The 72,089-nt window shown below is 37.5% G+C and overlaps 1 long non-coding RNA gene across 1 annotated transcript; it reads right to left on the minus strand.

Moving 5' to 3' along the window:
• Window positions 1-9,745: 9,745 nt before the first annotated feature.
• LOC135969512 (uncharacterized) lies at window positions 9,746-57,316 on the minus strand. Its single transcript, XR_010584775.1, has 3 exons — window positions 57,227-57,316; window positions 56,119-56,309; window positions 9,746-11,236 (listed from the first exon to the last, which is right to left on the minus strand). It is a non-coding gene; the product is annotated as an uncharacterized lncRNA (long non-coding RNA).
• Window positions 57,317-72,089: the final 14,773 nt, after the last annotated feature.

Consider the following 72,089-nt stretch of genomic DNA (forward strand, 5'->3'; position numbering starts at 1 on the left):
CTGGGATGGGCAGTGCTCCAAACTTTTGTGAGGGCCACAGGAAACCTGGACTTAGTGTCCTATCAAGTGCCTAAAAGGAGGCAGCAGTCTTGAACTAAAGGAACCCAATCGTCAATCTGCATAAAACTTTTAGACAGGCGTACTTGTAAAAGACCAAACCAAGTCAGACAACAAAGACTGGAATAACTAATACTTCCATGTGAAGGCATGACATATGTTTATATATTAAAAAGAGAGAGAGAAAAAAAAAAAAACATGGAGCCATGACATTCACAAATGGGAAAAACAATGACCCAGTAATCAAACCTAAAGATAGTAATGTGTGATTTTTCAGATGAAGAGTTCAAAATAACAGTTCTGAGGAAACTCCAGAAGTAATAAAACCGCAGTAGTAAGTCCTTACCTGTCAATGTAAATGTAATAAATTATCCAATCAAATTCATACTAGTACCAGACATCTCACCTTCAATCCAGAGTGAATAATAGCCAGTAGAATCGCATTCACAGAACCACTGAAAAAAATGATTACAGTCCAATAACCCTACAGGCAAATGCTATATTAATTACAGGTTGAGGTGAAAGAAAAATATTTTAGGAAGTACAAGACATCAGAGAATATATCACCCATGTACTACCTCTGACGAAAACACTTTAGAAAATTTCCTAATCAAGAAAAAAACAATAAATATTAGTTATTACTAATATTATTACTAAATGATCTCACCAAAAACAAAGAGATTAGGTAAAAGAAAAGAGTAGTAAATGTAATCCAAGTGTAACAGAAATTGGATTTTGAAAAATACTTTCAAATTAATAAGGGGGAGGGCTAGCAGACTGAACACAAACTTGACCAAAGCAGAAACAATAAGGAAAAAGAACATATAGAAATAGAAACAATTTTTGAGATACATAGATGATGATAGATAGATAGATAGATAGATAGATAGATAGATAGATAGATAGATACATAGATATCACCATGGAATACTCTTTAGCCATAAAAAAGAATGAAATAATGGCATTTTCAGCAACCTGAATGGAATTGGAGATCATTTTTCTAAGTGAAGTAACTCAGGAATGGAAACCTAAATATCGTATGTTCTCACTCATAAGTAGGAGCTAAACTATGAGGAAGCAAAGACATAAAAATGATACAACGGATTTTAGGGACTTGGGGCAAAGGATGGGAATGGGGTGAGGGATAAAAGACCACAAATTGGGTACAGTGCATACTGCTCAGATGATGAGTTCACCAAAATCCCACAAATCACCACTAAAGAATTTACATAACTAAATGCCACCTGTTCCCCAGAAACCTATGGAAATAAATAAAAAGGAAAGAAATTAAAGCAGAATCTAAGTAAGAGAAAGTGAGACAAAATAAATTTTAAAAGTGATTCCAGTAGTAATCAAGGAGTCAGGGAGAAGACCAGCTATAGACTGTTTGAAAATAAGTAATTTTTAAAAAGCTTAATGAAGTGTAAGCAAAGAGATATCATGTAAGGGAAATCAAACAGAAAGTGGGATGAACTGAGGAGGGGTGTACAGTATCAACCAGAATGGGATATAACATTAAATACACTAGTCAGATAAAATGGATATAATTATGCATCAGTAAATATACGATAGTGAAAAAAGTGGCTGTGTAACTGTCATAAACATGTATGTAACAACCAATATAGCTGGTAGTTCACAAAATCAAACCTTTCTAAGGTGCCAGGATAGCAAAGAATAAAAAGTTAATTACCGTGGGAGTCTTCAATGTATTTCTGTCAGAAATGGACAGATGTAGTAGGTTTCAGTCAGATAAAAATTGAATAATAGAATTCATTAAATGTGAGCTAATATATGTTAAGAACTATACATACCTCAAAAGAAACAGGAGGATTTCAGTAAATGTATGTCCCTGTAATGTTTACAAAAATTAGTTATCTTGGTCACAAAGACAATCCTAGTGAATTTTTTTTAAGTAAAGATTTTTCAGTCACATTCTCAGCATAATACAATACAATTAAAAATTAATAGACCTAGTAAAAAATTGTAATACAAAAAATAGGCAAAAGGCTCATATCAATGATATACGAGCCATTATAAGTTGACATAGAGAAGACAAATATCCCAATAGAAAAAAAATGGCAAAGCATATGAATGAACATGCACAGAGAAGATATCCAAGGTCTTAAAACAGGGCAAACATGCTCACATTTACTGATTAGCATCAATAGTGAAAGAACTGAATAAAATACTGTGTATCTACACCCTGGAAAAATGTGCTGAAATTCAAAGCAAAGAATTACAGACTACTCATTTGAGTTGGAGGGATTTCCATTGCATATTATTTTTAAAAAGCAAGATAGTCAAATCCACAGAGACTTGGGGAAAAGAGTGGGAAGGGAGGTGAGGGGTAAAAGTCTACAAATTGGGTACAGTGAAAGTATCCAATACAATAAGATTAATGGTCATCAAGGGCTAGAGATGGGAACAGGGATTAACTATTGATCCCAGCGGAGATCACACTGGGGTGATGAAAATGTTCTAAAGTGGATTATGGCAATGATTGTAAAACTCAGTAAAGTTATTTAAAAATCATTGAGCTGTGCACTTAAAATAGATGAATTTTATGTTATTTAAGTTTCATTTTGTTTAAAATTTTTAAACAAGACATTTTTAAAAGGTATAGAAAAATGGGCATAATATTATTGCTTTTTTCTTTGCAAAACACATAATTGAGGAAGGTGTAAGAGAAGACTAAACAAGCAATAAAATAAAATAAAAAGATTCCACTAAAAATAGAGCATATATGGAGGGCGCGCCAAAGATGGCTGAATAGGAACAGTTCCAGCCTCCAGCTCCCAGCCTGAGTGATACAGAGGACTGGTGATTTCTGCATTTTCAACTGAGGTACAGGGTTCATCTCACTCGGGAGTGCCGGACAATCGGTGCTGGTCAGCTGGTGCAGCCCGACCAGCGAGAGCTGAAGCAGGGTGCAGCATTACCTCACCTGGGAAGCACAAGGGGGAAGGGAATTCCTTTTCCTAGCCAAGGGAAACTGAGACACGCAACACCTGGAAAATCGAGTAACTCCCACCCTAATACTACGCTATACCAAGGGTCTTAGCAAACAGCACACCAGGAGATTATATCCCACAACTGGCCTGGAAGGTCTCACGCCCAAGGAGCCTCCCTCATTGCTAACACAGCAGTCTGAGATCTAACTGCAAGGGGACAGCCAGGCTGGGGAAGGGGCGCTGGCCATTGCTGAGGCTTAAGTGGGTAAACAAAGCCACCAGGAAGCTCCAATTGGGTGGAGCCCACTGCACCTTAAGGAGGCCAGCCTGCCTCTGTAGACTCCTCCTCTGGGGGTAGGGCAGAGCTAAACAAAAAGCAGCAGAAACCTCAGCAGAGGTAAATGTCCCTGTCTGACAGATTTGAAGAGAGCAGTGGATCTCCCAGCATGGAGGTTGAGATCTGAGAACAGACAGACTGCCTGCTCAAGTGGGTCCCTGACCCCTGAGTAGCCTAACTGGGAGACATCCCCCACTAGGTGCAGACTGACACCTCACACCTCACATGGCGGGGTACACCCCTGAGACAAAGCTTCCAGAGCAAAACTCAAACAGCAACACTAGCTGTTCAGCAATATTCTACCTTCTGCAAACTCCACTGCTGATACCCAGGCAAACAGGGTCTGGAGTGGACCTCAAGCAAACTCCAACAGACCTGCAGCTGAGGGTCCTGACTGTTAGAAGGAAAACTAATAAACAGTAAGGACACTCACACCAAAACCCCCATCAGTACCTCACCATCATCAAAGACCAAACGCAGATAAAACCACAAAGATGGGGAAAAAGCAGGGCAGAAAAGCCGGAAATTCAAAAAATCAGAGAGCATATCACCCTCCAAAGGACTGCAGCTCATTGCCAGCAATGAAACACAGCTGGATGGAGAATGACTTTGACGAGCTGAGAGAAGAAGGCTTCAGTCCATCAAACTTCTCAGAGCTAAAGGAGGAACTATGTAACCAGTGCAAAGAAACTAAAAACCTTGAAAACAGAATGGATGAACTGATAACTAGAATAATCAGTGCAGAAAAGACCTTAAAAGAACTGATAGAGATGAAAAACATAATACGAGAACTATGTGACAAATGCAAAAGCTTCAGTAACCGACTTGATCAACTGGAAGAAAGAGTATCAGTGATTGAAGATCAAATGAATGAAATGAAGTGAGAAGAGAAATGTGGAGAAAAAAGAGTAAAAAGAAATGAACAAAGCCTCCAAGAAGTACGGGATTATGTGAAAAGACCAAATCTATGTCTGATTGGTGTGCCTGAAAGTGACGGGGAAAATGGAATCAAGTTGGAAAACACTCTGCAGGATATCATCCAGGAGAACTTTCCCAACCTAGAAGGGCAGGCCAACATCCAAATTCAGGAAATACAGAGAACACCACAAAGATACTCCTCGAGAAGAGCAACTCCAAGACACATAATTGTCAGATTCACCAAAGTTGAAATGAAGGAAAAAATGTTAAGGACAGCCAGAGAGAAAGGTCGGGTTACCCACAAAGGGAAGCCCATCAGACTAACAGCAGATCTCTCGGCAGAAACTCTACAAGCCAGAAGGGAGTGGGGACCAATATTCAACCTTCTTAAAGAAAATAATTTTCAACCCAGAATTTCATATCCAGCCAAACTAAGTTTCATAAGTGAAGGAGAAATAAAATCCTTTACAGACAAGCAAATGCTTAGAGATTTTGTCACCACCAGGCCTGCCCTACAAGAGATCCTGAAGGAAGCACTAAACATGGAAAGGAACAACAGGTACCAGCCATTGCAAAAACATGTCAAAATGTAAAGTCCGTCGATGCTAGAAAGAAACTGCATTAACTACTGAGCAAAATAACCAGCTAACATGATAATGACAGGATCAAGTTCACACATAATAATATTAACCTTAAATGTAAATGGACTAAATAGTCCAATTAAAAGACACAGACTGGCAAATTGGATAAAGAGTCAAGACCCATCAGTTTGCTGTATTCAGGAGATACATCTCACATGCAGAGACACACATAGGCTCAAAATAAAGGGATGGAGGAAGATCTATCAAGCAAATGGAAAACAAAAAAAAAAGCAGGGGTTGCAATCCTAGTGTCTGATAAAACAGACTTTAAACCATCAAAGAGCAAAAGAGACAAAGAAGGCCACTACATAATGGTAAGAGGATCAATTCATCAGGAAGAGCTAACTAACCTAAATATATATGCAACCAATACATGGGCACCCAGATTCATAAAGCATATCCTTAGAGACTTACAAAGAGACTTAGACTCCCATACAATAATAATGGGAGACTTCAACATCCCACTGTCAACATTAGACAGATCAATGAGACAGAAAGTTAACAAGGATATTCAGGAATTAAACTCAACTCTGCACCAAGTGGACCTAATAGACATCTACAGAACTCTCCACCCCAAATCAACAGAATATACATTCTTCTCAGCACCACATCACACTTATTCCAAAATTGACCACATAATTGGAAGTAAAGCAATCCTCAGCAAATGTAAAAGAACAGAAATTATAACAAACTGTCTCTCAGACCACAGTGCAATCAAACTAGAATTCAGGACTAAAACTCAATCAAAACCGCTCAACTACATGGAAACTGAACAACCTGCTCCTGAATGACTACTGAGTACATAACGAAATGAAGGCAGAAATAAAGATGTTCTTTGAAACCAATGAGAACAAAGATACAACGTACCAGAATCTCTGGGACACATTTAAAGCAGTGTGTAGAGGGAAATTTATAGCACTAAATGCCCACAAGAGAAAGCAGGAAAGATCTAAAATTGACACCCTAACATCACAATTAAAAGAACTAGAGAAGCAAGAGCAAACACATTCAAAAGCTAGCAGAAGGCAAGAAATAACTAAGATCAGAGCAGAACTGAAGGAGACAGAGAAACAAAACACCCTCCAAAACATCGATGAATCCAGAAGCTGGTTTTATTTGAAAAGATCAACAAAATTGATAGACTGCTAGCAAGACTAATAAAGAAGAAAAGAGAGAAGAATCAAATAGATGCAATAAAAAATAATAAAGGGGATATCACCACCAACCCCACAGAAACACAGACTACCATCAGAGAATACTATAAACACCACTATGCAAATAAACTAGAAAAATCTAGAAGAAATGGATAATTTCCTGGACACTTACACTCTCCCAAGACTAAACCAGGAAGAAGTTGAATCCCTGAATAGACCAATAGCAGGCTCTGAAATTGAGGCAATAATTAATAGCCTACCAACCAAAAAAGTCCAGGACCAGATGGATTCACAGCCGAATTCTACCAGAGGTACAAGGAGGAGTTGGTACCATTCCTTCTGAAATTACTCCAATCAATAGAAAATGAGGGAATCCTCCCTAACTCATTTTATGAGGCCAACATCATCCTCATAACAAAGCCTGACAGAGATACAACAACAAAAAAAGGAATTTTAGACCAATATCACTGATGAACATCGATGCAAAAATCCTCAATAAAATACTGGCAAACTGAATCCAGCAGCACTTCAAAAAGCTTATCCACCATGATCAAGGGGGCTTCATCTCTGGGATGCAAGGCTGGTCCAACATACGCAAATCAATAAACATAATCCAGCACATAAACAGAACCAAAGACAACAACCACAGGATTATCTTAATAGATGCAGAAAAGGCCTTTGACAAAATTCAACAGCCCTTCATGCTAAAAACTCTCAATAAATTCGGTATTGATGGAATGTACCTCAAAATAATAAGAGCTATTTATGACAAACCCACAGACAATATCATACTGAATGGGCAAAAAGTGGAAAAGTTCCCTTTGAAAACTGGCACAAGACAGGGATGCCCTCTCTCACCACTCCTGTTCAACATAGTGTTGGAAGTCTGGCTGGGGCAATCAGGCAAGAGAAAGAAATAAAGGGTATTCAGTTAGGAAAAGAAGAAGTCAAATCGTCCCTGTTTGCAGATGACATGATTGTATATTTAGAAAACCCCATTGTCTCAGTCCAAAATCTCCTTAAGCTGATAAGCAACTTCAGCAAAGTCTCAGGATACAAAATCAATGTGCAAAAATTGCAAGCATTCTTATACACCAGTAACAGACAAACAGAACCAAATCATGAATGAATTTCCATTCACAATAACTTCAAAGAGAATAAAATACCTAGGAATCCAACGTACAAGGGATGTAAAGGACCTCTTCAAGGAGAACTACAAACCACTGCTCAGTGAAATAAAAGAAGACACACACAAACAAATGGAAGAACATACCATGCTCATATATAGGAAGAATCAATATTGTGAAAATGGCCATACTGCCCAAGGTAATTTATAGATTCAATGCCATCCCCATTAAGCTACCAATGACTTTCTTTACAGAATTGGAAAAAAACTGCTTTAAAGTTCCCATAGAACCAAAAAAGACCCCGCATTGCCAAGACAATCCTAAGCCAAAAGAACAAAGCTGGAGGCATCACACTACCTGACTTCAAACTATACTACAAGGCCACAGTAACCAAAACAGCATGGTACTGGTACCAAAACAGAGATATAGACCAATGGAACAGAACAGAGCCCTCGGAAATAATACCACACATCTACAGCCATCTGATCTTTGACAAACCTCAGAAAAACAAGAAATGGGGAAAAGATTCCCTATTTAATAAATGGTGTTGGGAAAATTGGCTAGTCATAAGTAGAAAGCTGAAACTGGATCCTTTCCTTACTCCTTATACAAAAATTAATTCAAGATGGATTAGAAACTTAAATGTTAGACCTAAAACCATAAAAATCCTAGAAGAAAAGCTAGGTAATACCATTCAGGACATAGGCATGGGCAAGGACTTCATGTGTAAAACACCAAAAGCAACAGCAACAAAAGCCAAAATTGACAAATGGGATCTAATTAAACTAAAGAGCTTCTGCACAACAAAAGACACTACCATCAGAGTGAACAGGCAACCTACAGAATGGGAGAAAATTTTTGCAATCTACTCATCTGACAAAGGGCTAATATCCAGAACCTACAAAGAACTCAATCAAATTTATAAGAAAAAACAAACAACCCCATCAAAAAGTGGGCATAGGATATGAACAGACACTTCTCAAAAGAAGACATTCATACAGCCAACAGACACATGAAAAAATGCTCATCATCACTGGCCATCAGAGAAATGCAAATCAAAACCACAATGAGATACCATCTCACACCAGTTAGAATGGCAATCATTCAAAAGTCAGGAAACAACAGGTGCTGGAGAGGATATGGAGAAATAGGAACACTTTTACACTGTTAGTGGGACTGTAAACTAGTTTAACCATGTGGAAAACAGTGTGGCAATTCCTCAAGGATCTAGAACTAGAAATACCATTTGACCCAGCCATCCCATTACTGGGGATATACCCAAAGGATTATAAGTCATGCTGCTATAAAGACACATGCACACGTATGTTTATTGCGGCACTATTCACAATAGCAAAGACTTGGAATCAACCCAAATGTCCATCAGTGACAGATTGGATTAAGAAAATGTGGCACATATACACCATGGAATACTATGCAGCCATAAAAAAGGATGAGTTCGTGTCCTTTGTAGGGACATGGATGCAGCTGGAAACCATCATTCTCAGCAAACTAGTGCAAGAACAGAAAACCAAATACCGCATGTTCTCACTCATAGGTGGAAACTGAACAATGAGATCACTTGGACACAGGAAGGGGAACATCACACACCAGGTCCTATTGTGGGGACGGGGGAGGGCGGAGGGATAACATTAGGAGATATACCTAATGTAAATGACAAGTTAATGAGTGCAGCAAGTATAATAATAATAAAAACAGAGCATATATGATGAGCTCTCTACATTTATGTAAAATTTTATATATGTATGTTATATGCATAAATATTATGGTACCTGTTATGAACTTTAAATACTTCAGCATAGTATTTTGAGGAATTTCCATACTGTTCCCCATAGTGGCTATCCTAATTTACATTCCCGCCAACAGTGTATGAGATGTCTTCTTTCTCCACATTCTCGCCAGCATTTGTTTCTATAAAAGCCATTTTAATGGCTGAGATGATATTACATTGTTGTTTTAAATTGTATTTCTCTGATGATCAATGATGTTGGCTTTTTTTATGTGTCTATTGGCCATTTGTATGTCTTCTTTTCAGAAATGTCTATTAAGATCTCTTGCCCATTTTTAAATGAGATTATTTTATTTTTTCCTTTTGACTTGTTTGAGTTCCTTATATAATCTGGTTATTAAGCACTTGTCAATGGGTAGTTTGCAAGTGTTTCTTCCCATTCAGTGAATTGTCTCCTGACTTTGTTGATTATTTCCTTTGCTATGCAAAAGTTTTTCAGCTTGATGTAATCCCATTTGTCCATTTTTGCTTTGGTTGCCTGTACTTGTGGGGTATTGCTCAAGAAATATTTGTTCAGACCAATGTCCTGAAGAGTTTCCCCAGTGTTTTCTTGTAGTAGTTTTACAGACTGGAGTCTTAGATTTAAGCTTTTAATCCATTTTGCTTTGATTTTTGTATATGGCAAGAGATGGAGGTCTAATTTCATTCTTCTGCGTATGGATCATTAACATATGATCCAGCAATCTTGTTGTTAAGAATGTATCCTAAAGAAAGGAAATCAGTATATGAAAGAGATACCTGCACTCCAGCACGATACACAATAGCCACAATTTGGAATCAACCAAAGTTTCCATCAACAAATGAATGCATAAAGAAAATGTGGTACATATACACAATGAGATATTATTCAACCAAAAAAAAGAAGAAACTCCTGTCATTTGCAACAACATGGATTGAACTGGGGTATATTCTGTTAAGTGAACTAAGCCAGACATAGAAAGACAAATTTTGCGTGTTCTCACTCCTGTGTAGGAGCTAAAATTAAAACAACTGATTTCATGGAGACAGAGAGTAGAATATTGGCTACTAGAGGCTGGGAAGGGGATCAGGGTGGAGGGGAAAAAGTGAGGATGGTTAATGGGGACAAAAATATAGTTAGATAGAATGAATAAGGTCTAGTATTTGGTAGCACATCGGGATGATACAGTCAACAGTAATTTATTGTATATTTTAAAATATTGAAAGAGTAGACTGGAATGTTTCTAACACAAAGAAATGATAAATTCTTGAGGTGATGGATACCTAGTTACCCTGATGTAATTATTACACGTTGTATCCTGTATCAAAACATCACATGTGCCCCATAAATATACATAACAATTGTGTACCCGTAATCATGAAAAAACAAAAAAATTTTTGGGAAGTGATTAAGTCATGAGGGCTCCACCCTTGTGAATGGGATTAATGACCTTATAAAAGGGGTTTCCGAGAGCTGCCTGGCCCTTCCATCTCTCTGCATGTGAGGACAGAGCATTAATCCCTTTTTGCCTTTCTGTCATGTGAGGCTGCAGTGAGAAGAGGATATCTTGGAAGCAGAGAGCAGCCTTCACCGTGTGTAAAAATTTTGTAAGAGATTTCTTTCATTATAACCTGAAAGTAAGATTTTGGGGGACTGCTAACTCTCACCCCCTACATCAAACTAGTTGCTACCATTCTCAACCAAAGAACCTCTTCAGAAAGAAATTAGCTGCGTCAGTTCACAACAATAAAGAAATAAAAGTATCTTTTAAAAAAGAAAAGTATACAGATTATCTCTTCATTAAAAGAATAATGCCATGAGTATACACAAACAAAACTTTCACATTTAATTTTTGGGAGGTCACAGGTTTGCCCATTTCCATTCACAGACTACTGGGTCTACTGCATTGGGTCTAATGCAAATTCAACCTTTACTTCAGTAGACAAGAAGTGAAAGTTGAAGGACACAGGTAGGATCCCTGATTCTATTCAATTGCAGTATTCCAGAAGTAAACTTTTTGGAGGCAGACTTTTAATAATGTACAAGATAGGATAGTTTTCTGATCACAGAGATTTGCAGTTCTTTCTCTGCAGGTACAGACTAGTGTATATGTATCCATTTGGCTGGTTGCCCATCATGGCCGGTTAGTGAATGCTAAGATTTCATAATGAGAAAGTCACTGCAGAAGTTTCCTTTCTTGCTTGGGTTTTGAAAAGCAGGAATATGAATGAGGAAATGACCAAAATCTTCATCTCACTGGAAAACATACAGTAAAGGAGGCAATCCTAAGAAATAAAGGAAATTAAATTAGATAAGGAATGGACAGAAGTACCTTGAACTCATAATTAGAGATTTTTATTTAATTAAAATGAGACCACTGAGAGGTTTTTGATTAGTTCAATGGGTGATCTTCTTCCACAAAAGTTACTAAAAAGACAAAAACAACTGGCATTTTTGAACTAAAGGAGGAAAGGTGGATGTCTGAGAGCAAATTAAGAGAAAAAAAAATGATAGTGGCTGCATAGGAAATTGAGAGAATAATAGAAGAAAAAGGAAAACTATTTAAAGACATTATTTAGGAAGAAACTACAAGATCTGTTGATAGTGAACAAAAGACAAATTTCCCATTGATGTAAGGTGAAACAAACACACATTTCATCCATCCACCAGCATCTCATGAATCTTCTAAAAGTGCTACTTCCAACATGTTATCTTTCTGTCCCCAAAGGGGAGAGCCTTAGTTTAGAATCTTAGAATAAAGTCTAAATTCCTTATCTTGAAATTTAAGACTTTCTGTAGTATAGTCCCAAATTCTCTTTCTCAAAACTACCTTTAAAAATAATTCTGATAAAGGAAGACATTTATGCGGCCAACAAACATATATATATATATTTTAAAAAGCTCATCATCACTGGTCGTTAGAGAAATGCAAATCAAAATCACAATGAGATACCATCTCATGCCAGTTAGAATGGCAATCATTAAAAAGTCAGGAAACAATAGATGCTGGAGAAAATGTAGAGAAATAGGAATGCTTTTACACTGTTGGTGGGAATGTAAATTAGTTCAACCAGTGTGGAAGACAGTGTGGCAATTCCTCAAGGATCTAGAACCAGAATTTCCATTTGATGCAGCAATCCCATTACTGGGTATATACCCAAAGGATTATAAATCATTCTACTATAAAGACACTTGCACACATATGTTTATTGCAGCACTGTTCACAATAGCAAATACTTGGAACCAACCCAAATGCCAATCAATGATAAACTTGATAAAGAAAATATGACACATATACACCATGGAATACTATGCAGCCATTAAAAAGGATGTGTCCATGTTCTTTGCAGGGACATGGATAAAGCTGGAAACCATAATGCTCAACAAACTAACACAGGAACAGAAAACAAAACACTGCATGTTCTCATTTATAAGTGGGAATTGAACAATGGGAACACACGGACACAGGGAGGGGAACATCATACACCAGGGCCTGTCCCGGGGTGGAGGGCTAGGGGAGCGATAGCATTAGGAGAAATACCTAATGTAGATAATGGATTGATGGGTGCAGCAAACCACCATGGTACGTGTATACCTATGTAACAAACCTGCATGTTCTGCACATGTATCCCAGAACTTAAGGTATAATAAATAATAATAATAATAATTCTGATTGCAGGAGTCTTGTGAGTTTGTTACACAACTCAGAAGCAGATTTAAAACTAATTTTATATAATTCAATCCTGATCAAGAGCAGGGCTTTCTTATCCCACTATCTTTCTAAGTATTCCACCTTCTATTCTAACATAGGGAGATGTACGAGGGTGTGAGTTAGAGAAATCAGTGAATGCATTTCACATTCAGGTGGAACACTGTCTGTGTGGGATGGATCTGCAGGTGGGAAGGGCCTGGACAGACACATAAGCACAGGTAAGCTAAGCAATTGACTTTGGTCTACGGGCTGACCATGCGCTGTGTTGGCCTCACTAAAGGCTATGTCTCTCTTGCAAGAACTTTCATTTCTTCATTTCACTCTCTCCTGTCATTAGAAGCCCAATTTTTCTTCCCTCAGCTTCTGGTTACTTTTTCATTCATCCCTGTGAGTTGAGAAACCATGGACCTGTATGATGGTTGAGTATTTGTAACCATCATGGCTCCTCAGTGGACAACTGCAGACTCCCATCTAGCTCTGACACAGTTCAAGCTGGAGGAAATAAGAGTTTCCTGTGGGGTATAAGCAAAAGGAGGAACCCACAAAAATAGCCATAAAATAGTTATTGCCATTAAGTTACTTCATGTTTCCTAAATTTTACAAGTAATTGATTCATTCTTCATCAAATGTTTCACTGGTTCCTTGGTATTTTAGTCTGCTTTGGAGTCTAAGCTACATTTCTAAGACTCTTAGCTTTTCCGTTGCCTCATTTCATTATCTTTATTCCCATTCCACTTCAAACTTCAGGCCCTATGGCCATGTCCTAAATACTTTTATCATTACAATTGTTCTCTACCGATATATTAGGTTAGTGCAAATATAATAGCGGTTTTTGCCATTAAAAGTAATGGCAACAAATGGTAATATTAAGTGCAACCACCCTGACACAATGCCATAAAGTAAATTTTCAACCCTGCTTCATCCCAAAGTCTACCTTCTTCATATTTATACCTGGACTGCTGATTCAATCACTGCTAGAGAATAATCACACAACCGCTGAGATTGATGCCATTAAAAATTCATGGCTTCAAACTGTAACTGTCCAGAAATCCTGCAGTTCTTCTCCAGGAAAATCTCTTTCCTGTTGTCCACAGTGACTATTTTTATACTTCTCCACCTTCCTCAAACCTCTGAACCAGATGCTGCTCACTTCATTCTCAACAAATGACCTAACCTGCTGTTAATAAAGAAAATAGAAACCTGCTGTGTGTAATTACCTCAATTCCTCCACCAAACCCATAACCTCATCTGTTTCTGAATATTTACCCATATTCTATCCTCCTTCCCTTGCTATAAATGCAAAAATTAACATATGTCCTCACAATGTATTATTCTCTTTTTCTTTTTTTTTTTTTTTTTGAGATGGAGTCTCGCTCTGTCGCCCAGGCTGGAGTGCAGTGGCCGCATCTCAGCTCACTGCAAGCCCTGCCTCCCAGGTTCACACCATTCTCCTGCCTCAGCCTCCTGAGTAGCTGGGACTACAGGCGCCGCCACCACGCCCGGCTAATTTTTTGTATTTTTTAGTAGAGACGGGGTGTCACCCTGTTAGCCAGGATGATCTCGATCTCCTGACCTTGTGATCCACCCGTCTCGGCCTCCCAAAGTGCTGGGATTACAGGCTTGAGCCACCGCACCTAGCCTATTCTCTTTTTCATATATTATTTTGGAGAGGTAAACAGGAGTTTCTGCTGGATAACATTGGTGGCTACCTCCACATTGCCTGACAAGAAGCTGCCTGAGATTAGTGGCTCTTCATTCTCCAATGGGAGGAGATTCTATTATTTTCAGCTTTGCACAATGTGTCCAGGTTCTATCACACCAGGGATTTGATGTCCATGATAGCAGGTAGCTAGCTGCGAGATATCTGTCTGTGACTCCTTGAGTAGTTGGTATGCAAATCTAGACTGCATATTATTTGCTCTCTCCATTTAGTACAAAGGATAATAACAGGAGAGTTAGAGCCCCTTCCCAAGAGCATTGCTCTACTGTGGGTCCAACTGTGCCCAGGAATAAGGCATATACAGATCTAATGCATTTCAGCATATAGTCTCTTCTTTAGTCATGGTGCAAGAATAAGTAGGGTCATCTCGCTCCAGGGATACAGGTTTACTCACACCATCCATACTGTTAAGTGTTTCCCCAATCATTCGTATCTGACAACCTCTCCTAGGGAGTAAAGGTATCACTACAAGATGCAGGAACTAACATCTGTGACCTTCACCTCAGTTTTAAGATGTTTTTCCAGTGGTGTGGTGGGTCTTACTCTATCTTATCTCCTTCAGGACTGCTGACATCATGTAAGAGAGAGTTCCAGGTCACTGGCAATGGGAAAATCCCTAAGATGGAGCTAGGTGCTCTGCTCATTCTGACATCAAGATGTACCACCCCAATATGCAGGGTTTTTATTTTGTTTTGTTTTGTTTTGAAATAGAATCTTGCTCTGTCACCCAGCCTGGAGTGCAGTGGTGCTATCATGGCTCACTGTAGCCTTGACCTCCCAGGCCCAAGCAATCCTCCCACCTCTGCCTCCCTAGTAGCTGGGACCATGGATGCACCCATCACACCTAGCTAGCTTTTATATTTTTTGTAGTGATGGAGTTTTGCCATGCTTCCAGGCTGCTCTTTAACTCCTGGGCTCAAGTGATCCTCCCACCTCAGCCCCTCAAAATGCTGTGAGTATAGGCCTGAGCCTGTAATATGCAGTTTTGATAAACTGTACCCAGCAACATGCAGTTCTAATAAACACCAAAGTGACATGAATCATAAAAATCACAGCTCAAACCATATCATAATCACAAAAGGAGCCCACAGTATTAATAAAAGAGAATACAAGATGTTGAAAAGTGATAACAGCCCTTCCTAGCAGAACAAATGGAAGGACAACCAAGGCCATGATAGGCTAACCAAAGACTTCAATGGTTCAGACGCAATTTTATTTTAAAATCTCACTTTTTAACCATCCTCAGAATAAGAAATTGAATGCATTAATTATTTCCTGGCACCCCATCAGCACTGATTCATTAAGATGGGTGGCTGGCACCCACTTTGACTCTGCCTGTACCTATGAGGTAGCAGGTGATTCCAGAGGGACTTTCCATGGAACAGCAGGCAGAAGCTAACTGCATGGTGGTCCAAGAGCCTAAGAAGTGGATTCCACCTGGGGTTTTTTTGTTTTTTTTTTTAACATACCCATACACTCGATAATAAATTATTAGTATCCATCTTCCACTGGCTTGCAGCACGTCATTTCTTCACATTTCCACAATATTTTGCTCGAACTTCACTATCATTTGGATTTGGGTTTACTTTTATTCAGCTGTTTTTTTCCTTGATTTCACATTTTTCTGACGTGAGCTGCGAATACAACTGGACTTCAAACCAGAGCATTTGATCTCTCCTTGTGCTTAACTTTCCAGGAAGATGTCACAATTGCCCCTAAACAATAATCAAAAGGCACTTATCTCTCTTCCTCTGAAAAATCACAGCTCCCGGATGAGGAAGTGAGTGGAGATGTTACATCTCTCACATCCTTACTTTAGTTTCGAGAGTGAGAAGAGATGAAAGAAGATGAAAACAGACTTCAAAACACACAGAAAACTCCTGTATTTTCAAAGGGGAAAAAATGATGGCATTCAAAACACTACAGAGCAATGTAAGCAGTATCTCCAACTCCCAAACAAATAAAAGAACCTTTCACAAAAGAAATCTTATGTAACCTGAGACAGTAAACCTCTGTACAGTTTGGCAGTTGGTTTTATAGCTAAAATAGTCAGGCTTTGCCTCGACATACCCACGGTTCTGGAACATGAAACTTTTCAATACCCATCATGTTCAAATGATTGCCACCCCATAATTTCCTCAATCCCGTTCCACTGAAATGGAATGTGTTATGCAATCTGAATTTCCATCTTAGCAGCCATTTTAAATCAAGAGGGGCAGAAAATTACCTATACAGTCTGTTATGAACTTCCTAAACTTAAGTAAGAGATTTCAATCCCATGCAAGTAAAAACCAGTGGTGAATTTATGACATGAGTTTTGCCTTTTAATTAAGAACTTAAAAAAGAGGTGACAAAGCTTTTTTGAATGCTTTGAAGAGAGGCAAAATAGATCTATTGGAGAGAGCTTCTGAGTTGGAGAGTGGAGCACAGGCAACCTCGCGGGGAGCTGGAACCTGGGAATCAGCATTTACTCTAACTTGTAGTGAACGTCAGGGAAGGGTAGGTGGTGGAGAGGGACAGTTTCGGCAGGTGGAATTTAATGTCTAGAGACACGCGGTGTCTTTTGGCACAACTGGTGATTATCATCATCAGAGAGCAATTGGGTGGGGTAAAGTCTCTGTAGGTGGAGGGTGCACTGCAATGGGGTATCTGGGATGCTGGCCAACAACAGGAAAGACTGGCAACAAGGAAAGAACCTCAACTCCTGGACTCTTGTGTAATTTAATAACTGAAGGAGAATGGAAGGAGCAAGGCAGCATTTCAATACAAATGACAACAACTGCTAACTAACAATAACAGATTTGCTAAAACACTGAGAAGGATTGAGTTTTGTACTTCACAGAGGAAACTGCTACTCGAGCTACAAAGTCTTCCCAAATTCTCTCAGCTAGTGGGTCCAGAGCCAGATTTATCAAAAAGCAGATCTACTTAGAACTCATAAACATCATGCTGCATTTTACTGAGCTAGAAAGAGCAGAGGTTCGGGGAACTCAGGAAATGAGCCACAGGGTTGTGACCCACATGTAAGTACATAACAGTTCCTGTTTCCATAATTTTAAAAGTAAGGAAACATAACTAAAAAGTCTACAGCATTCTAGAATTTACATAGCACTTTCACTTGGGTAGTCTCCAAATCAAGATAGAAACCTAGATAATGAGGCTCAGTGTCCAAAGACCTAACAGAATCATCAAGGTTCTGTCTAGGATGACTTGAACATTAAACCATCCTTTAAAAAACATCTACCAGAATACATAGGAGAAAGTTTTAAGACCTTGGATTAGGCAAACGGATTTTAGATATGACAACAAAAGCATGAGCCCTAAAATAAAAAAATTGTTAAATAAGGCTTTTAACACTGTTAAGAGAATAAAACAGCAAGCGTATTTAAGTAATTTATTTTCAAATCACCTACCTGACAAATGACTTGTATCCAAATCTCAGAATTCAACATTTTCAAAAATCTCCCAATTTTTAAAATGGTCAAAGAGTTTTTTAAAATGCTTCACCAGAGAAGATATACAAATGGAAAATAACCTCAGTGTCATTAGTCATTAGGACAATGAAAAAATTAAAACCACAATGCAATACAACATACATCTATTTAAATAGTTGAAATTGATAGAACTAACCGTCATAAGTCTGGCAATGAGGCAGAGCAACTGGAACCCTCACACTTTGCTGGTGGGAATGTAAAATGGCACAGCCACTTTGGAAAACAGTTTGGCTGTTTCTTCTAAAATTAAACATACATTTACCATATGACCCGCAATCCCACTCCTGTTTATACAAGAGAAATAAAAACTTATGTTTACCAAAATAGTTGTAAGCTAATGTTTTCAAGTGCTTTATTCATAACTGCTAAATGTTGAAACAACCAAAATGTCCCCCAATTAGTGAAACAGTTGCACATACATTCAGTGTAACATTGCTCAGTAACAAAAAGGAACTACTGATATGTATGACAACATGAATGATCTCAAATGCATTATGCTAAGTGCAAGAAACTCCATTCAAAGACTACACACTCTATGACTTCATTTATGTGACATTCTGGAAAAGGCAAGAACTATCAGGCAGAGAACAGATCAGTGGTTCCCAAGGATTGAAGTGGAGGAGGGGCCAATTACCAAAAAGGCAGCATGAGAAATTGGTATGTGTGTGTGAAGAAACTCTTTAGTAGCTTGATTGTGGTGGTGAACACAGGACTCCATGTATTAGCAAAATATATACCACTGTACACCGCCCCAGAAAAGTTTACTGTAAATTAAAGAATAAAAAATTATAAACATTAAAAACTGATTATATAAATTTTTACTTTTAATGAATAAATTCTGTGTGTGTGTATGTGTGCGTGAGAGAGAAAGAGAAAAAGAGAGTAAAGAGAAAGAGATTTTGCCAAAAAATAATGGTTCTTTTATGAAAGTATGGGAAGTACGGGCTGACCCCTCATGCAGTGTTTTATGCAGAGTAACTATTCAATATGCATTTGTTAAGTCAAAATGAATAAAAGAATAACAAAGTATACTAGTTATTTCAAATTAATTTCATTTACAAAATATAAATACCACAATTAAACAATTAATGATATTTATAACTGTCTCAGTAATGATTCACATTGAGATCTTTGAACTTATATCACTCTCAACACACAAAACTTGCAAAGTTACATAAAAGCAACAAAGCCAACTCAATTAATGTATTAGCATATTTAAAACTCAGGGTGCCAATGATAATTTTGGTTGTCACTTTAAGTTATAAAGCAGCAATTTAAAAATCGTAATAATGAAAAAGAAGACTAAGACTTATACATATTATGTATGATTATGATTTTCTGCACATATTAAAATTAATCTTTATTATAATTGATGAATATAAAATACATAAAATTACTTTAGAACGATGTGGATACAAAGAAAGTATATCAAAGGAATAATATTTCATATGCTGAATGCATTTTATATTTTATTTTTAATCCAAATTTTTGTAGAATGATTCAATGCTACTTTAAAAATTAAAGTAGCTTGTAAAGAATACAAATTACAGTCATTATAATGATTTGTTTTAAAAACAGATTACAGCTTAAATAAGTTTCACGTGAAAGGACTCAACAATAATTCAAAAAGCAAAAGAAAGTATTGAGAAAACAACCTAAGTGTGATATTAGCAGATATATTTCACTTCTGAACATACATAAATGTCAAATGAAATTATCTTTTGAAAGCATAATCTCTTAGGAATTTATTTTAATTTATAAAATAGCTACAGCTGTTAGTATGAAAGTCTAATAGTGTTTATTGACATGCACTGAATTGGGAAAAAAAGATACAAGGAAATGAAAAGTGTACACATGCAACAGAATTTTAGGATGGTGTATATGCCCAAGCTCGCAGTGTATATGCTTTCAATAGAAAGCAAGAGTCTGGTTAATAACGAAGCCCCTCCCTAATCTTAAGAAAGTGCAGCAGAAAATAAAATTAAAGAAAAAAATTATCTCACTTTGCAATTGTGTATTTTAGACATTTCGATTGCCAGTTTTAATTTTTCCTTGCAACATAAAGCTTTATTTCCAAGATAGCTAGTGCAACCTCACATATTAATACTTGTGTTGTTATCTCTTTTGATAAAGACTTGACAAATATTCCTAATTGAACAGTGGAACAACAAGGATATGGAAATTACATCCAGCAACTTTTTTTTGTCCAGAACAACTAGTTCAGAGTTTGCCTACGAGTCAGTAATGTATTTTATGGTGATTACTAATATTTTCTTAGGAGTTCAATAAATATTTGGACAAAAAAGAGACAAAAGTTATATTAATTTATCTAAAGTATAGAACTAAATAAAATATTTGGAGAAAATGTTAACTCGTGTCGCACATCCAAGATGATGATGATAAATTATTTGTAATGGATTGTTAGTGGTGCCTCAATACAGATACAATTCTCCTCCTAAAAATCCTCATCTAACAAGATTTACATTTCCTCTTACCTTTTTCTATGAAAGTGGTTGATGGTCATGTATCTAGACTGTGACAAGTAAAGATACTGACTATGAAAAATCACAGATTATATTCAGCACCTAGCACAGTGACTGGCCCACACTAATATTCAATGAAAGTTTATTGGACTGATGGGAAATGTGAATAAATTCTATGTAAAAAGAATAAAATTATGTTCTTAGGACATTATGCTAGAGTCATTTTTAAGTAAAATGGATATTTTATTTTTGGAGGATTAGGAATATTCTCATACGCTATATGCATGAGCAAAAATTTATACAGATTTTCTGATAGAAATTTACTAACTTTTTTTAAAGTCTTAAAATGTATATACGCATTGATCTAACATTCTTAGATCTAGGAATTTATCCCAAGGAAAGTATTTGGAATTTGCACAAAAAAAATGACTATGTTTTTAATAACAGCAAAGACTGGAAACCTTCTTCTAAATATATAATAATAAGTAATCGGTTAAATAAATTATGGCAGACTCACATAGTGAAATATCTTTGAACTCATTAAAAATGATGCTTTTTATGGAAACATGTTTTATACATTAAGTAAAAATGTAGTTTAAATTGGAATGTATACTGTTATCTCATATCTTGTGCAAACATATGTATGTGCATGTATACACAGAAAAGTGGTACATACCAAGTTGTTAATTATTATCTATGAATGGAGGATTTTAATTATCTTTTTTTCCTATCTGAATTTTACAATTTTTAAACAGTAGACCTTATTTATTGCTATTGAAGTGTGAAAATACAAGTAAGAAAGTAAAAAACTGATGTTTGAAACAAAAGAGCAACAAGACCAGTCACCACCACAAAAATGACTAGCTTGCCCCTCTTCTGGCTAAGCTGAGTGATTGGTACTTCTTTACCAACACAACTCTACCCATGCTATAATCCTCCCACCTGCTAGACAAAATAAATAAAGAAATCCAATCATCAGCTGTCTCTGTTTCTCTCTCTCTCTCTTTTTTAATCCCAAGGACTTCAGAACAGTCTCTGTTTCTTGATAGCATTTGATCCAGAGTGAGTTTCTGCTTTGTAATCCATCCTCAGAACCATCGGCACAAACCCAAGCCCATAAGAAGCTCCTCTCAACATCCCCTTACTGAGGTGCTTTCACAATGACACTTAAATGCACTCTCAGATCCTGCTGCACCAAGAAAAATAAACCCCTTTGTGACTCTGAGTTTTTGTGATGGTCTTTGGTTGTTTCTTGTGATGATGATGGTGATGATGGTGGTGATAATGATACTGATGACGTTAGTAGTAGTGGTGGTTGTGATGATAGTGAGGCTGGTGATGATGGTAGTGATGATAGTGGTGATAGTGATGATGGTGCACAGGTGTTTTTAAAACTAGTAGTATTTGGACCCCAAGAAACCGAAGAAAAATGTTCTCTTTCACATAGTACAACAACACTGTAGTAAGTCCTACGACTTCCAGCACAGGAGAGGCAATCTAGTGAGGCAGAAGGAAACTCTACTAAGAGTCAGGAGTTATAGGTTCTAGTTCTGGTTCTGCCATTAGTTTACTTTGTTACCTGGAGCTAAACCTCTCAGGACCTCATTTAATTCACCTGCAAAATGAAGATTTCTGGATTGATTTCTAAAGTAACTTTTCATATTGTGCAGCTTTTTGTCTCTGTTCTAAGTTATCAAGTCAGAGACCCAGACTAGATGATCTACAGTCTAACTCAACTACCCGTTTTTGTAATTAAAGTTTTTATTGACATATAGCCACATTTATTTACACATTATCTATGGCTGCTCTCATATTACAATGGCAGATCAGAGTGGTTACAATAGAAACTATATAGCCCACAAGGCCTAAAATATGTATTATCTGACCCTTCACAGAAAAATTTTGGTACATTAACATGCCCCTGCTCTAGGAGTATGTTAACAAGAGTCTGGTATGTTGAAGATACATCTTATTAGCAGAAGGTCTGCTTAACAAGGTAGGGATTTCCATCCATCCTTAAGGTTCACTAGTGTGTCCTTAGCACCTATGTCAATGCCTGGTTTCTAGCATATGCCAAATACATACTTGTTAAATGAATGAGTGTATTAGAATGAATGATTAAATGAATTATAGCCTCTGGAGGGCTGAAATGTTTATTCTTTAGTATTTTTCCTGTCTTGCCAACGTTTCTATTTGCTATGGAATTTAAAACATATCCAGATGGAGGGAAGTTTATATACAACACCCATTTTCAGTGTTGTCATATAGCATGTCCAAGTGTATATAGTTCCAACTACATAACGGTGCTTAGTCTGAAGTGAATTCTAGTATGATTTTCAAATACAGTAGCAGCATACAATATCTCATCCCCCTCAGGAGACAAGCATGGATTAATAAAAGTAGACTCTGAGATTTCTGGAAAACACTTCTTCCTCAGTTCTGAGGACAACAGAATCAAGTAAAAGTGGAAAAGAATCACCATATATTATAATCTTAGTACCAGTATTTATTGTTTTCAGATTTCTAAAAATAAGGCTTGCTGATTTTTTTTTTATACTTTAAGTTCTAGGGTACATGTGCACAACATGCAGGTTTGTAACATATGTATACATGTGCCATGTTGGTGTGCTGCACCCATTAACTCGTCATTTACATTAGGTATATCTCCTAATGCTATCCCTCCCCGCTACCCCCTTCCCACAATAGGACCCGGTGTGTGATGCTCCCCTTCCTGTGTCCAAGTGATCTCATTGTTCAATTCCCACCTATGAGTGAGAACATGCAGTATTTGGTTTTCTGCTCTTGCGATAGTTTGCTGAGAATGATGGTTTCCAGCTGCATCCATGTCCCTACAAAGGACACAAACTCATCCTTTTTTATGGCTGCATAGTATTCTATGGTGTATATGTGTCACATTTCCTTAATCCAGTCTGTCACTGATGGACATTTGGGTTGATTCCAAGTCTTTGCTATTGTGAATAGTGCCGCAATAAACATACGTGTGCATGTGTCTTTATAGCAGCATGATTTATAATCCTTTGGGTATATCCCCAGTAATGGGATGGCTGGGTCATATGGTATTTCTAGTTCTAGATCCTTGAGGAATCGCCACACTGTTTTCCACAATGGTTGAACTAGTTCACAGTCCCACCAACAGTGTAAAAGTGTTCCTATTTCTCCATATCCTCTCCAGTACCTGTTGTTTCCTGACTTTTTAATGATTACCATTCTAACTGGTGTGAGATGGCATCTCATTGTGGTTTTGATTTGCATTTCTCTGATGGTGAATGACGATGAGCATTTTTTCATGTGTCTGTTGGCTGTATGAATGTCTTCTTTTGAGAAGTGTCTGTTCATATCCTCTGCCCACTTTTGGATGAGACTGTTTGTTTTTCTCTTGTAAATTTGTTTGACTTCTTCGTAGGTTCTGGACTGTTGCTGTTTTGTTTTTTTTTATTATTATTATTATACTTTAAGTTCTAGGGTACATGTGCATAACATGTAGGTTTGTTACATATGTACACTTGTGCCATGTTGGTGTGCTGCACCCATCAACTCGTCAGCACCCATCAACTACTCATTTACATCAGGTATAACTCCCTATGCAATCCCTCCCCCCTCCCCACTCCCCATGATAGGCTCTGGTGTGTGATGTTCCCCTTCCCAAGTCCAAGTGATCTCATTGTTCAGTTCCCACCTATGAGTGAGAACATGCAGTGTTTGGTTTCCAGCTGGACGGTTTCCAGCTGCATCCATGTCCCTACAAAGGACACAAACTCATCCTTTTTTATGGCTGCATAGTATTCTATGGTGTATATGTGCCACATTTTCTTAATCCAGTCTGTCACTGATGGACATTTGGGTTGATTCCAAGTCTTTGCTATTGTGAATAGTGCCGCAATGGAACATACATGTGCATGTGTCTTTATAGCAGCATGATTTATAATCCTTTGGTTATATCCCAGTAATGGGATGGCTGGGTCATATGGTACCTCTAGTTCTAGATCCTTGAGGAATTGCCATACTGTTTTCCATAATGGTTGAACTAGTTTACAGTCCCACCAACAGTGTAAAAGAGTTCCTATTTCTTCACATCCTCTCCAGCACAGCACCTGTTGTTTCCTGATTTTTTAATGATTACCATTCTAACTGGCGTGAGATGGTATCTCATTGTGGTTTTGATTTGCATTTCTCTGATGGCCAGTGATGATGAGCATTTTTTCATGTGTCTGTTGGCTGTATGAATGTCTTCTTTTGAGAAATGTCTGTTTATATCCTATGCCCACTTTTTGATGGGGTTGTTTTTTTCCTGTAAATTTGTTTGAGTTCTTTGTAGGTTCTGGATATTAGCCCCTTGTCAGATGAGTAGATTGCAAAAATTTTCTTCCATTCTCTAGGTTACATGTTCACTCTGATGGTAGTGTCTTTTGTTGTGCAGAAGCTCTTTAGTTTAATTAGATCCCATTTGTCAACTTTGGCTTTTGCTGCCGTTGCTTTTGGTGTTTTACACATGAAGCCCTTACCCATGCCTATGTCCTGAATGGTATTACCTAGCTTTTCTTCTGGGGTTTTTATGGTTTTAGGTTCAACATTTAAGTTTCTAATCCATCTTGAATTAATTTTTGTATAAGGAGTAAGGAAAGGATCCAGTTTCAGCTTTCTACTTATGGCTAGCCAATTTTCCCAGCACCATTTATTAAATAGGGAATCCTTTCCCCTTTCTTGTTTTTCTCAGGTTTGTCAAAGATCAGATGGCTGTAGATGTGTTATTTCTGAGGACTCTGTTCTGTTCCATTGGTCTATATCTCTGTTTTGGTACCAGTACCATGCTGTTTTGGTTACTGTGGCCTTGTAGTATAGTTTGAAGTCAAGTAGTGTGATGCCTCCAGCTTTGTTCTTTTGACTTAGGATTGTCTTGGCAATGCGGGCACTTTTTTGGTTCCATATGAACTTCAAAGCAGTTTTTTCCAATACTGTGAAGAAACTCATTGATAGCTTGATGGGGATGGCATTGAATCTATAAATTACCTTGGGCAGAATGGCCATTTTCATGATATTGATTCTTCCTATCCATGAGCATGGTATGTTCTTCCATTTGTTTGTGTCCTCTTTTATTTCACTGAGCAGTGGTTTGTAGTTCTCCTTGAAGAGGTCCTTTACATCCCTTGTAAGTTGGATTCCTAGGTATTGTATTCTCTTTGAAGCAATTGTGAATGGAAGTTCATTCATGATTTGGCTCTCTGTTTGTCTGTTACTGGTGTATAAGAATGCTTGTGATTTTTGCACATTAATTTTGTATCCTGAGACTTTGCTGAAGTTTCTTATCAGCTTAAGGACATTTTGGGCTGAGACGATGGGGTTTTCTAAATATACAATCATGTCATCTGCAAACAAGGACGATTTGACTTCTTCTTTTCCTAACTGAATACGCTTTATTTCTTTCTCTTGCCTGATTGCCCCAGCCAGACTTCCAACACTATGTTGAACAGGAGTTGTAAGAGAGGGCATCCCTGTCTTGTGCCAGTTTTCAAAGAGAACTTTTCCACTTTTTGCCCATTCAGTATGATATTGGCTGTGGGTTTGTCATAAATAGCTCTTATTATTTTGAGATACGTTCCATCAATACCGAATTTATTGAGCGTTTTTAGCATGAAGGGCTGTTGAATTTTGTCAAAGGCCTTTTCTACATCTATTGAGATAATCATGTGGTTTTTGTCTTTGGTTCTGTTTATATGCTGGATGATGTTTATTGATTTGCATATGTTGAACCAGCCTTGCATCCCAGGGATGAAGCCCACTTGATCATGGTGGATAAGCTTTTTGATGTGCTGCTGGATCCGGTTTGCCAGTATTTTATTGAGGATTTTTACATGATGTTCATCAGGGATATTGGTCTAAAATTCTCTTTTTTTGTTGTGTCTCTGCCAGGCTTTGGTATCAGGATGATGTTGGCCTCATAAAATGAGTTAGGGAGGATTCTCTCTTTTTCTATTGATTGGAATAGTTTCAGAAGGAATGGTACTAGCTCTTCTTTGTACCTCTGGTAGCATTCGGCTGTGAATCCATCTGGCCCTGGACTTTTTTTGGTTGGTAGGCTATTAATTATTGTCTCAACTTCAGAGCCTGCTATTGGTCTATTCAGGGATTCAGCTTCTTCCTGGTTTAGTCTTGGAAGAGTGTAAGTGTTCAGGAAATTATCCATTTCTTCTAGGTTTTCTAGTTTATTTGTGTAGAGGTGTTTATAGTATTCTCTGATGGTAGTTTGTATTTCTGTGGGGTCGGTGGTGATATTCAGTTTATCATTTTTTATTGCATCTATTTGATTCTTCTCTCTTTTCTTCTTTATTAGTCTTGCTAGCCGTCTATCAATTTTGTTGATCTTTTCAAAAAACCAACTCCTGGATTCATTGATTTTTTAGGAGGGTTTTTTGTGTCTCTATCTCCTTCAGTTCTGCTCTGATCTTAGTTATTTCTTTCCTTCTGCTAGCTTTTGAATGTATTTGCTCTTGCTTCTCTAGTTCTTTTAATTGTGATGTTAGAGTGTCAATTTTAGATCTTTCCAGCTTTCTCTTGTGGGCATTTAGTGCTATAAATTTCCCTCTACACACTGCTTTAAATGTGTCCCAGAGATTCTGGTATGTTGTATCTTTGTTCTCATTGGTTTCAAAGAACATCTTTATTTCTGCCTTCATTTCGTTATGTACCCAGTAGTCATTCAGGAGCAGGTTGTTCAGTTTCTATGTAGTTGAGCGGTTTTGATTGAGTTTCTTAGTCTTGAGTTCTTGTTTGATTGCACTGTGGTCTGAGAAACAGTTTGTTATAATTTCTGTTCTTGTACATTTGCTGAGGAGTGCTTTACTTCCAACCATGTGGTCAATTTTGGAATAAGTGTGATGTGGTGCTGAGAAGAATGTATATTCTGTTGATTTGGAGTGTAGAGTTCTGTTGATGTCTATTAGGTCCGCTTGCTGCAGAGATGAGTTCAATTCCTGGATATCCTTGTTAACTTTCTGTCTCATTGATCTGTCTAATGTTGACAGTGGGGTGTTGAAGTCTCCCATTATTATTGTATGGGAGTCTAAGTCTCTTTGTAAGTCTCTAAGGACTTGCTTGATGAATCTGGGTGCTCCTGTATTGGGTGCATATATATTTAGGATAGTTAGCTCTTCCTGTTGAATTGATCCCTTTACCATTATGCAATGGCCTTCTTTGTCTCTTTTGATCTTTGATGGTTTAAAGTCTGTTTTATCAGACACTAGGATTGCAACCCCTGCTTTTTTTGTTCTCCATTTGCTTGGTAGATCTTCCTCCATCCCTTTATTTTGAGCCTATGTATGTCTCTGCATGTGAGATGGATCTCCTGAATACAGCAAACTGATGGGTCTTGACTCTTTATCCAATTTGCCAGTCTGTGTCTTTTAATTGGACTATTTAGTCCATTTACATTTAAGGTTAATATTGTTATGTGTGAACTTGATCCTGTCATTATGATATTAACTGGTTATTTTGCTCGTTAGTTGATGCAGTTTCTTCCTAGCCTCGATGGTCTTTACATTTTGGCATGTTTTTGCAATGGCTGGTACCTGTTTTTCCATGTATAGTGCTTCCTTCAGGGTCTCTTGTAAGGCAGGCCTGGTGGTGACAAAATCTCTAAGCATTTGCTTATCTGTAAAGGATTTTATTTCCTCTTCACTTATGAAACTTAGTTTGGCTGGATATGAAATTCTGGTTTGAAAATTCTTTTCTTTAAGAATGTTGAATATTGGCCCCCACTCTCTTCTGGCTTGTAGAGTTTCTGCCGAGAGATCTGCTGTTAGTCTGATGGGCTTCCCTTTGTGGGTAACCTGACCTTTCTCTCTGGCTGCCCTTAAGATTTTTTTCTTCATTTCAACTTTGGTGAATCTGACAATTATGTGTCTTGGAGTTGCTCTTCTCAAGGAGTATCTTTGTGGCGTTCTCTGTGTTTCCTTAATTTGAATGTTGGCCTGCTGTACTAGGCTGGGGAAGTTCTCCTGGATGATATCCTGCAGAGTGTTTTCCAACTTGGTTCCATTTTCCCCGTCAGTTTCAGGCACCCCAGTCAGACGTAGATTTGATCTTTTTACATAATCCCATACTTCTTGGAGGCTTTGTTCATTTTTTTTTCTCCTTTTTTCTTTAGATTTCTCTTCTCGCTTCATTTCATTCATTTGATCCTCAATCACTGCTACTCTTTCTTCCAAGTGATCGAGTCAGTTACTGAAGCCTGTGCATTTGTCATGTATTTCTCATGTCATGGTTTTCATCTCTGTCAGTTTGTTTATGGCCTTCTCTGCATTAAGTTCTCTAGTTATCAATTCTTCCACTCTTTTTTCAAGATTTTTACTTTCTTTGCACTGCGTACGTAATTACTCCTTTAGCTTTGAGAAGTTTGATCGACTGAAGCCTTCTTCTCTCATCTCATCAAAGTCATTCTCCATCCCGTTTTGATCCGTTGCTGGCGATGAGCTGCGTTCCTTTGCAGGGGGAGATGCTCTCTGATTTTTTGAATTTCCAGCTTTTCTGCACTGCTTTTTCCCCATCTTTGTGGTTTTATCTGCCTCTGGTCTTTGATGATGGTGATGTACTGATGAGGTTTTGGTGTGAATGTCCTTCCTGTTTGTTAGTTTTCCTTCTAACAGTCAGGACCCTCAGCTGTAGGTCTGTTGGAGATTGCTTGAGGTCCACTCCAGACCCTGTTTGCATGAGTATCAGCAGCAGAGGCTGCAAAAGATAGAATATTGCTGAACAGCGAGTGTACCTGTCTGATTCTTGCTTTGGAAGCTTCCTCTCAGGGGTGTACACCACCGTGTGAGGTGTAGGGTGTCGGTCTGCCCCTAGTGGGGATGTCTTCCAGTTAGGCTACTCAGGGGTGAGGGACCCACTTGAGCAGGCAGTTTGTCCATTCTCAGATCTCAACCTCCGTGTTGAGAGATCCACTGCTCTCTTCAAAGCTGTCAGAGTCCTTTGCATCTGCAGAATTTTCTGCTGCTTGTTGTTGTTGTTGTTGTTGTTGTTGTTTAGCTGTGCCCTGTCCCCAGAGGTGGAGTCTACATAGACAGGCAGGCCTCCTTGAGCTGCTGTGAGCCTCACCCAGTTCGAGCTTCCCAGCAGCTTTGTTTACCTACTTAAGCCTCAGCAATGGTGGCGCCCCTCCCCCAGCCTGGCTGCTGCCTTGCTGTTAGATCGCAGACTGCTGGGCTATCAATGAGGGAGGCTCTGTGAGTGTGGGACCCTCCCGGCCAGGTGTGGGATATAATCTCCTGGTGTGCCAGTTTGCTAAGACCCTTGGTAAAGCGCAGTATTGGGGTGGGTGTTACCCGATTTTCCAGGTGTTGTGTGTCTCAGTTCCCCTGGCTAGGAAAAGGGATTCCCTTCCCCCTTGCACTTCCCAGGTGAGGCGATGCCTCGCCCTGCTTCAGCTCTCGCTGGTCAGGCTGCAGCAGCTGACCAGCACCGATTGTCCGGCACTCCCTAGTGAGATGAACCCAGTACCTCAGTTGAAAATGCAGAAATCACCTCTTCTGTGTCGCTCACACTGGGAGCTGGAGACTGGAGCTGTTCCCATTTGGCCATCTTGCTCCACCCCCCCAGTTCTGGATTGTTGATCTTTCTTTTGTTTGATGTAGGCTCGTTGAACCAACATCACCAGTAATGTACCCAAAGTCAAAAAAAGGTTTACGTAGCTTGTATCTTCTGTTTTTCTATATAGTGGAACATCCAGTAAGTTTCTCTCTCACTTTTAAAAATAGAGATGGGAATCTCACTTTGTTGACCAGGCTGGTCTTTAACTCCTGGCCTCAAGCCATCCTCCCATCTTGGCCTCCCAATGTTCTGGGATTACACGGGTAAGCTATTGCGCCTGGCCAAGTAAACTTTTCTTTAAGAAGTGTATTCTCATTTTTTTATTTGATAAATAAAAATGTATCCATCATGTTGCATATAGAGGTTTTAGTTTCACTTACTTACTTTACATGTCATCAAAGATGATGGCAATGATAAATAGCTACTGAATAAAGAGTGTGGTCTTTGGAATTACAGACCTGGTTCTGATTTCCAGCTCCACAAACTTACTAACTCTGTTGCTCTAGGCGAGTTATTTAATTTCACCATGCCTCAGTTCCTCACTTCTAGATTGTGAATTATAAAATATATTTTATATACTAGTTCAGAGCAATAAATAAGAGAATATATTTAAAGAACCTAACACTATTCCCTGCACATAGTCTGTTCTCAAAAATGATAGCAATTATTATATCTACTTTGATTATATCATATATCCAAATGATATGTATATTATTATATATTACATAATTGTGTTTTATAGCGTATCTATGAGAACACCAATTGCAAAAGAGAAGAAAACAATGCTTTAAAGTATTATCTTACTTGAGTCATTTTTACTTTAGAGTTTAATTTTAATCTTTTGTCAGGTCAGCAACACCCAAAACACTTTTCCAATTATGAGTCTATTTTTTCTTTGAAAAGGAAGTCTGTTACATTGGTTCACCAGTATTCTTCCCTAATAATACCAGAGAGATTTGCTGTTTCTATCTCTCAAAGAGGTCATAAAGGGTCAGCGTTGCTTCAGGAACTTTACTAAATAAAGCTGCTCATTCACAACTGGGCATGCAGTGGATGCTACTAACATGCATATAAGAGGACACAGCAAATATTCATTGATAGCTCTTATCATTAAAGGGCATAGAAAAGTTATTTTATTTCATTAAAAATCACATTGTAAAGTTCTGAGAGTTTACAGAGTCCTTATTCAGAAGATAATTATCTTTATCAGTATAAAAATCACCAGCATCATCTTGAAATTAAAATTTATTTAAAATTTTAATTCCAAAAATATCTGATTGCCTTATATATATATAAATACATATATAATTGTACTAAGAGCAGTGGAAGACATAAAGATGAACAATGTAAACCTCTGAAAGACTAGTTTTCTTTTCCTATTTCTACTTCCTGTTTAATACTGAATTTGGCTTGGTTGGCCACAAATTGCATAGAGTTTGGATATGGTTTTATATTTGTGTTTTAAATGTCTTTAAATAGTCTTGTGTGTGTCTTGAAACTATCCCAAAACATTTGGCGATATTAGATTATTGATTTGAGTTTCTTTGAAGACCTTGACACTCAGTGTTAAAAATTTTTAAGCTCCTCTGTGATATCAGGACATATACTCAATGTTTATTTCTGTACCTAAATTAATGAGATTCCTTCCAGCCCATTCTATATTGGCAGTGTTGTTAAGGAGAATTATAGTAAAAGGCAAAGCAAAAAAAATGAGTGTATAAAAACTTTGAGAATATTACAGAATCACAGAAATTTTAAGAAAGCAGATGATACATATTGAGTTTTTCAGATATCTAAAATTTACCTTGAATTCTGGAAGAAATTCAAAATTTCTTCCTTCCCATACCATCCTGCCCCCACCAATAAATTTTGGACCTAAGAAAATATTAGTAGTGATCAAGACACTATGACCCATAACTAATAGAATTTAAACTTTTCTTATTTGGAGAGAAGATATTTAAATCATTTAATTTCAAGTAGCTTGTTCCCCTAGAATTTGTATTTTGGACCCACCTTGTTTTGATTCTCTCTTCTCAAATTTCTTTAGATGAGTCTGAGTCTACTTTTCTTCTCAGAAGAAGCCCCATCTTTGAAAGATGCTTACAACGGTACTTTGGACCTAGGAAAGAAACATTCCCATGCTCTCTTGAAGATATTTTCCTTGGAATTTTCACCTCGACTTCTCTCACCATCAGAGTAGCAAAATTGAGAGCACTGAACTTAGGATATAGGCTTTGGAGAAAATATGCAGAAGTAGGGAACACTTTTGTAGGCATTAGGACAGAAGAAGAAAATCTTCTCTACAAAGATATGAATTCTTCACAACCCCTATCATCATTGTGATTCACTTACCTTTGCTTTCTATGCATGCATCTATTTGGGCACCTAGTGAAGTGGTAAAACTATGGTAACTATGGTATGTGGCTGGTCAAGCATTTCAGGATTTGACTCCTAGACACCTCTCTCAATCTTTTCTATTCCAGAGACATTAAGTAACATACTGCCGAATAGGCTCAATTAGATTTAATTTGCTCATTTTGGATTGTTGTACTTTATGTTAGCTTTCTCCAGAGAAATAGAAAGAATAGAAGATTATGCATGAGTGTGCATGTGTGTATGTGTGTGTGCACGGGTATCAGAGAGAGATTTATTTTTTAATTGGCTCAAGTGATTGTGGGGGCTGGTTAAAAGTGAACTCTGCAGAGTGGGCTGGCAAGCTAAAGAATAAGGGAAGAGTTGATGTTTCAACTCAAGTCAGAAGGCAGTCTGAAGGCAGAATATCATTTTCCTCTGGAAAAAGAAAAATTGAGTCTTTTTTCCCCTGTCTTAAAATCTTCAACTTATTAGATGAGGTCAACAAATATTCCAGAAGGTAACTGCTTTACTCAGTGTCTACTAATTTAAAAGTTAATCTCATCTAAAAAATACCTTCACAGAAACATCTAGACTGGTTTTGACCAAATATCTGCGTACTATGGCCTAGCCAAGTTGACAAATAAAATTAACCATCACACTCTTCTATACATTAGCCTCATTAAACTAAAGATTTGAAATGTACAGATGACCTTTTCTAAAATGAAGATTCACAGAGAAGTCCTTTGTTTTCATATAACCTGATAAATGTTGGACAGCCTTAATATGGGTGTCCTATTCCACAGAAACATGTATTCAATAACAATGAAAGAAAATCACTGAGAAAACATTTACTAATATTGCTGGCAAAGGGAAACATTACACTCAGAACACACAGCAACAGTTTTAAATATAATCTCTCAATCCTTTTTCATCTCACACAATACAATAGCTACCCACAGTGTCTGATTTTTAGGTTCTAGGCTCAGGTATTTAAAAGCCTCAAAAGCTCTTAAAACTCAGCTTTCATTGGCTTTTCCCCCACCCTTTTTCGTATTTCCATTGTTTCACTTCTCCAGAAGCAATCTTTGCTCCCCTAGTTAGGTCTTCAGCATTTATAATTTGTCCTTTTTGCCTTTTCCAGTCTCCTGCTTCACCCATTACCTGGGCCAGCATATGAAAAGTTTGGGAAACCAACTGGTACATACAGAAAAGGCAGGGAAATGGTAGTAGGTTTTTAACACTCACACATTAACTTTTTCAAAACCCATTTTTAACAGGATTTTTAAAAATTCCCCTGGGATTATTGTTACTTTTGGGAGTGGGATTTTTCCACAGGTGCATATCTTTCAGCTTGTACCAAAGGCAACCCAACCCACCACTTTTTCATCTACCATCCACTTCTATTCACAGTCTATGCAACAGTGAAAATATAGAGCTTCTTGCAGTTCCCCAATACATCATGCATTTTCTGATTCCTACGTTTTGACATGCTATTTCTTAGGCCTTACGTATCCCTTCTCTCTCATTTTGCTTTCATGACTATCCACACATAATTTAACCCCTAGCTCAAATATCATTCTCTGAAGTCTTCGCCAGCCAAGTTTCTTTCTCCTCTCTGGTTCCACTTTGCTATACATACACCAAAAATAATGCTTTTCATATTACATTGGAACTATTGTTTCATGAGTCTATTCTAATCAAACAGAATTACTTAAGGACTAAAACCTTACTTTGTACATCTCTGCATCCACAATTTCATTAATCGAGACTTTTAGCTACGACAGATAGAAATCAAATTCTAATTTAGGCATAAAAGGAAAACTACTAGTTTACTAACTAATACATTCTGGATTATGTAAACTTAGATTAGTAACTCCAAAGGAAAGCAAATCTTTTTTTCCCAAATGTCCCACAGATTAATTCCCCTATAAGTTATAGGCACTTCTGTGAATTTATGTCAGGTACTACGATTAGCCCAGCCTAAGTCAAATATCTGTCACCAAGAGCTCAGGAGACGTTGGCATCATAATTATTACCCCAACGGGACCAAAAGTGAGGAAAGGGTGTGCTGATACCAAGAGAAAGAGTAAAGATGGCAACATGATAGGCAGCTAAAGACCAGGGCAACTACAATTTGCTACTCTGGAACTTAGCACAACTTGTGGTACTTACAGGTGCTCAAAAAATATTAAATTAATAAACAAACAATAGTTGTCCTTCTTTGTTCTATAATCCTCTTAGGATCTAACAACAACTTTACCAGCATATTGTATTTCTGAAGACAATTACCGACAACAGTTCACCTCAAATTTCACAGCATTAAACTCTGATACCTTATAAACCAACTGTTCTCCAAATATTTCCAACCTATGACTTTGGAAATGCAATGTTAACATCATGTAAAAAAATTGAGAAAGTTTACAAGTAATCAAAAATTCTCATCAAGGTTTAAACATACACACATATACCCACATAAATTTATATATTTGTATTTATGCCCACAAATATATACACATTAATATTTATGCACACACATATATATACACACATAACAAATGGTCATTCTCGTATCAGAGAAATATAGCCTAATATAGAGTCATCAAACCATAAACTTGATAAAATCTGTTTTGCAATCAGCCCTACAACTACGTACTAAAACTGTTCTAAAAATGTAAGTTTAAAGGATAAGATCCCTCCTGTTTGGGTTAGTTTAGGCACTGTTTCGTCTAAAGAGAAAGAACTAAGCAAGATGAAGACAAAAGAACAATTAAGTAGTGGATAAGAGAGTAAAGGTAAGCTTTCAGGACCCTTTTCCCACATGTCATATTTAGATCAGTCTTGCTTTATTGAGGGAGGTTGTCTTTGGCATCAAGTTACAAAAACATCTTTAAAGATGCAATTTTTATGTTTTAAAAATTATGATTGTCGTTTACTTTGTTTTTTTAAAACAAGTCATTAGCCTTAAAATATATTTTCTTTTTAAATAAAAACCCAGGATTGACCCAAAATCATACAAATAGAAGCATAATCCCTCTCAATAACATTTTAGAGTATTTTGTTCTCTTTTCATTACCTCTTATCCTTGCAGCTATTCTCAGCAGCATCAGAAATCCAGAAATAGTGACGAGCAGATATTTTGTCCAAACTTGTCAAAAATAGGCAACAGACACAGTTATATACAAGTAAAGCCATTACTGAGTCTGTGGGAGCCAAATGAACTATACAAGGTGTTAATTAATTTTGCATTTCTAACATTTCAATCATCATTTCCTTGGAAGTGGACACCCACAGGAAGAAAAGAAATGTCACCACATGTAGCTATTATGTACAAAAAATATTCCTAATATACAAATGCAAACCTTTTCTTGGATAACATTTATATTTTCTATTAGCATCTGGCTCCTTTTTCAATAAAGTTCAGTATTTGTGACAGCCTTTCTTTCAGAAATGTGAAGGCTTCCTTGCCGCGAGCATTTCAAATGTTCAGAAATACCAACTGTGATTCAAATGATTTATAAGGTCATCACCCAAGAAAAGCCACGTACACTGAATTTTCTAGCTGCCAAACAGAGGGAAAATATAAAGAGAGATATGTGTGTGCTTGTGTGTGTGCGTGTGTGTGCTTGGGGAGGTAACTTCTAGAATGGATGGTGAGACAAAGCAGTAATAAATAACAGAAGTGAAATGTAGAGTGTAAAAAAATAGACCTTAGTTCCTAGATACTTCTTTAGCCTTCCACAGTCGCCAGCATACTGCCTTACACAGAGTAGGTACTCAATAATAATTTGTTTAGGGTATAAGTAAAGAGAAACTGAGTCTCTATGTAAAGTAAAATATCCATAACTAAAGATCCCCTTTAAAAAAGGACAACTTGATCTACTTTATTCTTCATAATAAAACCAACTGACCTTTGCTTAGTGCTCACTATCAATTAGACAGTGGGATAGGTGCTTTCCATGATTGATCTGATTCTAACTTTAAAGTAATTCTATGTGGCATTTATTATTACTATGCTAATTTACAGATGAAGGAAGACAAGCACAAAGCTCAGAGGAGCTCACAGCTGCTGTGCTTTCCTCCTGGAATCTTTTTCCCCTAGCTCTAAACATGGCTGTTTCCTTCTCCTCCATGTCCCAGCCTAAATTCCACCTCCTCTCAGCCTTTGCTCATCACCCTTCCCCCATAGAGTTACACTACATCTCACTTTCCTCACAGCACTTTCCCAACAATTACCATCACTTTTAAATTAATTCATTTATTTTTCACTTATTCATGACCTAGCTCGCTCATTAGTATAGTCATTCCATAAGAATGGTGCATAACAACAAGAAAAGTACTAAACATATTTTTATAGGAATTAATAAATGTTTCAACTATCACAGGGCTAGTAAGAATGAAGAGGGAACTCTAACACACATATTTGACTCCAGATCTCAGTATTTGAATCCCTAGTAGTGTTCCTTACTAATTTGTTCATTCTTTCATTTTTTTTATTGAGCACTTACTATGTTCCAATCACTTTTCTTAGCAAAGGGAAAGCAGTGGTAAACAAGTTAAACAAAACAAAAATCTTGGACTTATGGTGTCATGGAGATAAAAGACAATGAATAGTTATGGAGCAACAAGTGTTATAACCAGGGGAATGCACGAGAGGCAGGGGACTGAACATGCAGACAGGGAGTGAACAAGAGAGGTTTTGCAGAGAAAATGATGTCTACCAAATAGATGAAAAGTTTGTGGAAGTCTGGTAGTTGAAGGCTCAGGAAGAAGCTTCATGGAAGAGGGAATAATAGAAAATGTTTTCAAGGAGGCGAAATAACATGAACTGCACCTTGGAAGTTGGCAAGGAGAGGAATGGAAGGAAGTGAAGGGTTGTAAATGAATCATAGAGTTAGGAATTTAGGTTAAGAAAAAATTGGGGAGAAATTCTGGGGCGTGTCCAAGATGGCCGAATGGGAACAGCTCCAGCCTCCAGCTCCCAGCGTGAGTGACACAGAAGACGGGTGATTTCTGCATTTTCAACTGAAGTACAGGGTTCATCTCACTGGGTCTTGTCAGATAGATGGAGCTGGTCCGCGGGTGCAGCCTGACCAGTGAGAGCTGAAACAGGGTGAGGCATCACCTCACCTGGAAAGCGCAAGGGGGAAGGGAATTCCTTTTCCTAGCCAAAGGAAATTGAGACACACAACACCTGGAAAATTGGGTAACTCCCACCCTAATACTGCACTTTACCAAGGTTCTTAGCAAACGGCACACCAGGAGATTATATCCCACACCTGGCCAGAGGGTTCCACACCCAGGGAGCCTCCCTCATTGCTAGCCCAGCAGTCTGCGATCTAACAGCAAGGCAGCAGCCAGGCTGGGGGAGGGGCACCTGCCATTGCTGAGGCTTAAGTAGGTAAACAAAGCCGCCTGGAAGCTCGAAATGGGTGGAGCCCACCACAGCTCAAGGAGGCCGGCCTGGCTCTGTAGACTCCTCCTCTGGGGACAGGTCATACCTAAACAAAAAGCAGCAGAAACCTCCCCAGAGGTTCATGCCCCCATCTGACAGCTTTGAAGAGAGTAGTGGATCTCCCAGCATGGAGGTTGAGATCTGAGAACGGACAAACTGCCTGCTCAAGTGTGTCCCTGAACCCTGAGAAGCCTAATTGGGAGACATCCCCCACTAGGTGCAGACTGACACCTCACACCTCACACTGCAGGGTACACCCCTGAGATGAAGCTTCCAGAGCAAGAATCAGACAGCAATACTCGCTGTTCAGCAATATTCTATCTTCTGAGCCTCCGCTGCTGATACCCAGGCAAATAGGGTCTGGAGTGGACCTCAAGCAAACTCCAACAGACCTGCAACTGAGGGTCTGATTGTTAGAAGGAAAACTAACAAACAGAAAGGACACCCACACCATAACCCCATCAGTACGTCACCATGATCAAAGACCAAAGGCAGATAAAACCACAAAGATGGGGAAAAAGCAGGGCAGAAAAGCTGGAAATTCAAAAAATCACAGTGCATCTCACCCTCCAAAGGAACACAGCTCATTGCCAGCAATGGAAAAAAGCTGGATGGAGAATGAGTTTGACAAGTCGAGAGAAGAAGACTTCAGTCAACCAAACTTCTCAGAGCTAAAGGAGGAACTATGTAACCAGTGCAAAGAAACTAAAAACCTTGAAAAAAGAATGGATGAATGGATAACTAGAATAATCAGTGCAGAAAAGACCTTAAAAGAACTGATACAGATGAAAAACATAATACGAGAACTATGTGACAAATGCACAAGCTTCAGTAACCGACTTGATCAACTGGAAGAAAGAGTATCAGTGATTGAAGATCAAATGAATGAAATGAAGCGAGAGGAGAAGTGTGGAGAAAAAGAGTAAAAAGAAATGAACAAAGCCTCCAAGAAGTATGGGATTATGTGAAAAGACCAAATCTACGTCTGATTGGTGTGCCTGAAAGTGACGGGGAAAATGGAATCAAGTTGAAAAACACTCTGCAGGATATCATCCAGGAGAACTTCCCCAATCTAGTACGGCAGGTCAACATACAAATTCAGGAAATACAGAGAACACCACAAAGATACTCCTCGAGAAGAGCAACTCCAAGACACATAATTGTCAGATTCACCAAAGTTGAAATGAAGGAAAAAATCTTAAGGGCAGCCAGAGAGAAAGGTCGGGTTACACACAAAGGGAAGCCCATCAGACTAACAGCAGATCTCTCGGCAGAAACTCTATAAGCCAGAAGAGAGTGGGGGCCAATATTCAACATTCTTAAAGAAAAGAATTTTCAAACCAGAATTTCATATCCAGCCAAACTAATTTTCATAAGTGAAGGAGAAATAAAATCTTTTATAGATAAGCAAATGCTTAGAGATTTTGTCACCACCAGGCTTGCCCTACGAGAGTTCCTGAAGGAAGCACTAAACATGGAAAAGAACAACAGGTACCAGCCATTGCAAAAACATGTCAAAATGTAAAGTCCGTCAATGCTAGAAAGAAACTGCATCAACTACTGAGCAAAATAACCAGCTAATATCATAATGACAGGATCAAGTTCACATATAACAATATTAACCTTAAATGAAATGGACTAGATAGTCCAATTAAAAGACACAGACTGGCAAATTGGATAAAGAGTCAAGACCCATCAGTTTGCTGTATTCAGGAGATCCATCTCACATGTGGAGCCACACATAGGCTCAAAATAAAGGGATGGAGGAAGACCTACCAAGCAAATGGAGAACAAAAAAAGCAGGGGTTGCAATCCTAGTGTCTGATAAAACAGACTTTAAACCATCAAAGATCAAAAGAGACAAAGAAGGCCATTCATTACATAATGGTAAAGGGATCAATTCATCAGGAAGAGCTAACTATCCTAAATATATATACACCCAACACAGGAGCACCCAGATTCATAAAGCAAGTCCTTAGAGACTTACAAAGAGACTTAGACTCCCATACAATAATAATGGGAGACTTCAACACCCCACTGTCAACATTAGACAGATCAATGAGACAGAAAGTTAACAAGGATATCCAGGAATTGAACTCAACTCTGCAGCAAGCGGACCTAATAGACATCAACAGAACCCTCCACCCCAAATCAAGAGAATATACATTCTTCTCAGCACCACATCGCACTTATTCCAAATTTGACCACATAGTTGCAAGTAAAGCACTCCTCAGCAAATATAAAAGAACAGAAATTATAACAAACTGTCTCTCAGACCACAGTGCAATAAAACTAGAACTCAGGACTAAGAAACTCAATCAAAACCGCTCAACTACATGGAAACTGAATAACCTGCTCCTGAATGACTACTGGGTACATAACGAAATGAAGGCAGAAATAAAGATGTTCTTTGAAACCAATGAGAACAAAGATACAACATACCAGAATCTCTGGGACACATTTGAAGCAGTGTGTAGAGGGAAATTTATAGCACTAAATGCCCACAAGAGAAAGCAGGAAAGATCTAAAATTGACACTCTAACATCACAATTAAAGGAACTAGAGAAGCAAGAGGAAACACATTCAAAAGCTAGCAGAAGGAAAGAAATAACTAAGATCAGAGCAGAACTGAAGGAGATAGAGACACAAAACACCCTCCAAAACATCAATGAATCCAGAGGTTGGTTTTTTGAAAAGATCAACAAAATTGATAGACGGCTAGCAAGACTAATAAAGAAGAAAAGAGAGAAGAATCAAATAGATACAATAAAAAATGATAAAGGGGATATCACCACCGACCCCACAGAAATACAAACTACCATCAGAGAATACAGTAAACAATACTATAAAAGCAAATAAACTAGAAAACCTAGAAGAAATGGATAATTTCCTGGACACTTACACTCTCCTAAGACTAAACCAGGAAGAAGTTGAATCCCTGAATAGACCAAGAGCAGGCTCTGAAATTGAGGCAATAATTAATAGTCTACCAACCAAAAAGTCCAGGACCAGACAGATTCACAGCCAAATTCTACCAGGGGTACAAGGAGGAGTTGGTACCATTCCTTCTGAAATTATTCCAATCAACAGAAAATAAGGGAATCCTCCCTAACTCATTTTACGAGGCTAACATCATCCTGATACCAAAGCCTGACAGAAATACAACAAAAAAAAGAGAATTTTAGACCGATATCACTGATGAACATCGATGCAAAAATCCTCAATAAAATACTGGCAAACCAAATCCAGCAGCACATCAAAAAGCTTATCCACCATGATCAAGTGGGCTTCATCCCTGGGATGCAAGGCTGGTTCAACAAACACAAATCAATAAATGTAATCCAGCATATAAACAGAACGAAAGACAAAAACCCCATGATTTTCTCAATAGATGCAGAAAAGGCTTTGACCAAATTCAAGAGCTCTTCATGTTAAAAACTCTCAATAAATTCGATATTGATAGAATGTATCCCAAAATAATAAGAGCAATTTATGACAAAACCCACAGACAATATCATACTGAATGGTCAAAATCTGGAAGCATTCCCTTCGAAAACCGGCACAAGACAGGGATGCCCTCTCTCACCACTCCTATTCAACATAGTGTTGGAAGTTCTGGCTAGGGCAATCAGGCAAGAGAAAGAAATCAAGGGTATTCAGTTAGGAAAAGGGAAGTCAAATTGTCCCTGTTTGCAGATGACATGATTGTATACTTAGAAAACCCCATTGTCTCAGCCCAAAATCTCCTTAAACTGATAAGAAACTTCAGCAAAGTCTCAGGATACAAAATTAATGTGCAAAAATCACAAGCATTCTTATACACCAGTAACAGACAAACAGAGAGCCAAATCGTGATTGAACTCCCATTCACAATAGCTTCAAAGAGAATAAAATACCTAGGAATCCAACTTACAAGGGATGTAAAGGACCTCTTCAAGGAGAACTACAAACCACTGCTCAGTGAAATAAAAGAGGACACAAACAAATGGAAGAACATACCATGCTCATGGATAGGAAGAATCAATATCATGAAAATGGCCATTCTGCCCAAGGTAATTTATAGATTCAATGCCATTCCCATTAAGCTACCAATGACTTTCTTCACAGAATTGGAAAAAACGGCTTTAAAGTTCATATGGAACCAAAAATGACCCCACATTGCCAAGACAATCCTAAGCCAAAAGAACAAAAGTGGAAGCATCACACTACCTGACTTCAAACTATACTACAAGGCCACAGTAACCAAAACAGCATGGTACTGGTACCAAAACAGAGATATAGACCAATGGAACAGAACAGAGCCCTCGGAAATAATACCACACATCTACAGCCATCTGATCTTTGACAAACCTCAGAAAAACAAGAAATTGAGAAAGGATTCCCTATTTAATAAATGGTGCTGGGAAAATTGTCTAGTCATAAGTAGAAAGCTGAAACTGGATCTTTTCGTTACTCCTTATACGAAAATTAATTCAAGATGGATTAGAGACTTAAATGTTAGGCCTAAAACCATAAAAACTCTAGAAGAAAACCTAGGTAATACCATTCAGGACATAGGCATGGGCAAGGGCTTCATGTCTAAAACACCAAAAGCAACGGCAGCAAAAGCCAAAATTGACAAATGGGATCTTATTAAACTAAAGAGCTTCTGCACAGCAAAAGAAACTACCATCAGAGTGTACAGGCAACCTAAGGAATGGGAGACTACTCATCTGACAAAGGGCTAATATCCAGAACCTACAAAGAACTCAAACAAATTTACAAGAAAAAAACAAACAACCCCATCAAAAAGTGGGCAAAAGTTATGGACAGACACTTCTCAAAAGAAGACATTCATACAGCCAACAGACACGAAAAAATGCTCATCATCACTGGCCATCAGAGAAATGCAAATCAAAACCACAATGAGATACCATCTCACACCAGTTAGAATGGCAATCATTAAAAAATCAGGAAACAACAGGTGCTGGAGAGGATATGGAGAAATAGGAACACTTTTACACTGTTGGTGGGACTGTAAACTAGTTCAACCATTATGGAAAACAGTGTGGCGATTCCTCAAGGATCTAGAACTAGAAATACCATTTGACCCAGCCATCCCATTACTGGGGATATACCCAAAGGATTATAAGTCATGCTGCTATAAAGACACATGCACACGTATGTTTATTGCGGCACTATTCACAATAGCAAAGACTTAGAATCAACCCAAATGTCCATCAGTGACAGATTGTATTAAGAAAATGTGGCACATATACACCATGGAATACTATGCAGCCATAAAAATGGATGAGTTCATGTCCTTTGTAGAGACATGGATGCAGCTGGAAACCATCATTCTCAGCAAACTATTGCAAGAACAGAAAACCAAATACTGCATGTTCTCACTCATAAGTGAGAATTGAACAATGAGATCACTTGGACACAGGAAGGGGAACATCACATACTGGGTCGTATTGTGGGGAGGGGGTAGGGGGGAGGAATAGTATTAGGAGATACACCTAAGGTAAATGATGAGTTAATGGGTGCAGCACACCAATGTGGCACATGTATACATATGTAACAAACCTGCACGTTGTGCACATGTACCCTAGAACTTAAAGTATAATAATAAAAAAAAAAGAAAGAAAAAATTGGGGCACTATCAAAAGGGAGTAAACTAATTGCTATAGTTACTCTTTGGAGTAGAAAAAGGGAAGATGAAAGCAGCAAGAACTATTGAAGTAGTCACCTATAAATGCGTAATGGAAGAACAGAAAGCAATAAACACATTTGAGAGCTGTTATGGATACATTTTAAAAGGAGAATTCATAGGACCAGATTGATTTTTTATAGAGGAAATGAGGAGGAAAGGAAAGGGTGAAAGAAAACGTCTGGGTTTATAGCTTGGGCAACCAGATGCCAACACTGAGACATGGAAAACAGGAGCCAGAGCTGTAAAATGGTCAATGGCGAAATGGTGGTGTGGAAGGTGAAGGCAATGAGTGCAGGAGGTACATGGGGAGTTTGAGATTAGACTTTCAAATTGAGAGACCCAGGATGAAGTTTGATAGGGCCCTAGAGTTCAAGGATGAGTACTGAACTGCAGCTGTAGATTTTTGTTTTCATCAGGTGCTAATTGAAGCCATGCGAAGGATGAGCTGGCCTAAGGAAAACACACAGACTGAAGCCTGAGAAACAAGATTCAAGGGAGGCATGGAGAATTAGGAGCTTTAAAAAAGACTAAGAAGACCCATCCAGAGAACAGGAAAAAAGCTAGAAAGTGCCACAGGTGCCAAGAGAGGATTTCAGAGTGAGGGGAGCCTAAAAGTCTCAAAGTGTTGTAAAGCATGTGTGGACTGAAGTGGACTGAACACTGACAGACATGAGGCAGAGGTAGGTCAAAGTCATTTGTATTCTAGGACTGAATGGTCAGAGAGTTGGAGCTAGGATTATGACAGGACAGGACATGGACATGACATCTGTGAGTTTATTGCTGAAGACTTCAACAAATGGCATCTGAGTGTTCAAGGATGACAACAATGCAGAGATGTAGAGAATATGCCAGAGTCACAAGCCTCTCAAGGGCATGGGTTTTTCACTTGGGTGGAGGCATATGGGTGTGCAGAGAAATGTGCAATAAGGATGAGCAAGCCTGGCCAGGAGTGGTGGCTCACACCTGTAATCCCAGCACTTTGGGAGGCCAAGGTAGGAGGATCACCTGAGGTCAAGACTTCAAGACCGGCTTGGCCAACATGATGAAACCTCGTCTCTACTAAAAATCAAAAAAAAAAAAACAAAATTAACTGGGCATGGTGGCATGTGCCTGTAGTCCCAGCTACTCAGGGAGGCTGAAGCAGGAGAATCGCTTGAACCCAGGAGGCAGAGGTTGCAGTGAGCCAAGATCGTGCCACTGCACTCCAGCCTGGGCAACAAAGGGAGACTCCATCTCAAGAAAAAAAAAAAAAAGCAAGCTTAGCTCCCAACCAAGGCCGTTTTATCCCAAGACATAACTTATTTGACTCAAAACAAGGAATAGAAATTAACTTATATAATGTTCTAGAAATTTTTTATTATTTAAGTCAAGAAAATATATGTACGCTTACTTCTTCAAATATTTCATAAAGAAACTCCTACACATTTCAATATTTCAAATAAAAACAACTGTGATTGGACATCCTAACTGTCAACGATCTAGATTTTGGAAGACTGTATCATATTAGCTCCAAACTTATGGAAGAATTTGGATGGAAAACAAATCTTTTAACTGATTTCTATCTCTTAGAGCTGTGAATGCATGTTTCACTGCTTTCCAAAACCCCCAATTCATTAATTAGATCCTGGCAAATAAAAGGGAATTTCCCCTCATCTTGGCAGGTTTCTTTTAAAATGTTCTGATACAGAGGATGGAACTCATAATAGGATTTTTTAGCCCACTCAGTGGAAATGCATCTTGGAAATAATAAAGATTACAACCACCTAATCTTTCAAACAAGCTCTTCATCTTTTCCTGGACTAGCTAGCACCCATTTGTCTTTCAATTAGAATCTTTAAAAGATAACTTTATGTTTTAAACTTAGGTACTTTATGTTATCGAGTTTTTTAAATTATGTTTATGAGTCATCTTTTCCACAAAACCATTTTTACCCTTGATCTCTATAAACACAACTGTAGCTAAATTAGCCTCTTTTATGTTTGCATAAAGTAAAAGATTCCAAGATCACAGGTTTTTCTTCAGAATCACAGACAAAAATAGAAAAATTAACTCACATATATAAAAAATAAAGTTTATAGTTATAATTGATAAGATATGAGTGAGTTACTTTTCCTACCATACTCCCATGAAAAGAAGAGACAGGCATTTGGGATAGACAGTGCCAAAAAGAGAAAAAAATAAACTCTAACTCACTACATCATCTTTCTCCACAGTTCCCAAGAAAAGGCACCTCCCAACTCAACACAAGGGAGTTTATTTGGACCTAGGATCATCTTTCTCCACAGTTCCCAGGAAAAGGCACCTCCCAGCTCAACACAAGGGAGTTTATTTGGACCTAGGATTTGCTTTTCACATATCCCCAAAATCCTCAGTGTCAAATAATCTTAGGCACGTGTGAAAATCAGTGACTTCATACTCCAGTCTGAGCTTTGTTTGAGATTTTTTAAAACAAGTAGTGAGGACAGACACTCCAGGATTCCAAAAGGCCTAGGTATCAAACAGATTCTGCTGTCTTTCATAGTTGCCTACCTGTAATTCCACCTGCCACCCTCGCTTCACAGCTTGTTCCTTGCTAACAGATCACTGCCTAATGTTGCCACACATCCAGTCTCAGGTGAGACAATGACTGCTCCCTGGCCTCCCAGCTTCTCTTACATCTGAGGGTGCCAAGAGAATGCAGCTTGAGCCAATGAGGCATAAAGCAACATTTGCTTGAGGAAGTTGGTGACTTTTGTCTTCCTGAAGACAGAGGTTGAGAATGATTGGATGTGCTTCCTCTTTCTTCTGTCAATGTGGACAAAATATCTGGCACATCTTGTGATAAAGATGCAGCAAACATGTATATTTATATGATCAACAAAGTAAGGTAGCAGAACAAAAGAGGAGAAATCAATGTAATCTCTGATGATAACTTGAGCAACTGAACTGATACCAGAAAAATCTCACCTCTGGATGTTTTGTTTCATAAGCAGAATAAATGCCTACTTACATCAGTCTTTTAGGTGAACTTTCTGTTATTGGAAACTAAATAAATTCACAAGGGATGCACCTTTTATTGTTTTCTCACATTGGGCACATCGATTTTAGCACTCTGCTTGTTAGGTTTCTTTTTCTCCTTTTTCTTTTCAGCTGTCTGAGCAGATCTAGACTTTTTTCCTAACCCAATGCCCTGTGGAAAGTGGTACTGAGGATGGGTTCCACCAGCTTTAAGAGCTGTGCTGGTCCTTGCCCCTTTCTTCTCCTGGGACGTAAGTTCTTATGTGCAGTGAGGGGAGTCACAGCTCCCTACTTTATTTGAAATGGGCTCACTGGTCAGGTCCCACATTAAACCTCCAACCAGAATGATTTGGGGCTGGAAAATTCTTACAAAAATTTTGAAAATGCATATTTCATTCTTTTCTGTAAGTAAAATATATCTTCCAGGAAAAGGGTACACATTAATATTGGTGTAGCTTATTAAAAACCTTAGTTAACAGAGCCATTATAAATTTATCCTTTTTCTAAGAGAGAAGAAAAATTATCGTGTATAAGTTTATAGTTTGAAGGCGCCTCAAGCCTCTGAAGGGGAATATTACCAAAGAAGTAAAATCAACCTGTCCCTTAAGGAGATCAAAAAGGAGAGCCATGCCACTGGGGAAACTGGTTTAATTAAAACGAGGTAAAAAGCAATGTTCAGAGGTTCCAGAGAGTCCGGAGTTGTACAAAGCAAAGAGAGCAGTGCAGAGGAGAATTGCAGTGGGAGAGAAGCAGCCTGGGGCAGGATGCCTTCAAGTTAGGTTAGGGTGCAAGGCAGCTGGTACAGAGGCTTACAGGAAGCCAGTTGAGATCTTGGGGCTTTCAGAGCCTATAGGTGATGTGCTCGGGAGCATGGGCAGAGGCCTGATGATTGATCGCTTCTCCTACACAGTAGAGTTGATGAAAGTCCTATGGGAAATCTTAAAAAGAAATATGATCTTTTCTCTTGTAACACCCCCAGTGCCTAGCATACGTGCAGTAAGTATGCTGATAAACATAAGTGCTATGTCCTAGTTTTGTTTTTTTTCTCCAACCAGGTAAGTTCCTTAAGAATGGGAAGCATCGGCTGGGCACAGTGGCTCACGCCTGTAGTCCCAGCACTTTGGGAGGCCGAGGCGGGTGGATCACGAAGTCAGGAGATCGAGACCATCCTGGCTAACACGGTGAAACCCCGTCTCTACTAAAAATACAAAAAATTAGCCGGATGTGGTGGCGGCGCCTGTAGTCCCAGCTACTCGGGAGGCTGAGGCAGGAGAATGGCGTGAACCCAGGAGATGGAGCTTGCAGTGAGCCGAGGTCGAGCTACTGCACTCCAGCCTGGGTGACAGAGTCAGACTCCATCTCAAAAAAAAAAAAAAAAAAAAAAAAAGAATGGGAAGCATCTCCATCCAGACAAGTGTCTTAAATAGCTTTCTAATTTAATTAATTACTCATTCATTTATTTAGCATTTACTACATGTTTAACTATATAAATACAAGGAAGAAAATCGAAATGAACATGATCCCATCTAGATAATCATGGAGAAAGTTCAAACAATAGACAGGTACAAAATGAAATGACAAACTTTCCCATCTCCCCCACTCATTCTCACCAGTGATAATCATTGTTAACAGCTTATTTTGTGTGTGCCCAGATCATTTCCCTCCCTCACCTAAAAAAGTATACATCTAGCCGTGTTCTTTAATCTTATCTAGAGAATGCCAGCTTGCTCCTCAGCTTTCTAAAATATGTGCATGTGTCTTCCACAGTGACTCCAAACACAAATATTCCAAGGTCTCATTGGACAAGATAATCCTAAATTATCTAGGTCCTTGGAAACTTTATTGAAAAAAATGATATTTATTTGGAGGAGGTAGAACTTATTATGATCTTCGAATAATCTTAATTTCTATACTTACATCGGGAAAGACATGAGATGGGTACAGATTCGAACATATTTATTTCTTTAGCCATTCACTCAATCGTCCTTATTTGGTTGCTCTGTGAATCTAGGATGTGAAAACCAATGGTCACTAACATCATAAAAAGAGAGATAACCAGCCATTGTGCTACCTCCTGATGAAAGTCCACAATACTGCCTATGAAGTAACCTTCCCAAGAAGTCAAACCTGAATCTGGTTAAGGTGATCTGAATCAGATCACCAATTTAGAGAAAATATAAATGCTAAAGCAATACATTTAACACACCACAGGGATACAATCAATAACATCCAAACTGTTGGAAACACCATAAAACAAATAATTTGACTTCTTCGACAAATGAATTGATGGCAATAAAGAGATGAGTGAGAGTCTACATATTAAAAAGACACAAAATATAACAACCAATTCAATTCATGAACTTGATTTTGATTGAAGCAAACAAACTGTAAAATAAATAAGACAAGGACATTAGAACATTGGCTATTACTTGATGATCTTTAAGAAAATGTTTAGTTGCAGTTATGATTTTTCCCAAAGTATTGCTTTTCCTTTAGCAATACATACTGAAATACTTATATAAAATGATATGATGTCTGGAATTTGTTTCCAAACACTTCAGGAGGAAGGAGGAAGTAGATGGAATGAGACTGGTCATGAGTTGTAAATAGTTAAAACTAAGTGACAGCTACATGGCTGTTAATTCTATCCTATTTTTGTATATTTTTGAAATTTTCTACAAAAAAAAAGTTAAAACAAAAGGAGCATACATAAACCATTACATTGAAATAGTCACAGATCAAATAAAAATTGAAAATTAAACTCTTAAAACATAGTTATTTTGCTATAATATGCTATGTAGTTATTTTTTACCCCAAAGGTACCTTTTAGAACTTAGACCAACAAAGTTGAGTAGAGTCTGTTTATAAAAACTAAATGACTATGTAAATCTTTATAGAATTTATTCTAGTTTTCCACACATTCTTTTTTCTTTTTTTTTTTTTCCTCTCAGTTCACATTAGTTGGGATGTTAGAAAGAGATAATCAAAAGAATTTGGGGGTGTGGTGGCTCATGCCTGTAATCCCAGCACTTTGGGAGGCTGAGGCAGGTGGATCACAAGGTCAGGAATTCGAGACCAGCCTGGCCAACATGTTGAAACCCCGTCTCTACCATAAAAATACAAAAATTAGCTGGGCATGGTGGCATGTGCCTGTAATCCCAGCTACTCGGGAGGCCGAGGTAGGAGAATTGCTTGAACTCAGGAGGCAGAGGTTGCAGTGAGCAGAGATCATGCCACTGCACTCCAGCCTGGGCCACAGAGAGAGACTCTGTCTCAAAAAAAAAAGAGAGAGAGAGATTTGAGGCTAATCAGGGATAATGGCAAGAAACCAAGAATTCTGAAGAGTAGGTGTTAAAGGAGGTCTGAGATAAAGCTGAAATAACTTTAGTAATTTATGTAGATGATACAATGAAGCTAAGAATAGGGAATGTGTATGTAATGGAGTCAGGTTAATTAGAAGGAGGGAAATGATTTCAGAGGAGCACACTGAGTTCAAAATTGGAAACGAAACTAAAGGAAGCCAAAATGTAGACATTTTCAGAGAAGTAAATTCTGAGAGAAAAAATCAAATGTTAAGGGTATTGGAAATTTTGAAAGATGAATAAAAGAAAAATGCCAAGTTGTCCTGTAAATACAAAGGTTTGAAGGATGACTTATGGGCAGACAGCAGCTATTTCAGAACTCTTCTGGCTGAGGGTGGAAGAGAAGGTCGAAATGCCATTGTATGAAAGGCTGACCTCTCTGGGGTCTTAATAGAAGTCTTGATTCAATTGTCAGAGTCACTATGTAATTTTTCAACAGGAGCCTAGATGGAGAGAAGTCTACAGCAGAGCAAAAATGGATAATGCACATTTTGTCTTTATTGCATCATGAATGAAGAAAAAAGAATCCTGCTTCTCCCACATCCACTCATGCAGACCCAAAAACACTCAACATAGACTCAGCCATATTCTCATCACATCAGTTCTAGATATTGAGGCTACACAGTTCAAAGCGTATGGCCTTTGACTTCAGGCAGACCTCAAATCATGTCCTAACCCTGCCACTCACTAGCTGCATTAATGAAATAATAAACCTTAACTTCTCACCTACTCCACAGGCTAGGTATAAGGATTAAATGAGATATAAGTTACAAAGTGCTTAGCCTAGATTCTGGCACATACTAATCGGTAGTAGTGATTCTTCTTCTTAGGCTACTATAAGAGGAAGAATCTCTGATCAGACTCAGAAACACGGTGAAGGGTTGCTAGAAGAACTTGAACTGCTGCCATTGAAGCCAGCGGTCTATATCTCAGCAACCTCCAATGTCTCCATGTGGGTGACACCCAGCATACTGCTTGGGGAGATCCCAGTAGAGATAATATTAACCACACATTCAAAAGAAACTTGCCTATATGGTGTGATTTGGGGAAAACTCAGACTGTTCTCCAGTTAGTCTGCCATAATGCCTAAAATTATCTCATCAAGGACAAATTCCTTTGAGGGAAAAGATCCAATAAAAGATGAGGAACTTTTCTAAAACATTAATCATAATGAATATTATATATTTATTTTTAACCCCCAGCACCTATCATAGTGTCAGATAAAGAGTAGGTGGTTAATAAATTACTCTTAAAATTTCACTGGATAAGTGTATATCACAAATATACTATGCCTCCAACACTGTGCAAGGCTTTGGGGAGGCAATAGGGAACAAAATAGGTGAAGTTATTGCCTTTACCGAGCTTCAGATCTAGTGAATAAATGAATTAATTCATTAGTGAAGTAACAATAGAACTGTTTAGATGTTTGGACCATATGACCTTGAATTTTTGCTAATGTTTTACAATATTCATTGATTTACCTCCCACTGTAATTTGTCACAATTGTATTAACTACTCTAAAATGCATAGCAGTGTATGGTGACTATGGTGGTTCATGCCTATAATCCCAACACTTTGGGAGGTCAAGGTAGGAAGATTGCTTGAACCTAGGAGTTCAAGTCCAGCTTGGGCAACATAGTGAGACCCCTATCTCTGCAAAAAAATAAAAAATTAGCTGGGTGTGGTGGCACACTCTTGTAGCCCCAGCTACTCAAGAAACTGAAGTGGTAGAATTGCTTGAGCCCGGGAGGTAGAGCCTGCAGTAAGCCATGATTGTGCCACTGCACTCCAGCCTGAGTGACAGAGCAAGACCCTGTCTCAAAAAATAATAATAAAATACATAGCAAATAAATATGGTAAGCAAAAAGACCCAAAATTAATTTTTCTTAAAATGCATTTTAAAATGTCGAACACTCGCCTCCTTCCATGTAGTCTTATTCTATTCAGACCACTGCTTCACCAAGTAAGCCAAATGTACTTATGTTCAGATGTCCTGAAGGATTATTTTCCAATTTGGGGATATGCTCTTCGCGAGGAGGGTGACTAGTTGCCTAAGCTGGACTTGAAGACGAGGGAACAAAAGGCTTAAGCAGAGATAATAAAAATTATTCTGAAACATAAATTGGGTGTTACCTTCCCCAAAACCATTGAAAAAATTAAAGCCAAAAGAAGAGGGCAATCTGTAGGGAAAAACTGGGAAAGCTAATGAAGTAGACCAAAAGGCTAAGGGTGTCATTAATGCAAAACAATGCATTGTTTAGAACACACCCAAGGTTATCTAATTTTGTGAAGTTTGTGCTTTTCATTGTCTTCAGCTATTTTATAATTCTGTAGAGGTATACATTAACCTGCAGAAAACTGATAGCAATGCAAATAATTCTTGGTTAGAGGCATGCAAATAAACTCTGTCCAGTGGAAATTCAATCGACTTCCCTCTCCCACTGTTGAAGAAGCTAGCTTTGTATCTATTAAGCAAATTTAAATCAGCCTTTCTGATGAGCTTGTGTATTGGTTGGCTGTTTAAATTCTCCTTTGTAGCAACCAATTTTACAACTGTTCCAGTTCCTTCACTAATTAGTGAGTGAAATAAAAATGTTGACATGTATCTATTTTATATTTGTATGAGTCATGATTATATCCTCTTTTATCATTTATCCTTTACCAATAGTGTGCAAACCAAGTGAAATATCCCCACCGTAGTCTTTATAACTCCTTCCTCTTAAAAGAAATGAAGACTGAGACAAGTTGATCCATAGAAAATGATTTGATCTAATAAGATCAAACAGCATACATAGAAATGCAATTCCTACGGACATGGATTTGATAAAGTGATCATTTTACCTTCCTGAAAGGAGTATAAAAGGGCATTTCAGAAGTCCTGGAGGATTTATACCTTGCCCGCAGTGGAAGAAAATAATTATATTAGCCTCAAACCATCACCACAGGCTCATTTCAAATAACTATGAGGAACTACAGCCATATAAGCCAGTAGGTACTTAGTATTGTATAGATCTATTTAGAGATGATCATTTAGAGAAATGAATCAAATTTTATTACTTTGAGGACAGGAATTTCAGTTCACCAAAAATTATGCCCATATCTAAGTGTACTTTCCTTACTTCTAGAAGTTAGCAGTGCCCACATTCTCTTCAGTTCCTTTTTCATCACATAATAGGGTCATTCTAAAAGTGGAACGGTATTTCTTTTTTTAATGTGTTCATAACGTGTGGTTTGCTAAATCTAACATAATTTATATTGCTGCTCAATTCCCATTATTGTGTCATTATTCATGAGTTGGTTATTGCAAAACTTGGACTTGGCTAATGATTTGAGACTGGCCATGTGACAGGTCTCCACACAAGAAACAACGTGTGATGAGGCCCAAAGACAAATGTTCTCTGAAAGAAAGCAATATACTCAAGTTATGTGAAACTCAGGTCAGACTTTTAGAAATAGACTTTTGCAAATATAAAGCATATAATTCCCAAAAGATGATCCTCTTATAGGTCTGAAGATTCAAAATGTTATGAATGAAGAAATAAACATGAATGTACATAGAGATGTGGAATATGTAATTCATTAACAACCATACTTTTCTCATTATATTTAGTAAAAGCAAAGCTTCACCAAGGGCCTAGAAACCCAACTCACTACAGTCTACAATGAATTATTCATCTATGTAATGAGTAATTTTACCAAATGACTTCTAAGACCCTTTTAAGCATGTAGAAAGTATATATTTTTAAATTTGTTCATACTTTTCAGTTTTTCATAAACCTTCAACACAAGTGAAAATTTTTAGACAGTGGATTTTGAATAAACAAAAGAAAACTTTGAATTCAAACCCATCCAGGAAGATTTAGAATTAAAAGTAAGATGAGCTTATTATTTAAATCATTTTTTAAATCAGGCACAATCAAGATAAATGATAGAAATCTTAGTAAAGCCCTCTGGAGCCTGACTAAAGGAGGCAGCAAACAACTTTGGCACAAATGTGCTGAAAGATGGAGTGAGGAAGATGTGAGCTCAGTCAATGTTAGACAGGCCAAGTCTAAGGTGGAAATTCCACCAGGTACTGGAGCTCATGAGAGATGTCAGGGAAGGAGATATAAAATTGAGCTCTAAAGCCATAAAACAGTGAACAGAGGCAAACAAGCCATCCAAGAATTTCAGAGAAGGACTGAGAAAAGAAGAAGGAAAAAACAACTGTACACTTCTCCAAAGCCAAGAAAGAGAGCGAAGATTCAAGCACCATGAAAGATAAAAGCAGAGCTCTATTCATGCTCCACCAAATTTGGCAACAGGCTCCAAAAATTATGGAATAATGGAGATTTTCCATTAGCACACACACAAAAAAGCTACTATAGTCCTTGCTTCCTGAAAGTTAAAGATAGTAATTCTGTATTTTCACTCAGAATCAGATGTGTAATAAATTTTTCTAGATTGGATAAATATATGTGAAGTCTTGTACCTTTCTACTGTACAAGATCAACCTGGGAGCACCTGGAAAAAAACTGTGCTTTCTCTCTTTTATTGATGTTTTACAGAGATGATTTTAACCAGAAAATACAAAATGGAGATTAAGATTTAGCATGCTGCAAAAACTACGCATCTACAGTCATCAGTGTTGAAAAACAAGATCTTTATGAAACAAACATGATGTGTTTTATATAATATCTATAAAATATAAAAGGCTACAGATTCATTCAAGGCTAGTAAATAACGAAAGAAAACTAACCACATGCAAATGCTAAAAGAGTCTGAGATAATCATGAAATATGTGATGGTAGTTGTATGTAGGGAGGAGTGAAAAGCAGGTTTTTAAAAGATAAAATGCAAAGGTTTCTCCTATACAGTTTGGTAGCACAGAGAGATGGTTAGCAGCCCTGAAGAAAATAAAATTCCAGGGTTTAGACAGGCTACCTGAAGACATTTACAGAGCACTATTTAAACAGACGGCAAGCTCTGTTGCTGCTTAGCTGCTGTTTATTCCCAGAATCTTCTTCCCCTAGCCAGGTCACCATAAGATCCAAGCAGTGCTTGTACATAATTATTCTCAAGGCAACCACATAACAGAGAGCTGGAAATGCGTCTCGGTTGAATAGTGTTCTCTTGATTTGACAAACGCCCTTTTGCATCTATCTGCACATCCTCCTGTAACATTTGCAGGCACTGAATTGTGCCAAAGAGTTTTGACAAAGCCTCAGGTGCGGTCAGTAGCTTTTCCTTTTCTTTCTTTTTATATTGGGAGGGATGGGGGATAAGAGGTGGGGAAATGTGCTAGGGTGCCACAAGTACCATTGTGAGCCTTAGAATGTTTCCCAAGTAGAAAAGAAGTAAACATCACTAGAGACAGGATTTCTAAAGCCGTTGTGCTTGTTAAAAAGACAAACAAAGAAAGACTCATGGGGGCAAAAATAACAAACCAGCTCTCAATTCATTTTCCAAATCCTTCTAAGGGTTTAAAATAGTTAAACTAAGGCCAGCACATCTTTAACTACTGAACAACACATTCCTTATCTAGTTTTTATGACTCCTCACACAATTTATATTCCTGCTAAGAACCCTGTCTGGCTTCTTCCCCAAACCCATGCCATACGGGAGCCTGGCTCCGTGGCAGCCCTCAGGGTCCAGGCTGTGGGAATCCAGGAAGGTAGGGCTGTTGTAACAAGGTCCTGCCAGTGGTGAAAGCCCTTTAGCCAAGAGCATTGTAGGAAGCGCATTGTATGAATTCTGTCTTTTCTTGACAACCTTGTGTGATCCTTAACAACATCAGAATTTCATTAATATGAATATAAAATGACACACTCTTTTAAAACACTAATAATCTATTAGAATTTAAGGCAATGTCATGCCACAACATTGAGAAGAAAAAGCAAATCTATATGACACTCCAGCAGAGTCAATATTGAATATCAACACAGTATAACTTAAAGGCCAATACTGATTGTGGTTTTACCAACAGCCAATCATCTTACAGACTACTTCATACCAACAAAGCTTAGGGTGTATCTAAGCATATGGCAGCACTACTAAGAAATATTGTCCCTGTTCTACATCGTCATTGCCCTAGACAACAGATGACATCCCACACTCCCATGTCTGCTCCCAATTCTTGCTAAGACCACTTTATCACAGCATCTTCTGTACAAGTCTCTTTCCTACATACTCATTCATTGGATCCTTGTCCCATTGGGAACACACTTTATTTATGGAGGGGAAAAATCATGTTTTAAAGTCAGAGAGCCAAAGGTTGAAATCTCAATTCTACCACTTAGAAGATCTGCTGCTTACCTTCTCAGATGGCATTATCTGTCACATGTTCCCTTAAAAAGTCAAAGATTGGGGATTCTGGGATGAGCAGGGGACAGATTTCCTGGTGACTCAGGCACTGTCTCTATTCTCCAGATGGTGATGATCTGAGCCTCATCCATACCCTCCATTTTGGTTCTTGCTAAGGGGCTACTTACTCTATGCTACAGAGGCTCTCCAGCAGTCATGTGCAATCAAAAATAAAAACAATATATTTCTTATTAATAGCATTTCTATTTGGTCCTAAATTATAAACTGAAGAAATGTCTGGCCTCTGTTCTGCTGTCAAATAATAATGCCACTATTTGCACAGTGCTTATTATATGCCAAGCACTTTACACACAGTATCTCATTTCATCCTAACAAGAACACTGTGGAACAGGTGCTGTTCCTCATCATTCTGCAGATGAGGAGATTTGGGCACTGTGAGTTTGCATGACTTGCCTATGTTAAAAGGCTATCCAGTGGCTGGACCTAGATTCAAATGCAGGTAATCTCTACCCTGAGCCTGAATTTTTAACCGCTCCCCTCTACTAACTCAAAGTAGTAGTACTGGGCTGAGAAGAAATGCCTTCTCACTGTTCACAGTACGAAATGGAAAGAATGGGGAAAAAAAATAAGAGAAGAGCACAGTAAGAGAAAAACATTTTATCAAGAAGACTTAATTAACAACAGGCATTATGAACAGATCAGCATGGTAATACAGGGAGACAAAGCATAAAGCATTTTAGGGACTTAACTAACAGCTAAAGAGAGAACACATCTCCATAATTTTATAATTGTCAATGTGTGATAATCTTCCAATTTTTAAGACAGTGCTTATCAGACTGTACCGTAACTATCACTTTTCATGTTTATTTCCCTCTTATACTAAGAATGTGGTCAGAGTCCTTTTCATCCTTGTATCTACAGAGCTTAGCCCCATGACTGGCATCCAGCAGACAATCAAATAGTGTTGGATGAATGAGTGAATTGAATACTGAAAACTCAATTTAGTGTTTATGGGTGCCAAACATTTAAGGATTTTTAGGGAAAAAGCAAACCACAGAGGCCTGAAGCAGTGAAGTGCCTTAAGGAAGAAGATCTTTACCTGGATCATGTAGAATGAGTGGGATTTTAACTTCAGCTAAGGACTGATTGAAAGATGACAGGGTGTTGTTTTAATGTCATTCCAGCTTTTTTCGACTAAACTTGCCAATTCTAGGAACAAATGCTTAGAAATGCAATATTGTTTTCTTTTATGAGCTAGGTTGAATAATCCTGGGACCAAAAGCTGTGAATAAAAGATAGTACATTTTGGCAAACTATAAAAAAGAAAGGTGCTAAAGTAAAACTAATTAGAAAGTGTATGCCAAGAAAAAAATCAAGAATCTGTTTTTCAAGAATTGTCCCTTCATATAATTGCCTATGGACTTTCTATTATCTGGTAGCAATACTGCAATATTCCAACAGCCTAATTTAGATTTCTACCACTCCCTAATTCTAACAGATGTTTAAAGAATTTCATGGTCTTCTGATTACTACTTTAGAAACATATTTACATAAATAATACACAGTGATGTTGCTTTGGCACCAACATACATTTTCAGAGTTACTCTTACCAAAGGATATTGAGATTATAACAGAAGATAATCTATTCTAACCTAAGAGACATACTCAGAACAAGCCATCACTCTTCTGTATTTCTAATACATCATTTTCTTCATTAGATTTTGCTAGTACAACCTTTCCACCCATATGCATTCTTCAATGACATAAGTTTACATTCAATTGATTGCGTATGGCAATCAATTCCTTAAAAGCTACTCTTGAGTTAGGTGCCCGAGTTTATATATGCATCATAATTTTCAGAAAAAGAATTCTGAATTGTCATAATCAGCCATGCACATAGAGTTAGAAAATTCAGGAGCCAAATTGGAAGAGATAAGGTAGAAATTTATTACAATTGTTTTATGCCTTTATTAACATAGATGGAATCATTTTCAGTGCCAAAATTTGGGGTGTTTTAATGATCATTAATTATTTCATTCCATAACATTTACCTTTGAAAACATGTTGGGACTGTGATGTTGAATTAAACTACAGCTGGGTTCTTTGCTTGTCATGGACAACATTGATATTTTGATGAAGTACGGGCATCCTTTGCATATCAGTTTAGTATTACTGCTGTAACAAAGTAGAACAAACCAAGTGGCTTAAAACAACAGTTTATTACAGTTCTGTAGGTCAGAAGTCTAGCACAGGTCACACCAGACTAAAATAAAAATGTAGGCAGGCTGGAGGTTCTAGGAGGTAATCTGTTTCCTATTCATTTGGATTGCTGGCAGATTTCAACTTCTTGCAGATGTAGAACTGAGATCCCCATTTTCTTCCTGTCTGTAGCTGAAGGTCTTTCCCACTGACTGCATTCTTTGGTTCATGGTCACCTGCCTGCAGTTTCAACTCCAGCAAAAACAAGTACAGTTCTACTCATGTCTCATCTTTTTGACCCAACATTATGCCTTTCTTTTCCACTTTTAAGGACTTGTATGATTAGATTGAGCCCATGTGTATAATCTGGGATAATCTCTCCATATCAAGGTCCTTAACTTTAATCATATCCCCAAAGTGTCTCTTTTTATTATTACTATACTTCAAGTTCTGGAATACAGGTGCAGAACATGCAGGTTTGTTTCATAGGTATACACGTGCCATGGTGGTTTGCTGCACCCATCAACCTGTCATCTACATTAGGTATTTCTCCTAATGCTACCCCTCCCCTTGCCCCCAGCCTCCAACAGGCCCTGGTGTGTGATGTTTCCCTCTCTGTGTCCATGTGTTCTCATTGTTCAACTCCCACTTATGAGTGAGAACATGCAGTGTTTGGTTTTCTGTTCTTGTGTTAGTTTGCTGACAATGATGGTTTCCAGCTTTATCCATGTCCCTGCAAAGGAAATGAACTCTTTTTTCATGAATCTTTTTTCATGTCTGCATAGTATATATCCCATGATGTATATGTGCCACATTTTCTTTATCCAGTCTATCATTGATGGGCATTTGGGTTGGTTCCAAGTATTTGCTTTTGTGAATAGTGCTGCAATAAACATATATGTGCATGTGTCTTTATAGTAGAATGATTTATAATCCTTTGGGTATATACCCAATAATGGGATTGCTGAGTCAAACGGTATTTCTGGTTCTAGATCCTTGAGGAATCACCATACTGTCTTCCACAGTGTCTTCAACACTGGTTGAACTAATTTACAGGCCAACAAACCCAAAGTCTCTTTTAAGAAATTCACAGGCACCTGGGAATAGGGTGTGGACATCTTTGGGGGTCATTATTCTGCTTCGCATACTTCTTCAGAATAATTTTGTATTTTAAAATAAAAATACACCAAATTGAAAAGGAAACGAATATACCTAAATATAGTTAGTGAAAGAAATGTTTAAGCAAATTCGTGGTTTAGTTATATGTCCTCATCTTCACTAATGCTTTAAATAATAAGATCAAGTTGTGAGTCTACTAACCCTTTTTCAAAGGGTTCAGCATAAATGATATATTAATTTATTAGAAAAAAACTATAAATGTAATATGAAAATACGTGTGAGTTCCATTGGTAACAATGTCACAGCTACTGCCAATACTATTGTGCTTTGTTGCTTATGCTTATAATTGAAAGACATGATAAATTTCAGTTTTAAATCAGTTTAAAAAAAGAAAGATGTATGTGCACCCCTCACCCCCAAAATTATATAACTCCTGAGTTTTTAAATCCTAAATTCCTGGTACAGAGATCCTAAAGTTCTGAATTAATCTTTTTTTTCCAGTATATTTTAGTGTAAACTTCTAGGGCAGAGATTTTTAGATTGGGCTATATAAAATGAAAATCAGTGACTTTTTAAAAACCCATCTGAGAACATAGGTCCCAGGGCAAACTGGAACCCAAAGCCAAGATCGTCTGCAGCAAAAGCCATTGGAACCACTAACTAGCAGCAACACTTAGATGAAGCTTATCCAACCCATGGCCCAATGGGCTACATGCAGCCCAGGATGGCTTTGAATGAATCACAACACAAATTTGTAAACTTTCTTAAAATATTTTTGCAATTTTTGTTTTAAGCTCATCAGCTATCGTTAGTGTATTTTATGTGTGGCCCAATACAATTCCTTTTCTCTCAATGTGGCCCAGGGAAGTCAAAAGCTTGTACATTCCTGACTTAGATGGTAATTTTGGTGAATTGATGGTGATGCTAGAAATCTAAAACAGAGCAAGGGTGGTGAAGATTATCTGATGGGCTCATCAGTAGACTCAACCCAAGGAAATGATCAGTGACCTTAAAGAAACATTAGCAGAACTTCCTGAATTAAAATGCAAAGAGAAGACAAGATGTAAAAGAAAAACAAACAAACAAAACAGAATAAAATAGAATAGCCAATAGTTACGGGACAATTTCAAAAGATGTAATATTACAGAATGTCAGAATATAAAGAAAGAGAAAATGAGACAAAAGAAATATTTGAAGTAATAATGACCAAGAAATTTCCAAAATTAATTATAGACAACAAACCACAGACCAAGGAAGCTCAGAGATACCCCGAGAATAAATAACCTCTCTTTCCTCCCTCCAAAAACAAAAACTATCTATCGGCATATCATATTCAAGCTGCAGAAAACTGAATGCAAAGAGAAAATCTTGAAAGTAACCAGAAAGAAATAAAATGCTTTACCTATACAGGAACAGGAACAATAATTACAGTGGACTTCTCACCAGAAACTATGCAAGCAATAATTAAAATATTTAAAGTAACAAGCAAAATATTTAAAGTGCTAAAAGAAAAAAAAACCTGGAATTCTATATCAAAATACATTGTCCTTCATAAATGAAACAAAAATATTTTATCAAACAAAATCTGAGGAATTTCATTGCCAGCATATCTATCATGTAAAAAATGTGTAAAGATTGTCTTTAGATAGAATGAAAACTATGTAAGCCGGATACTGTAGTCTACATTTAAAAAGAAGAACAAGGGAGAAGAATAAATAAAGAAAAATTAAATTTTTTATCTTTCACATTTTTAATTGATTAAAAGATAACTATTTATTGCTTATTTATTATTACTAAATAATAATAATAACAACTTCTATCTTCTGGATAATTAGAAGAATGACAGCAACGTCACAAGAGATGCAAGGGACAAATAAGTACTACATGTGAAATGGAGTACTTTTATTTGAAGGTGAACTTAGATTTGTTAAAATTTTATATTGTAAACTCCAGGACAACCACTAACAATATTTGTAAAAGTAAGATAATATGCTAAGAGAGATAGGAAAATGGAATTATATAAAATGCTCAATTAAAATGAAAGAAGACAGAAAAGACAGCTTTTGGCAACAAATAAACAGTAAAAATGTGGTTGATATTAATCCAAGTATATTAATAAACACTTTAAAGACAAATGGTCCATATATAATAATTAAAAGACACACACTGTCAGAGTGAATTAACAAACAGAACTGAACTATGTGTTGCATACAAGAAATTTACTTTACATATAGACTCTGATAGGATAAATGTAAAGGGATGGAAAAAGATATACTGTGCTAACACTTATCCAAAGAAAGCTGAAGTAACTCAATTAATTTGAGACAATGCAGACTTCAGAATAAGAAAAAATGCCATAGATAAACAAGGCAATGATTAAATGATAAAGGGAATGATTATCCAAAAAGTCACAACAACCCTAACAATAGAGCATCAAACTATGTGAGGCAAAAACTGATAGAACTTTAAGGCAAAATAGGTAAACTTACTATTATAGGTGAAGACTTAAACATCTATCTTTCAGCAGTTGATAGATCAAGCAGGCAGAAAATCAGTAAAGATTTAGTTGACTTAAACGCAATATCAATCAATTTTATGTAACTGGCATTTGTGGAATATGCCATTCAACAACACTATAATATACTTTCTTCTTTAGATCACACAAAATGTTCAACAAGTTAGATCACATTCTGGGTCATAAAACACATCTTACCAAATTAAAAGTATAGATATCACACAAAGCGTCAGCTCAGACAACAATGGAATTAAAACTAGAGATCAATAACAGAAAGAAAGATATCTTCCAAATCATCAAATATTTGGAAATTAAACAATACACCATTTTTTAAAGTTCCAGGATACATGTGCTGGATGCACAGATTCTTTTACATAGGTAAACATGTGCCATGGTGGTTTGTTGCACCTACCAACTCATCACCTAGGTACTAAGCCCTGCATGCATTTGCTATTTATCCTGATGTACTCCCTCCCCACACTTCCCTAACAGGCTCCAGTCTGTGTTGTTCACCTCCCTGTGTCCATGTGTTCTCATTGTTCAGTTCCCTCTTAGGAGTGAGAACATGTGGTGTTTGGTTTTCTGTTCCTGTGACAGTTTGCTGAGGATGATGCTTCCAGCTTCACCCATGTTCCTGCAAAGGAAATTATCTCATTCCTTTTTATGGCTGCATAGTATTCCATTGTGTATATGTATCACATTCTCTATATTCAGTCTATCATTGATGGGCATTTGGGTTAATTCCATGTCTTTGCTATTGTGGATAGTGCCGCAATGAATATATACATGCATGTATCTTTGTAATGGAATGGTTTATATTCCTTTGAGTATATACTGAGTAACAGGATTGCTGGGTCAAATGTTATTTCTGGTTCTAGATCCTCAAGGAATCGCCACACTTTCTTTCACAATGGTTGAACTAATTTATATTCCCACCAACAGTGTAAAAGCATTCCTATTTCTCCATAGCCTCACCAGCATCTGTTTCTTGACTTTTTAATGATTGCCATTCTAACCAGTGTGAGATGGTTTCTCATTGTGGTTTTGATTTGCATTTCTCTAATGATCAGTGATGTTGAGCTTGTTTTCATATGGTTGTTGGCCACATGAATGTCTTCTTTTCAGAAGTGTCTGTTCATGTCCTTTGCCCACTTTTAGATGGGGTTGTTTGCTCTTTTCTTGTAAATTTGTTTAAGTTCCTTGTAGATTCTGGGTATTAGACCTTTGTCAGATGGGTAGATTGTGAAAGCTTTCCCCTATTCTGTGAAAGCTTTCCCCCATTCTGTAAGTTGTGTGTTCACTCTGATGATAGTTTCTTTTGCTGTGCAGAAGCTCTTTAGTTTAATTAGATCTCATTTGTCAATTTTAGCTTTTATTGCAATTGCTTTTGGCATTTTTGTCATGAAGTCTTTGCCCATGTCCATGCTCTGAAAGGTATTGCCCAGATTATCTTTTAGGGTTTTTATGGTGTTGGATTTTACATTTAAGTCTTTTATCAATCTTGAATTAATTTTTTGTATAAGGTATAAGGAAGGGGTCCAATTTCAGTTTTCTGCATATGGCTAGCCAGTTTTCCCAGCGCCATTTATTACATAGGTAATCCTTTCCCCATTGCTTGTTTTAGTCAGGTTTGTTGAAGATCAATATCCCTGATGAACATCAATGTGAAAATCTTCAATAAAATACTGGCAAACTGACTTCAGCAGCACATCCAAAAGCTTATCCATCACAATCAAGTCAGCTTTTTCTCTAGGATACAAGGCTGGTTCAACATACGCAAATCAATAAATGTAATTCATCATATAAACAGAACTAATCACAAAAACCACATGATTATCTCAATAGTTGCAGAAAAGGCCTTTGATAAATTCAGCATCCCTTCATGTTAAAAACTCTCAATAAACTAGCCATTGATCGAACATATCTCAAAATAATTAGAGACATTTATGATAAACCCACAGTCAATATCATACTGAATGGGCAAAAGCTGGAAGCATTCCATTTGAAAACCGGCACAAGACAAGAATGCCCTCTCTAACAACTCCTATTCAACATAGCATTGGAAGTTCTGGCCAGGGCAATCAAGCAACAGAAAGAAATAAAGAGTATTCAAATAAGAAGAGAGGAAGTCAAATTGTCTCTGTTTGCAGAAGATATAATCTTATATCTAGAAAATCCCATTGTCTTAGCCCAAAAGCTCCTTAAGCTGATGAGCAACTTCAGCAAAGTCTTAGGCTACAAAATCAATGTGCAAAAATCATAAGCATTCCTTTACCCCAACAATAGACAGAGTCAAATCATGAGTGAACTTACCATTCACAATTGTTACAAAGAGAATAAAATACCCAGGAACACAGCTTAAAAGGGATGTGAAGGACCTCTCCAAGGAGAGCTACAAACCACTGCTCAAGGAAATAAGAGATGACACAAGCAAATGGAAGAACATTGTATGCTCATGGATAGAAAGAATCAATATCATGAAATGGCCATACTGCTCAAAGTAATTTATAGATTCAATGCTATTCCCATTAAATTACTATGACATTCTTCACAGAATTAGAAAAAAAATACCTTAAAATTGATATGGTACCACAAAAGAGCTTGTACAGCCAAGACAAAACTAAGAAAAAAAAAGCTGTAGGCATCACACTACCCAACTTCAAACTGTACTACAAGGCTACAGTAACCAAAACAGCATGGTACTGGTAACAAAACAGACACATAGACCAATGAAACAGAATAGAGATCTCAGAAATAAGACAACATCGACACATTTTTATTTATTTATTTTTTATAATTTTAATTTCCTCTTCTATTTTAGATTCAGGGAGTACATGTGCAGGTTTATTACATGGGTATACAACATGATGCTGAGATTTGGGGTACAAATGATCCCATAATCAAATAGTGAACATAGTAGCCAGTAGATGGTTTTTAAACCATTTCCCCCTTCCCACCCCCAAAGTAGCTTCCAGTGTCTATTTTTCCCATCTTTAGGTTCATGAGTACCCAATGTTTAGCTCACACTTATAAGTGAGAACATGTGGGTTTTTTTCTTTATTTCTGCATTAATTCACTTAGGATGATGGCCTCAAGTTGCAAACACATTTCTGCAAAGGATATGGTTTCATTCTTTCTTATGACTGCATACTATATTCCATGGTGTACATATACCACATTTTCTTTATCCAGTCCACCACTGATGGGCACCTAGGTTGGTTCCATGTCTTCTATTGTGAATACTACTGCCATGAACATGTGCATGTTTTTTTGAGTAGAATGATTTATTTCTTTTGGAAATATACCCAGTAATGGAATTGCTGGGTTTAATGGTAGCTCTATTTTAAGTTCTTTGAGAAATCTCCAGACTGTTTTCCACAGTGGCTGAACTAATTTAGATTCCCACTAATCGCGTATAAATGTTTCCTGTTGATCTGCATTGTTGCTAGCATGTTTTTTGACTTTTTAGTAATAGCCATTCTGATTGGTATGTAATGTTAAGTCATTGTGATTTTGACTTGCATTTCTTTGATGATTAATGATGCTGAACATTTTTTCATGTTTATTGACCTCTTGTATGTCTTTTTTTTTTTTTTTTTTGAGACGGAGTCTTGCTCTGTCACCCAGGCTGGAGTGCAGTGGCGCAATCTCGGCTCACTGCAAGCTCCACCTCTTGGGTTCATGCCATTCTCCTGCCTCAGCCTCCCAAGTAGCTGGGACTACAGGCACCCGCCACCATGCCCGGCTAATGTTTTTGTATTTTTTTTAGTAGAGACAGGGTTTCACCGTATTAGCCAGGATGGTCTCGATCTCCTGACCTCGTGATCCGCCTGCCTCAGCCTCCCAAAGTGCTGGAATTACAGGCATGAGCCACCGCACCCGGCCGTATGTCTTCTTTTGAGGAGTATCTGTTAATGTTTTTGCCCCCTTTTTAGTGGGATTATTTACAACACACTTTTAAATCACACATGGCTCAATGAAATCTCAAGATAAATTAAACACTATTTGAATTAAAAGAAAATTATAATACAATTTATCAAAATTTGAGGGATTGAACCAAACCAGTAGTTAGAAGACAATTTATAGCATTAAATGTATATATTAGAAAAGAAGAGACATCTAAACCCACTCACCTACATTTCCACATAAACTAAAGAAGAAAGAGCAGCTAAGCATAAAGCAAACAGGAGAAAAGAAACAATAAAAATTTGAGCAGAACGATGAACTTGAAAACAGGAAAACAATAGTAAAAATTAATGAAAACAAAAGCTAATTCTGGCCTGGCATGGTGGCTCACACCTATAATCCCAGCGCTTTGGGAGGCCAAGATAGGAGGATCACTTGAGTCAGGAGTTTGAGACCAGAGTAAGCAAAGTAGTGAAGCACCGTCTCTACAAAATAAAAATAAATTTTAAAAAACTAGCCAGGCATGGTGGTATGCACCAGTGGTCCCAGAAACTCAGGAGACTCGGTGGGAGGACTGCTTGAGCTCAGGTGGTCAAGGATACAGTTAGCCATGATCATACCACTGCACTCCAACCTGAGTGACAGAGAAAGACCCTGTCTCAAAAAATATTTTTTAAGCTAATTCTTTGAAAACATCAATAAAGTTTATGAACTTTTTGCCAAGGTAACTGTAAAAGAAGGAAGAAGACAATTAATACTAAAAATGAATTTAAAAGCATCACTATTGTTCCCACGGACATTAATGAAAGAAAGAAAGAAAGAAAGAAAGAAAGAAAGAAAGAAAGAAAGAAAGAAAGAAAGAAAGAAAGAAAGAGAAAGAAAGAAAGAAAGAAAGAAAGAAAGAAAGAAAGAAAGAAAGAAAGAAAGAAAGAAAGAAAGAAAGAAAGAAAGAGCATTAACAATTCTTGGCCCCAAAACTGATTATTTAAATAAAATGAACAATTGTTTGAAAGACACACATTATTAAAACTCACTCGAGAAATAAGTAGCATTAGTCCTAAATCCATTAAGATCAATAATTGCTATAGAATGATTGTTTGTGACTTAACCCCCACCATGACCCCCAATTATGTGTTGACCCCTAACCACAATGTGATGACATTTGAGATTTAATTTTGGGAGGAAATTTAGATGAGGTCATGAGGGTGGGACCCTCATAATGGCATTTGTGCTTTGTAAGAAGAAACACGAGAGAACTTGTCTCACCTCTCCTCTTCTCTCTCTCTCTCTCTCTCTCTCTCTCTGTCTCTGTCTCTCTCTCTCTCTTTCCTATATGAGGACCCAGTAAAGTGAAAAGGCAGTCATCTGCAAGACAGAAGAGAGCCCTCATCAGGAACCCAACCATACTGGCACCCTCTATTCAGATTTCCAGCCTCCAGAACTGGGAGAAAACAAATTTTTATTGCCAAAGTCAGTCAATGTATTGTATTTTTTATGGCAGCCCAAGTAGGTAAATACAATAAATAATGACTTTATGAAAAAGAAAGCACCAGGCCCAGATGTTTTCATCAGTAAATCCTACCAAACATTTATGATACCAATTCTTCTAAATTGCTACCAGAAAACAGAAGCAGAAGAAAGATTACTAACCCAGGTCAGTACTGTATTAACACCAAAACTAGATGAAAACATTACAACAAATGAAACCTTAAGAACAATATCTATCATGAACATGCAAAAATCTTCAACAAAATTGTAGCAAATTAAATCCAACATTGTACAAAAATCATTATATACCAAGACCAAGTGGGATTTATTCCAGGTATGAAAGGCTGATTCCAAATTTTTAAATCTATCAATGTAATGCATCACATTAACAAAGAAAAGAAAAATCTTATGACCATATAAATCAACACACAAAAATATTTGATAAAATCCAGCATCAAATCATGATTAGAACTCTCACCAAACTAAGAATAGAAGGAAACTCTCTCAATTTGAGAAAGAATGTCTACAAATAAACCTATGGTTAACATTATACTTAAAGGTAAGAAACTGGTCAATTTCTCCCTGAGTTCAGGAACAAAACAAAGCTGTCTTTTCTTAACACTCCTATTCAATGTTGTACTGAAAGTCCTCGCTAGTTCAATAAGGCAAGAAACAGAAATAAGAGGTATATTGCCATGGTCTAAATGTTTATATCCCCTCAAAATTCAAATATTGAGTTCCTCACCCGCAAGGTGAAAGTTTTGGGAGGTGGGGCCTTTGAGAGGTAATTAGATCATGGGGACAGTGCCTTCATTTGGGGGATTAGTACCCTTATAAAAGAGGCCTGAGAAACATCCCTCACATCTTTAACCACATGAAGTTAGAGTGAGAAGACAGCTGTTGATGAGGAAGGGGGCCCTCATCAGCCACTAAATCTGCCTGCACTTGATCTTGGACTCCTATCCTTTAGAATGGAGAAATAAATTTCTGTTGTTTATAAGAAACACACTTCATGATATTTTGCTATAGCAGCCCAAATAGAATAAGACATATATAAATCAGAAAAGAAAAAATAAAACTCTTTCTGTTTACAGATGACATGATTGTCTATACTGAAAATCCAAAAAATCAACAACAAAACTCCTGAAACCAATAAGTGAGTTTGGCAATGACACAGGATAGGAGGTTAACATGCAAAATACAAATGTGTTTCTATACATGCGTATACAAATTGCCACAACTATAGTGACTTAAAACAACATGAATGTATCTTCTTACAATTCTGGAGGGTGGAAGTATGAAATCGTTTTAGATGAGCTAAGATCAAGGTGTCAGCAACGCTGCATTCCTTCTGGATACTCTACAGAAAAATCCATTTACTTGCCATTTTTAGCTCCTAGAGGCCACTTGCATTATGTGGCTCATGGACTCAACCTATTTTCTGAATGAGGAGCACCACATCTGCAAACCTTTCTTTGATTCTCTGGACTCTGTCTCCATCATCACATCTCCTTCTCTGATTCTGACTCTTCTGCCTCACTCTTATAAGTATCCTAATGATTACATTGGATCCACCCAGATAAGCCATGATAATCTCCCCATCTCAAAATCCTTAACCACATCTGCAAAGTGCATTTTGCAATTTAAGGTTAAATATTCACAGATTTGGGGCATTAAGGCATGGACATCTTTGGGGGCCATTTTTCTGTCTACCACAACCAGCAATGAATAATTGAAATTTAAAATTAAAATATATATATATCATTTATGTTAGCACTCCTCAAAATAAAATAGGTGTATATCTAACAATATATATGAGAGCTGTATGTGTAAAGCTACAAAACTCTGATGAAAGAAATCAAAGAAAACCTAAATAAATGGAGAGATATTCTATGTTTATGGATTAGAAGATCCAATATTATGAAGATGCCAAACTATCCCAACCTGATCTATAGATTTAATGCAATCCCAATTAGAATCCCACCAAACTATTTTCCAGAAACCAACAAACTGATTCTGAAGTTTATGTGGAAAAGCAAAAGACCCCAGTGTAGCCAACACAACACTGAGGAAGAACAAACCTAGATGACTTGCATTATCAAATTTCAAGGCTTGCATAAGACGCAGACTGTGATCTTGGCAAAAGAATAGACATACAGTTCAATGGAGCCAAAAAGAAAGCCCAGTTAGACCTACACAAATACAGTCAACTGGTTTTTGACAAAGTAGCAAAAACAATTCAGTGGAGAAAGGGTGGTCTTTTTTAAAAATATAGTGATGGAACAATGGAACATGCACACTCCACAGAAGATGAATCCAGACACAGATTTATACTTTTCACAAAAATGAAGTCAAAATGGACTGTAAACCTAAATGTAAAATTTAAAGCTTTAAAATTTCTTGAAGGAAACACAGTAAAATTAAAATTTTCTCTATGATAGATACTGTTAAAACAATGCAAAAAGAAGCCAAAGACTTGAAGACACTATTTTCAGAACTCTGATATTGGACTTGTATTTAAAATATACAAAAATTTCAACAATAAGGAAACAACACAATTTTTTTAAATGAGCAAACATTAACCCAGGAGGCGGAGCTTGCAGTGAGCTGAGATCATGCCACTGCACTCCAGCCTGGGTGACAGAGCGAGACTCAGTCTCAAAAAAAAAGAGCATACATTTAAAAAAAACAAAATCATGTCCTTTGCAAAAACATGGATGCAGATGGAGGCCATTATCCCAAGACAATTAATGCAGGAACAGAAACCTAAATGCCACATGTTCTCCCTTATAAGTGGAAGCTAAAGATTGGCTACTAGAGAACATAAAGATGACAGCAATAGACACTAGGGACTTTAAAGGGGGAAGGTTGGGGCAAGGGCTGAAAAACTACCTATTCAATACTAAGCTCACTACCTGGGTGATGGGATCATTTGTACCCCAAACCTTAGCATCACTCAATGTATCCATGGAACAAACCTGTGCATGTACCCCATGAATCTAAAATAAAAGTTGAAGTTATTTTTTTAAATGGGCATAATATATTATTGGAAACCTTACCAAAGGAGATATACAGATAGCAAATAATGATAGGAAAAGATAATTTGTCATCAGATAATTGTAAATTAAAACAAAAATGAGATACCACTATCTATCCATTAGAAAGACTAAAAATCTGAACTGACAGTACCAATTGCTGGTCAGGGTGGAGAGCAACAAAAACTCTCTCAATCACTGCTATTCAGAATACAAAATGGTGCAGCTGCTTTGGATGACCATTGTGACTTCTTACAACACTAAATATAGTTTTACCATATGATCTCGCAATTACACTCCTCAGTATTTATCCAACTGATTTGAAATCTCATGTCCATACAAAAACCTGAATGTAAATGATGACAGCAATTTTATTCATAATCACCAAAAAGTGAAAGCAACCTAGATGATCTCTAATAGGTGAATGGATAAACTGTAGTGCACCCATAAAAAGAATATTATTCAGCAACAAAAAGAAATAAGCTACAAATTCACATAAGGACATGAATGAATTTTAAATATATACTGCTAAGTGGAAAAGTTAATATAGAAAAGCTATATACTGTATGATTTCAATTTTATGACATTTTGGAAAAAGTAGAACTATGGAGGCAATAAATGGATCAATATTTGCCAGGGGTTCAGTGGCAGAGAGGGATTGAATAGGTGAAGCATGGGATATTTTTTAGGATGTAAAACTATTCTGTATAATACAATAATTCTGAATATAAGACATTAAACATTTATCAAATCCAGAGAAATTTACAACACAAGGAGTAGGCCTTCATGTATATAAATTTTTAAAAACTCACTGAAGAGATTGGGGAAATCACAGGATTGAATCAACCTCACTAAAGGGGATGGTAGAATAAAGTGCTGACCTAAGCAATTTTTGAAAGAACAAAGGCAAAAGGAACTATAGTTAGCACTGTACTTTCAGTGATAAAATCGATCCCTACAAAGCTACAGGTTAATAATTCTTAAGCCAACATACACTTATATTGGAACTGAACAATTATATAAATGGATGCTGGATGGTGAGTCAAGTGGATGTTGGAAGGGGAGGTTGAAGATAAGCAAGGGGACGAGGCCATATGGTAATGAATTATAGTTGGGGACATCAATATGAACCAATGCTTAGCTTAATAAAGACAGCTACATATGGAAATATTTATAGATATATGGGCATTCATATACATGTATAGGTCTCCTTGCTCTGTCAGCTAAGAAGGCCTAGAAGCAAGGAGACCCAATAGCAAAGAACAGACCTAGTATCCTAACCCTGATTTCTAACACCATTCTTTAATCAAAGGAACCAGAACTCCCTAGAGAAATGGCTGATTCGAGGACAGGGGCAAAGAACATACTAGATGAGCCCTGAGCATCTTGAAGTACCCAAACAAACAAAGAAACAAAAAGACAATGATGTGGTTATATCAAAGGGATATAGGAACCAACTGGAAAAGGTCCCAGTGGCCAAACCTGAAACAATTTGAGTAACAAAGTAAACCAAATTAGTATTGAATTATAACCCAAAATATAAAATAATATCCATGAGTTTATGCCAGTGTAAATCAATTATTTGAATAAATAAATAAATAAAAACTAACAAATCTGTGTAGAGGAACTCCAAATAATGTATGTAGATGCTCACCATTAAGGAGACTGAGCATAACTACCCACTCCTTAAGTGTGGGTTG

The sequence above is a fragment of the Macaca fascicularis genome, chromosome 2 (assembly GCF_037993035.2).
Source record: "Macaca fascicularis isolate 582-1 chromosome 2, T2T-MFA8v1.1".
Lineage (NCBI taxonomy): Eukaryota > Metazoa > Chordata > Mammalia > Primates > Cercopithecidae > Macaca > Macaca fascicularis.